General features: G+C 47.2%; 3 protein-coding genes across 4 annotated transcripts; 1 reads left to right on the top strand and 2 right to left on the bottom strand.

Annotated features, from left to right (window-relative positions):
• Window positions 1-6521: 6521 nt before the first annotated feature.
• ZBTB39 (zinc finger and BTB domain containing 39) lies at window positions 6522-16168 on the top strand. The gene is made up of 2 exons (XM_055128610.1): window positions 6522-6659; window positions 9686-16168. Exon 2 carries the CDS (start codon window positions 9730-9732, stop codon window positions 11863-11865), a length of 2136 nt encoding a protein of 711 aa, XP_054984585.1. The 5' UTR covers window positions 6522-6659; window positions 9686-9729; the 3' UTR covers window positions 11866-16168.
• A 2768-nt stretch (window positions 16169-18936) lies between these two features.
• GPR182 (G protein-coupled receptor 182) lies at window positions 18937-21045 on the bottom strand. The gene is made up of 2 exons (XM_004601941.2): window positions 20935-21045; window positions 18937-20207 (listed from the first exon to the last, which is right to left on the bottom strand). The coding sequence occupies exons 1-2, from the start codon at window positions 21036-21038 to the stop codon at window positions 18980-18982; spliced, it is 1332 nt and encodes a 443-aa protein (XP_004601998.2). The 5' UTR covers window positions 21039-21045; the 3' UTR covers window positions 18937-18979.
• A 43854-nt stretch (window positions 21046-64899) lies between these two features.
• LOC101553314 (retinol dehydrogenase 7-like) lies at window positions 64900-70031 on the bottom strand. 2 transcript variants are annotated; one of them, XM_004601940.2, is made up of 4 exons: window positions 69719-70031; window positions 68217-68475; window positions 65978-66141; window positions 64900-65117 (listed from the first exon to the last, which is right to left on the bottom strand). In XM_004601940.2, exons 1-4 carry the CDS (start codon window positions 70029-70031, stop codon window positions 64900-64902), a joined length of 954 nt encoding a protein of 317 aa, XP_004601997.2. The 2 variants fall into 2 exon arrangements, with proteins under 2 accessions (XP_004601997.2, XP_054984515.1); XM_055128540.1 differs by having other exon boundaries at window positions 64900-65091; window positions 65958-66141.
• Window positions 70032-71034: the final 1003 nt, after the last annotated feature.

Below are 71034 nucleotides of genomic sequence, written 5' to 3' on the forward strand. Positions count from 1 at the left end.
GCTTGGGAGTCTGAACTAGACAGCCTCTATAAATTGGCGTTGGGCAAGATGGGCTGAGGGAGAGGGTGAGGCCCCAATGTCCCAATCCTGGGGGGCTCCTCAGTATTAAGGAGGGAGAGTGGGCTGGATAGGACTCTAATGTCTTTAGTGGTGATGGTGGGTGGCAGTGAGGGAGTAAGGGAGCAGCTTAGGCTTGATGATCTAGGGAAGTAAAACTCTACCCCTATCGGGGCTGGAGTGATAGCACAGCGGGTAGGGCGTTTGCCTTGCACGCGGGCGACCTGGGTTCGATTCCCAGCATCCCATAGGGTCCCCTGAGCACCACCAGGAGTCATTCCTGAATGCAGAGCCAGGAGTGACCCTTGTGCATCGCCAGGTGTGACCCAAAAAGAAAAAAAACCCCTCTACCCCTATCTTAATTTCATGGGAGGGACCCTGAAGGAATAGTGGTGATTATCTTTGTTTATTCGGGGGTGGGGGGAGGCTCAATGGTTTAATATAAGAGCCCAGTGAAGTACCACACAACTTAGTGGTACTGGGAAACCACCAGAGCCATCTTGGGGTCTCCAGGGATATATCCAGTGGTGTTTAGGGAGTCAGATGTTGCCAGAGATTGAACTCGGGGCCCTGTGCAGGTCAGGGATGTATGCTTGATACCATACTCCATGGCCCTGAGATTACCTTTGAAAGAGAGGTTTGTTTGCAAGTTTCTCCAGGGATCCAACTGATAGAGAAGGCAGAACTTAAATTCTCCTCTGGCCCCTTTGTCTTCCCTTTCATCTGCCCTCTGTTTTCTGCTTTAGCTAAGTTAGGTAGAGAATGCATCTATCTATTTATTTATTTATTTTTTGCTTTTTGGGTTACACCTGGCCATGCACAAGGGTTACTCCTGGCTCTGCACTCAGGAATCACCCCTGTGGTGCACAGGGGGTCATATGGGATGCTGGGAATTGTACCCGGGTCAGCTGCGCGCAAGGCAAATGCCCTACTGGCTGTGTTATCGCTCCAGCCCTGAGAAAGCATCTATCTAAGGCCACATGATGACTCATTTAGTATTACTGGGCTTTCTCCCATGTGTACAGGAGATAAACATGGCATTAATCAATTTCTCCATACCCTTTTTTTTCTTAATCAATCTGTCTTATGCTTGTTTATTTGTCCAGTCTCTTAAGAACCCAGGAGGATACAGGAGTGAATTCTTCTGTGCCCCCAACCATGACAATTCTTGAGCAGAATTTGAGGGGTGTGGAAGGTTCGGAGGGGAACTGCTGCAAGGGAAATAAGTGTGTGTGTGTGTGTGTGTGTGTGTGTGTGTACATATCTGTGTGAAGCGTAGCTATTGAGCTCAAGAAAGACTTGGGGAGAGGCCAGAGCAATTGTATAGTGGGTAGGGCGCTTCCTTGCATGCAGCTGTCCTTGGTTCAATATCTGGCTTCCCATATGGTCCCCTAAGCCTGCCAGGAATGATCCATAAGCACTGCATGGTGTGGCCCAACCTTCCCTTCTGTACACCTCCCCCGAAAAAAACAAAGGTTGGGGGATTTAGGCTGCAGGAGGCAGGTGTGGGCTGGAAAGTTGTGGTGAGGTCTTGTGCATCCATATGCCTGGTTCCTAGCTGGGAGGAGAGGCAGCGGTGGGCTTCCAGAGTTCCCCCACCAAGGGCCCAGCTGCAGGCACTTATTCATTCTGAAGGGGAGCAGAATTTGCCATCCTCAATGTAGGCATCTTATTTGGGTTGACTATTTTTAGCTTCAGACACATCAGAACTCTGAACATCAGACAGAAGTGATCCTTTCGTAGGGAACATGTACATTTATAAGGGAGAACTCCATTTGTTAAGGAGTCTCCTTTATAACAGGAAGAGCATGACTAATTTTCTAGAAACTCTTATCAATGAAGAAGGCAAGGACTTAACTTAATGAAAGAACCTTATCCTGTTTACTGTACTGTTGCCTGATAACCTCCCTTAACTGGCTTTCTCTGTCCCAACATCTTTTATCCTTAGATGAAAATAGTATTCAAGGCAGTCACATGGCCCATTTAGAGGAATTTGCTTTCCTAGGAAGAATATGTATTATCAAAACTTTATTGGGGCTGGAGAAATAGCACAGTGGGTAGGGCGTTTGCCTTGCACGCGGCCAACCGGGGTTCGATTCCCAGCATCCTATATGGTCCACTGAGCACTGCCAGGGGGTTATTCCTGAGTGCAGAGCCAGGAGTAACCCCTATGCGTCGCTGGGTGTGACCCAAAAAGCAAAAACAAAAAAACCCCAAAAACCTCTATTCATTTTCTCCAGCTTATTATTAGAGGGAGGAGAAGTCTCAACCAATCAACTGGATGTACTGAAAGAAAAACTTGGTCAGGGCTAAAGCAGTTAGCTCTGGGAGTCCAGCCTACCAACTTTATCACAAGAAAGAACTTGAGAATAAGTTAGAGAAGTAATGTACAGAGATCAGAGTATTCAAAAAAAGTATAACGTAAGAAACACAGTGTACTGGTGAGCCAACTGTATGAAAACGAACTTGACCCCCCATCTCACACCTTACCACAACTCAATTATAAATGGGTTGAAGACCTCAATATCAGGTGAAGACATGAATTATACTGAGGAAAACATAGGCAGAACCCTTATTGATGTTGAATCTAGAAGCATCATTACCCACTGCCACCGACCAAGCAAACAGAAGCAAAATTAAACAAATGGGACCAGATCAAACTAAAAAGCTTATGCACTGCTAAATAAAGGACAACTAGAATAAAAGGACATCCCCCAAAAAATATTTACATCACTTGTCATCAGAGAAATGCAAATATTTTTCATTAATAAAATAGTTATTATCTCAAACAATAACTGGCAATACATAAAAGAAGAAAAGCAATTGATGCTGGTGTGTATGTATGTGGGGAAAAAGGAACCTTCATCCATTGTTGGTGGGAATGTCAACTGGTTCAATCTCTTTGGAAAATATGAACACTTCTAAAATAACTGAATACTGAGTTTCCATACAACCCAGCAATTCTACTTCTAAGTATCTATTCCAAGGGCCTAAAACCTCTCTTTTTAAAAGATATGTCCACAGCAAGACTATTCATAAGAGTCTAAATTTGGAAACAACCCAAGTGTCCATGAACAGATGACTGGATAAAGAAATTTTTCATCTATAAGAAAAGATAAAAATCACGTTATTTGCCACATGTGAATGTATCTAGAGGGTATCATGCTGAGTGAAACTAGGCTGAAGGAGAGAGACATGTAGAATGATCTCTCTCATATATGTGGTTTAAAGTAACATAGTGGCAAACCCAGGTATATGGGACTTGTGACTGAAAACTCCAAGTTCAAAGGAACCGGGATGGGTGATCTTTGCCCACTTACCCTCACATTTTCGGCAACTTGACAGTCACACCCACAAGTCACCTCTGACTGGCACCAGATAATCTCATCAATGGCCATGATTCAGAGACTGATTGTCCTTCTCTCTCTCGGAAGGGAGCATGAAACGATACTGCCATAGCCATGCTGCCGGGCCCTGCTCCAGACTGTTTTCATTCAGGGCGCCCCGGAGTGGGGCAGGTGAGTCCCCTCCCCACCCCAAGGGACCTAGCCCCAGCAGTCAAAAACCTTCAGAAATCAACCTCTGCCATGCTCATGGCTGCTCTCCACATGCCCGGGCTGAGCCTTACCCACAAATAAGCCTCTCCCTGGACCACGCAGCCAGGCAACATTCCATATTTCATACCAGTCATACTCCAAGAGTAGCGCAACACATTTAATGTGGTTTAAGGTAAAAGGCAACCAATTTTAGAGGGAAATATAGTTTTACAGATATATATATAACGTGTATATATGTATGTGTATATATACACGTATATATGTATATATATAATGTATGTGTATAGCACAGCGGGTGGGACGTTTGCCTTGCACTCGGCTGACCTGGGTTCAATTCCTCTGCCCCTCCCGGAAAGCCCGGCAAGCTACCGAGAGTATCTTGCCACACAGCAGAGCCTGGCAAACTACTCGTGGCACATTCATATGCCAAAAAAAAAACCCAAACAAACCCAGTAACAACAAGTCTCACAATGGAGACATTACTGGTGCCCGCTCAAGCAAATCGATGAACAATGGGATGACAGTGATACAGTGATATATATGCACACAAGAAAAGTGCGCACTCTGGTGGTGGGTGTGGTGTTGGACTAATGCGTGCATAAAACAGTCATTGACAATATTGTAAATTATGGTACCTCAATAAAGATGGGTTAAAAATAAAAAGAAACAGAGTTCAGGGTGAAGCCATAGCGCAAAGGGCCAAATTCATACTTTAAGTGTGGTAGCCCAGGTTAGATCTCTGGTGGCACATGATCCCCTGTGTTCCACTGGTAGTGACCCTGAGCACAGGACCAGGAGTAGACTTCAAGAGCCACTGGATGTGCTCCCAACACACACACACACACACACACACACACACACACACACATTAAAAAAAAATCAACCAGATTGGGGGCTGGAGCGATAGCACAGCGGGTAGGGCATTTGCCCTGCACGGGGCCGACCTGGGTTCGATTCCCAGCATCCCATTTGGCCCCCTGAGCACCACCAGGGATAATTCCTGAGTGCAGAGCCAGGAGTAACCCCTGTGCAGAGCCAGGTGTGACCCAAAAAGCAAAAAAAAAAAAAAAAAAAAAATCAACCAGAGTGCAGGTATAACCCATGGAGATCAGTGTTGTTTATAGGGAAGAAAAACTGGTTCTAAAAGCAAGTCTGCAAGTGCACGTGCTCTGAGCCGGTGTGTAGGCATGTTAGCAGCACTCGCAGTGTCTGGGAAAGACAGTGACTTACTAAGAGTACACACAAGAGAGAGAATAGTGCCCGCTCTGTACAAATTTCTAGGTATAGACTTGGGGTAAATTAATAATGGTGGAATATGCATGAGATTTTAGAAAAGAGGGTCTTATGAGTGATTTCCTAGAGTCAAAGGAAGCATCACTCAGTTTTTTTTTTTTTTTTTTTTTTTTTTGCTTTTTGGGTCACACCTGGCGATGCACAGGGGTTACTCCTGGCTTTGCACTCAGGAATTACCCCTGGCGGTGCTCAGGGGACCATATGGGATGCTGGGATTCGAACCCGGGTTGGCCGTGTGCAAGGCAAACGCCCTACCCGCTGTGCTATCACTCCAGCCCCGCATCACTCAGTTTTAACTATATGATTCTAACTCTTCCTGGGGTTGCCATGGCAATTGTAAACTCATGTCATGAGTTGGTGTGATTTTATTGTGTAAATGAAACATAATGAAATGAAACATAATAAAACTCAGTGTCATCCACTGGTCAGTTAGCCCTCCATATTTAATTCGTTTGGTTCTGACTGGTCTCTGGCCTTATTGTTCTCCAGTCTCCAGCATCTATGAGACATTAATCCCTTTGTTAAAAACATATTATGCTTCTGGACCTTGTATGAGGATTGCAAGGAAAACCTGACTAAATATAGAAAGGGGAGGTGACCAGTGGTGACAGTACAGGACAAGGTACAATAGTTACCAGTCCTTGTACAAACACATAAATGTTTGTTTAAGCGGATAACAGAATGTTGTGGTGGTTAAGCTTTGAAATTGTCTTCGCAAAGTATTTTTTTTCCAAAAGAGGTGAAGTTTTCTGATTCCTTCCCCACCTAAGTCAGTTGTATGCCACATTTACATCGGTCATTCTCCTACCTCAGAAAGGTAAATGGAAAATTTTGCCTCCCCCTACTATAAACGTGTTCGCTCGAGCTGCGTTTATGACATACCCGTCATATGGACCAGGAAACGTGCTCAGAGCCGGTCTGGAGGCAGAACCGCGGACTCCTGCCTCCCGCATGCTCACTGTTCAGTGTAGCTCAATCTTTGTGAACAGGCGATGCAGCTCAAAGGGTTTGGGCTCAAGCTCTGGATGCAGGTGTCCGGCTTAGGAGACCTGAGCGCCACCTTCCCCCCAGCAACACGGGGGAGCCCCCCTCCCCCCTAACTCATCAAATAATCAACCGTGGCCCTTTGGAGAAGAAACTTTTGGAAGTATGAGACCCAGACCAGAAACCAGGAGAACTGGGGGTTGGACAGGGTTTTTCACTTCTTTCCACACCCGGTAGAGACCACCCCCACCCCACCCCACCCCCGATTTAGGGATCCGGCTTCCGCAGAGCCAGGCCAGGGGTGCGAACGCCAGCCGCAAGCCGCGGGCAGCCGGTGTCCTCCCGGCTGGAAGCGCGGGGCCGGAAGCGGGTCGATCGGGGGGTCTCGGAGCCCCGCCGGGGCCGGTTCGGGACTTTCGGGGCTGCTCCGTGCGGGGGTCCAGAGGCCCGCGGGGCGGGGGCTGGGAGTGGGGTTTGCGCTCCAACCCCCCCACCCCGGCGCCAGGCCCGCCGTGGGGGGGCGCTGCCTCCTCCCGGGCGGCTGGGGGCGCTGCGACCGAGCGGCGGGGGGCGCTGCCTCCTCCGGGACGGCGGGGGGCGCTGCGGGCCGGGCGGCGGGGGCGGCCCGGGCCGGCGCGGCGAGCGGCGCGGCGGATGGAGAGTCTGGCCGCGGCCAGCGGCGCCGCCTCCTCGTCGCGCCGGGCACGGCGGGCCGGGGCCTTTGTGTGAGGCGGCGTCGGCGATGGTGCTCGGGCCCCGCGGAGCCGGGTAAGCGCGGCCGGGCCGACGGCCGCCCCCCGGCCGAGCCCCGACCCCCCGCCCCGGCCTTTCGCTCCCTCTCCCCTGCCCGGCCCTGCCGGCGCGACCCGCCGGCCCCGGCCCCGCCGCCCTGCCCTGCCCTGCCCTGCCCCGCGCCGCCCGCCCGCCCGCGCGGCCCCGCGCCCCGCCGCGCCCCGGCCCCCCGGTGTGGGGGGGTCTGCCCGCCGGGCGCGGGAGGGGGGTCGCGAGTGCTCGGCGCCTCCCCGGGATGGAGCACCGGGCGCGATCGCCAGCCCTGCGCCCCGCATTCCGCCCTCCCGGGGAGACCGGGGAGCCGCGGCGTCGCCCGGCGCCTTCTTGGGAGGAAGTTGCGAATCAGCGCGCGCCCCCTCCCGCCTCCCCCCCTACCCCGCGGTCTCCCTTCCCGGGCTCCCCGGACCCCCTGCAGCCAGTTGGGGGGGGGGTCCTGTATGACCACCGGGGCCCGGAGGCGGGAGCGGGGCGGGGGTGTGTGTGTGGGGGGGCGGGTTGCGGCTTGGCTGGTGCCCAAAAATGCGCAGAAGCTTCCAGAGCCCCGGAAAAAGTTGGGAGTTGGAGTGGAGTGGGGTGGGGTGGAGGAAGGGCTGGCGGGGCGAGCGGCAAGCGGGGCCCGGGGGTGGGTCTTCCTGGGCCCCGCAGGACCCCCAGGACCCCAGGAGCGGGAAAAGTGGCCGCGAGGAGCTTTTCGTAATAATCCCCGTGTAATGAGATGCCCCTGGTGGCCGCCCGGCGTGAGCAGCGGGTCCGAGAGGGGTCCAGGGGGCAGGACGCTTGCCTGGGTGAGAGAGGGGTCCAGGGGGCAGGACGCTTGCCTGGGTGACGTTGAAGGCCACAGTTGCCGTCTTTCCTCGGGGTCCTGAGTGCTGTAGCGGCTCCCGCAGCTCTCGGAGGATGGACCAGAGAACTCAGGAAGAGCAAGTGATGTGTGTAGGCACTCAGAGGGCACCGCGATGGCAGGAGAGCCAAGGAGGGAGCTGCTTCCCTCTTCCTCCGCTGTTGCAGTCAAGTACGCATGGAGGGGATCGCGGGATCACTGGATCACTATCATCCCCGTCATCCCCGGATTTGCTGGAGCAGGCACCAGTAACGTCTCTATTGTGAGGCTGGTTGTTACTGTTTTTGGCATATTGAATACGCCACGGGGAGCTTGCCAGGCTCCCCCGTGGGGGCAGGATATTTAGCAGTATGAAGGAAGAGACTATTCTTAGAGATGGATGCTTTGTGTTCAGGAGGTAATTAGGACAGTTTTTTTTTTTTTTGGGGGGGGTGGTATTGGGACCACACCCAGCGGTGCTCAGGGCTTATTTCTGGCTCTGTCCCCTACTTTATTTGGGGGACCATACCTGGTACCAGGAACAGAACCTTAGTCGTCTTGTGCAAAGCAAACACCTGACCCACTTGTACTGTGGCTACACCCAGTAATTAGGAAGTGAATAGAATTGGAGCCACTCTGCTGATGAAGTTTGAGACTGTGTATGAAAGGGGCCTGTGGCAGCAGCCTCTGTCCAGGCAGGGCCCTTAGCTACTCTCCCTGCCACTTTTTTTTTTGGGGGGGGTGGGCGGGTGTCACATCTCACACCCTGGCTCTGTACTCAAGTAGCCGTAGATAGCACTGGAGATTGAACTGGGGTTGTCTGCATGCAGGGCAAAGTGCTTTAACCCCTGTCCAGTCTCCCTGGTCCTCATTTGTAAACCGTGATTTACCAAGTTGTTCATGATATAGTTGTTTCAGGTATTAAATGTCTCAACACCGGTCCCACAGGTGTGCCCTACCGTCCGCCAGTGTCCCCAGATTCCCACCCACCACTCCAGCCTGCCCCCTTGCAGGCGCGAATACAGTTACTTCATATTGTTACAACACAAAGGCAGATGGAATTATCAAAACTCAGAGCAGTATGAGTTCATTTGTGATAATTATCTTATACAATGATGCTGCTAAAGTCACTGTCTGAGGACCTGCTGTGCTGATGAGTGCTTGACTGAGTCTTCTGTGCCATTTAGGTTCGCTGGGCTTGGTGATGGTTGTCTAAGCAACTTTCTAATCACATTTGCTGCCATTCTACTGGGCTCTCAATATTCGGAAATTTTGAGGTGTCTGACTACATTCCTGGAGCTAAAGATCTGGAACTATTTGGTGGCTTGGCAGTTTGATGAGGTTCATTGTGAAGCTGGGTCATTTTTCTGTGTTGGAGGGTGTCACGGGATGGCTTTGGGTGCTGTGTCTCCGGGCAGAAAGGGGAATCTGGCCCTCCCCATTCTGAAATGGGCCCAGAGTGCTCCTCTCGGACCAGTCCACCTGGGCAGATTACGCAGTATCATATTCTTTTGGATATGTGACACTGGGCTGTTTCTCTGCCCACTTTGCTGCCCACACGATGGTGGGTATGGGTGTGGTTGCTGGGTTTTCTGGCGTGGGGGGATTTTGCCACCCCCCAATCTGAGAATACTTTAGAGGATTCTCAGCCTGTAGACGGGTCTCACCTAGAATGATTCAGGTGTGTATCAGTTTTTTTGAAATTAGACTTATTGCTGGGTTGTTTCTGTGTAGGAGGGTGTCGGGCCGGCTTTAGGCTGCTGTGCCCTCAGGTAGAAGGGGGAGTCTGCCCGTCTCCACTCTGAGAAGGCCCCAGAGCAACGCCTGGACCAGTCTGCCTGGGGAGATAGACCAGCAGTCTCCTTGGGAAGCAGTTTCATGGTCTTTTGGAAACTTAAACTTTCACTGACTCTTAACTACTCAGGTATACATTGCTCTTGGTGCTTTCGGATTTTGTCTTTTTGACGATTTGGATGTTTACATACGCATGTTCATGAGTTTATGGCCAAGAGACTTCCTGGCAGTCCTTACCCCCAGCCAAATGGAACCGCGTTTCCTGTTCCTTCAGTCCCGCTCTCCACCCGGGTTTGGAAACGTTGAGTCTGGGGGTATCTTCTCACGTGGAGCGCCTCCCTCTCAGGGCTGTGCTTGGCCACCTAATTTTCTCTCTTGCCGTCCACAGATGAACTGTGCTGATTAGGAGGCAACTTCCTAGAAGCTGCTAAAATGGGCATGAGGATCAAGCTGCAAAGCACCAACCACCCCAACAACCTGCTGAAAGAACTCAACAAGTGCCGGCTGTCGGAGACCATGTGCGATGTCACCATCGTGGTGGGGAGCCGGTCCTTCCCGGCCCACAAGGCCGTCCTGGCGTGCGCAGCCGGCTACTTCCAGAACCTCTTTCTCAACACGGGGCTTGATGCTGCCCGGACCTACGTGGTGGACTTCATCACCCCTGCTAACTTCGAGAAGATTCTGAGCTTCGTGTACACCTCCGAGCTCTTCACAGACCTGATCAACGTCGGCGTCATTTACGAGGTGGCCGAGCGCCTGGGGATGGAGGACCTCCTCCAGGCCTGTCACGCCACCTTTCCCGACCTGGAGAACACCGCCGTTGCCAAACCCCTGAGCGGCACCAGTGACAGCCACTCCAGTGCGCTGAACTGTGGCTCGGTAGAACCCGCTCATACCCTTGCAGAACTCCGTGGTAGCGGGGAGCACTTCGCCCCGGATAGGAGCTACGTGTTGTCCGGCGATGCCGGAGGAAACTATAAAGAGGAAGAGAGAAGTGGCACCGGTGACACTAACCACAGCTTGTCTCTGCCGCAGCAGCCGCTGCCCCCAAAGACAGAAGATCACGATACGCCGGCTTCGTTCGCGTCCCTTCCTAGCGTGGGGCCACAGGCAGTCCTCAGCACGGTCAGTCTGGGCATCCAGACCAGCACAGGCGCCTGCCTGCCGTTCAAGGTGCAGAGCAACGGCGACTTCAGTAAAAACAGCTGCTTCATGTCCGACAGCGCCATCGACATTACCACGGGGGCCAACTCCTGCCTGAGCAATAGCGACTCCTCGAAAGACCCGGGCTTTGGTCAGGTGGACGAGCTCCAGCTGGAGGATCTGGGGGATGACGACTTGCAGTTTGAAGACCCCGCTGAGGAAATCGGCGCCGCCGAGGAGGTCATTGAGCTGAGCGACGATAGTGAAGACGAGCTGACTTTCGGAGAAAACGACAACCGAGAGAACAAGGCCATGCCCTGCCAGGTGTGTAAGAAAGTCCTGGAGCCCAACATTCAGCTGATCCGGCAGCACGCGCGGGACCACGTGGACTTGCTGACAGGCAACTGTAAGGTGTGTGAGACCCACTTCCAGGACCGCAACTCTCGGGTGACCCACGTTCTGTCCCACATTGGTATTTTCCTCTTCTCCTGCGACATGTGTGAGACCAAGTTCTTTACCCAGTGGCAGCTCACCCTCCACCGCCGGGACGGAATATTCGAGAACAATATCATTGTCCACCCCAACGACCCCCTGCCCGGGAAGCTTAGTTTGTTTTCTGGGGCGTCCTCCCCAGAGTTGAAATGTGCCACCTGTGGGAAGGCATTGGCCAAAGATTTCCATGTGGTCCGGGGCCACATCCTCGAACACCTGAACTTGAAGGGCCAGGCCTGCAGCGTCTGTGACCAGCGCCACCTCAACCTCTGCAGCCTCATGTGGCACACGCTCTCACACCTCGGCGTTTCGGTGTTCTCCTGCTCCGTCTGCGCGAACAGCTTTGTGGATTGGCATCTCCTGGAGAAGCACATGGCCGTGCACCAAAGCCTGGAGGATGCCCTGTTCCGCTGCCACCTGTGTGGCCAGAGCTATAAGTCGGAGGCGGCCTATCGCTACCACGTCAGCCAGCACAAATGCAACAGTGGCCTTGAGGTGCGGCCGGGCGTGGGGCTCCAGCACCCCGCTCTCCAGAAGCGCAAGCTGCCCGCCGAGGAGTTCCTGAGCGAGGAGCTGGCTCTGCAGGGCCAACCCGGGAACAGCAAGTATAGCTGCAAGGTCTGTGGGAAAAGGTTTGCCCACACAAGCGAATTTAACTACCACCGGCGGATCCACACGGGCGAGAAGCCGTACCAATGTAAGGTGTGCCACAAGTTCTTTCGAGGCCGCTCGACCATCAAGTGCCACCTGAAGACACACTCGGGGGCTCTCATGTACCGCTGCACGGTCTGCGGCCACTACAGCTCCACCCTTAACCTCATGAGCAAACATGTCGCTGTGCACAAAGGCAGCCTCCCGCCCGACTTCACCATCGAGCAGACCTTCATGTACATTATCCATTCCAAAGAGGCAGAAAAAAACCCGGAGAGCTGACTGGGTCCCAACAGAGACCGGGGAACTCCCAGGAGGGAGCCTGGACGTTGATTTGCTAATGGCTGTTGGTCCCTCACCAGCCGGTTACAGTTTTGCCTTGCTAGGAATTCGGTTCTGTCGTGTGTAAAGGAAGAAGAAAGAGCACATAAGCTGTCACTGTTCTTGAGAAGCAATGGACCTATCATGTTTACCTCCTTATTCTCGCCCACGAAGGGCTTTTTTTTTTTTTTTCTCTTTTGAGGCAAATACTGGGGTCTTGTTAGGCATTTGGTGTCAACTAGATCCCCTTTCCCAGCCTCTTGAGTTTTAGTTTACTGATAGGTTTTATGCTGCTAAGATGCCAACCAACAGCCTCACTGAATAGAGGAGGTGGAGAGAGGTTTTCTCTGTGGGTACTTCTGCCAGACTTCAACTGGGACAGCCAGCTCTTGGGAGCATGTTGGGAATATGGTCATTCAGAGACAGATCAACAGGGCCCAATGGTCACTAGTCCTTACCACAGAAAAGGCAGGAGGGTCGGAGGAGTCTGCCTGTTCCACAGTTTTAACCTGCTGATGGAAAGTAGAATATTTTGACAGCTACAGCCCAACTGAGGACAAAGCTTTCTATCTAGGTCACAAAGCTCTGGGCATGAGTCCTTACCAGCCAGAAGAGCTGTCCTGCAGTGCTACCAGAACTGGTGGCCTGGATGGGCGGGAAGGGAGCTCTTTTCTCCTCATTTCCAAAGAAAAACTTTTATAGAATGATGCCCAGGACACGAGGTCATCTTTGTGAGGCAGAGAGGACAGGGAGCCACTTTGATAGAGTCATTTGTCATTCTGGCCATCTCTGTTGACCTTGCGTTTTCAGATGGGGAGGCGGGGATGTCTGCTAGCAGCCTTGCCTTAATTCAGATCCCGTCTCACAGATGTGTTTGACCTCTCGTGTAGATGAGAAGATTCCAGGAGGTGGTGGAATGGGGGACTGTGATCCTTTCAGGATTTAAAGCACCCGAGTAATTGGCGTATAGCAGGTTGCGCAGTAATCTGTTTATTCGAACCGGGCTTTTGTAGCTCTCTATTGACCTGCTGGAATTAATTTAATCGTGGCATCTCCACCAGGGGGCACTCTTACACAGCAGCTGATTTGGGCCCTCACTAGGTGAGTAGGGAACTTGACTCAGACCAGGTGGATGGTTGGCTCTTGGTTGGCTTTTGAGGGGGGGAGGGGGCTTGCCCAAAGAAGGCTTGAGGGAGAGGGCCCTCAGATTTTGCATACTCACAAGGTGGCACCTCAGGACCTCATACTACCTCATTTTGCTCAAGTGAGCTCTGGGAGTTCCTGGTCTTGGCCCTGAACTACCTGGGGGGGCTGGACTCGGCGGCGCCCGGGCTGGTTCACAAGCAGGTGGTTTTAATGAACCCACAAAGCCTTTTTGGATGTTAATATTTATTTATTTTTGTTTTCGTATACATACTATCCAGCATCTCTTGGGTAAGAGATTTCAGGAAAACGAGTCCTCCCTAGTGGGTAGGCGTATTCCAGGGGATGGTCCTGGCCAGAGACTTGGGAAGCAGAGTTGCATGAGGGGAGAATGTGCCAAGCTTTAAAGAAGCAAATTCTTTTTTTTTTTCGGAGTCTCTTGCAGAACAGACCCAAGGAATTCTTTAAGCAAATGGATTTAAGCTCTAGGAAGTTGAGCTTATTAAGTCCCTTGTTAAATTCCTAAGCCTTTTTGTCCCTGTTCCCTCTGGGATGGAGTAGGTTGGGGACTGGGTGGTTGAGGGGGGTCAGATCACACAGAAGTCCTCTTGGCTCAAGTCCTCATCCTTCCTAATCTTGGGAAGCTGAATGCAGACATCCAGGTGAAGCAAAACTCCATCTTCGCTGGACCTGCTGCCCCTTCCCTAGCTCTCCACTTGAGGTACATGGCTTTGTTGGGGTGACGGTTACCTGAAAACTTAGATGAGTGGCCACCAGATGGTTTCATCATTAAAACCCAACCCTTGGGGGCCAGAGATGGCGTAGTAGGTAGGGCATTTGCCTTGCATGCCGCTGACCCTGTTTAGCTCCTTGGCACTGCATATGGTCCCCTGACCCTCAACCAGGAGTGAGTCCTGAACACAGCCAGGAGTAAACACTAAGCACCTCAAAATGTGGCCCAGTAACCAAAGCAAAACAAAACACCCAGCTTGTTAAATAAATATTCCTTTGGGATATTCTTGTCAAAGCAATGCTGAGACTTCTCATCCACGATTAGCTTCTCCACTTCTGACGTGACGTACTAAGCTTTGCAAGGCTAAGGACTGACTTTTGAATGCCTTTGAGAATGCTGAAACTTGCAGCTGGCCAGGTGGCTGAGACGGGCTCAGTAAGCTAGGGCGACCTTTTTCCTATGCAGATGGCTTCGTGACGCTGGGTAATATGTATACTTAACTTGAAACTGTGAAATTTTCCCTTTTTTTGCCAGTAAACCAAAAAAGCAATCCTTGATACGTTGCCCTGTAACACTAAACACATAACTGCACCCCCTGATCTCTCCCTGAGGCCTCGTGTTTGATCAGGAGGCCCAGTAGGTCCCAGACATGTAGCAGGGTCAGTAGCTCAAGACGCTCATTGTCTAAACCCTGTTCCTCTCTTTGTTCCCCATAGTCACACCCGGACACTTACTCGTTCCCTGTCTCTGCATCCAGCTTTCCTCCTCAATTGCTTTACTTGAAACACGTTGCTGTTACATTGTGGCTGAGGGTGCTCTAAAGTACCTGATGGAATATATTTGTCTGATACTAAGTTTTAAGTTTTTTTTCAGTCTGTTCATTTGCTTTTGTTGTTGGCTATTCCGGGAGCCAGGTTTAGAACGGTCCCTTGCTAGGCTGTTTTGAGGTTCCCTTTCATCCTTGAATATCTCATTTTCAGTTCCCTCCCTCCCCCTCGCCTCTTTTGTACTCAGGACTGGCTACGTAATTTATAGAGCCCCTTTAAGAATTAGTAAGAATTCCAAGATGCCAACTGTAGAGCATTAAGCCAAGCATGAGATAACTCCCAGCCTGTTTATTAAGGGAGAAGGTAATACTTTCATGGCACAGACAGACAGCAGACACTACATGTGACCAGAGGAGGGAATCATTGTCTCGGACGTCTCGAACCCTATTTCGCCGGGTGCTCCTGGGATCACCGAGGCAACAGCACCCTGGGAAGCTCTGCTCTACCACGGTATTTGGTTCTAAGTTTTAAGACTCGGTGGAGTTCATTGTTAGTTGGAAAGGAAGTAGGTGGGGAGTAGGAGTCCAGACCAGGTGACCCCCCCAAAAAAAGTAGGAAATGGGGTAAAAATTCTTTTTGACTTTCGATCTATCAGAGCCCATTTGTCTCGGGGCATTTGGGCCTAATACCTGTGCTCCAGTCAGGTTTTTGCTACTGATGACTTTTTTATTTTTCCCTTCTCTCTCTTGATTTCTATGCTCTGATCCCCAGCTCACTCCACTTTTGGAAGTGAATTTAAAATCGTTTGTAGGTGGACACTGCTTTTTTTTTTTTGCCTAGGGATTGGCTGTGTGGGGGTCTGTGCTCACCAGGTGCTCCTCAGCCCTGCCCTGAAGGAGCCCCAAAGCAGGGCACACAGCGTTCTGTTCAGTGTGACACTCATGAAGTCTTCTCCGAGTGAGATGAACCTTTCGGTTTGGATTATTTAACACCCCTCACCCTCCTTGCCCACCTCTACTAGCTAAAGTCTAGTATGGAACCGAGAAGAGTCGTTGACTTCTAAGAACTTCCATTAAATTAAGTACTGACCTCCTAATATTTAAGTGTTTACTATCTATTGCTGTAAAGTTTTGTATATTTTGTAAACTTTTTTCCCAAATAGTAGATGTCTAAAATCGTACATCTGATTCTTTTATATTCCATTGTTCGGCACAAAGTGTGGTTTTTATTTAGAATAAAAAAAAAGGAAATTTGAAAATGGAGTTTGTTTCCTACTGACCATGAACACGCACACCCCTGAGTTCAGAGCGTCTGGGCCAACCACCTTTTCACCTGTAGCAGCTTGGCGGAGGAAGACGCCTGGCAGGTCGCATATTTTCCTTTCCTGTGCCTGGAATTCCCCAGGGTTGACTTGTTGACCTGCTTTTAGTGGGGAGTTAAGCCAGGGACCCAGCCTCTTCAGGAGGAAACATGAGAGCAGAGAAACTACGCTGATATCTCGTTGGACTAGATAATGCTGAGTTCAGGGTTTGGCCACTGCCATTGAATTTCCTGTGACAACCTAGGTCTTAGTGGAAGAGACAGAGGTAAACAGGAGGCCGAGGCCTGGTATAATTTTAATAAACACACACACCCTCCCTACCGGGAAGAATGTGGGTGTCTAGAAATTAGGTTATGATACCATCCATGTGTTCTCTGCCCATGGCCCTGAAGAGAGCGGGCTGGCTGCTGTCAGCAGGACCAGGGCCTCACCCTCGCCCTAAGGAAGTTCTCATGTTTGGAGGGTAATAACTGGTTACCAGGGGCTGGAGTGATAGCACAGCGGGTAGGGCATTTGCCTTGCACTCGGCTGACCTGGGTTCGAATCCCAGCATCCCAAATGGTCCCCTGAGCACCGCCAGGGGTGATTCCTGAGTGCAGAGCCAGGAGTGACCCCTGAGCACTGCCAGGAGTGATTCCTGAGTGCATGAGCCAGGAGTGACCCCTGTGCATCGCCGGGTGTGACCCAAAAAGAAAAAAAAAAGTAACTGGTTACCAGAGTGAATCTGATGTGAGAGGAGCAAGGTCTCGGGGGAACTAATCTCTGAGTTAAGCTAGGATATGACAGGCATGTGTAATTGGGGTATGGAGCCCGTGGAGGTAGAAATACCAGTATCAAATCTTAACTTGGTTTTTATTTATTTATTTTTGCTTTTTGGGTCACACCCGGTGATGCTCAGGGGTTACTCCTGGCTCTGCACTCAGGAATTACACCTGGTGGTGCTCAGGGGACCCTATGGGATGCTGGGAGTCGAACCCGGGTCGGCCGCATGCAAGGCAAATGCCCTCCCCGCTGTGCTATTGCTCCAGCCCCTTAACTAAGTATTTATATGGGTGCAAGGGAGGAATGCCTTTGTGATTTCTTTCTTTCTGCTTGGTTAGGTTAATCCTTCAATCCCAAATCACAACCCAGATTCCCTGGTTGAAAATTCAGCCGTTTTCTCTCTGCCACCTAGCAGCTGTTTGCGTAAGACCCTTTTAGGTCTGGGCTCTGAGCTGGGGAATTGGGGATAAAGGTTTCTGTCCTTGTCCCTGGCCCACAGGGACACAGCTGCCCCTAGGGCACATGTCAAATGCATCTGGCAAATCGTTTCATGTTTCTCAGAGCACTCGAGGCCAGAGAACCAGAGCAGCCCTTCCAAGCTAAACATTCCACACAAACCCCGGGACAGGACAGAGCCTCCAGGGATTATGGCCTCCAACCCGCTACTCTCACAGGCAGCGCTGAGGCTTGTAACCGGAGGGCAGCCTGGGACTCATGTGTTTACTTCAGTTTTCCTTCACGGACCTGGTCCTGGTTGCCTAAACCGTTGTATTACCATTTTCAAAAAGATCTGCTGTTGACAATATTTCTTTTCCTATTGATCGGGCAGGTGATTTTCTTTTTTTTTTTGGGGGGGTGCTCCCAAGTAGTGCTCAGGGTTCCAGGGAGCCACTCCCTGTAATTCTTGGTTTAGTTGTACAGGCCTGGCAGTGTTTGGACCCAGGAATACAGGCTGCTCCAGTCGAGCCTCCCAGCAGAGTTCCTGGGGTTGGGCCATGTAGTGCCAAGAAATGAAATTGGGGGGCTGGAGCGATAGCACAGCGGGTAGGGCGTTTGCCTTGCACGCGGCTGACTCCGGTTCGAATCCCAGCATCCCATAGGGTCCCCTGAGCACCGCCAGGAGTGATTCCTGAGTGCAGAGCCAGGAGTAACATCTGTGCATCGCCGGGTGTGACCCAAAAAGAAAAAAAAAAACCTAAAAAACAAAATAAATGAAATTGGGGCCTACTGCGTGTCATGCGTGTACTCTGGAACTTTGAGCTAGCTTCCCAGCTCCTGTGGGACAAGAGTTAATATAGGGGTACAAGGGAGAAAAGTCTTTGTGATTTAATAGCTCCTGAACAGGGAAAATGAAATACTTGGCCAGGAAGAAAGAAGTACCAGAGTGGAAACTGACAAGCATATCAGAACACTGCCCGTTGACACAAGAAGGAAAGTTGCATTTCTCTTTCTGGCTTGGGACAGGGGCTGAGGGCTGGTATCTGTCAGTGCCTGCTGTGAGCTGGTCCTGTGTCACTCTCCCAGGGAAAGCCTTTGAGATCTGGAGAGAAAGGGAAGGAGGGGAGTGGAGTTCCAGCATCTCTTCCTGCAGGCCTGGAACCGTCCTGGAAGCGAAGTCAAAGGGGATGGACTTTGAGGAGCCCTGATGCTGGGATAGAGTCCTCTGCCCCAAGGGAGGGGAGCGGATGGACCAGGGGGAGACTGTCAGCAAGGAAGTAGGTCTGCTTCCTGGCCCGTGGGGCGGGGGGACTCCATTCTGCTCATCCAACTGAGGGCCTGTCTTCGCCTCTGCCTCTCTCTCCCTCACCCGCATTTATCACAACCCTGAGGATGCACATGAGGAAGCTTCCGCCTGGGCCTCCTGCTTCCTTGACCTCTGGCCTCTTGTCCCCAACAACCCACACGCTGTGCTGGGAAAGCAACAAATAACACAAACAAAAGGAAAACTTGGCGAGGTTCCTGCAGCACTCCCTCTGTCTGCGTGATTTCTGAAATGAGTTTGTCTCTTTCCTACTGAGCATCTGTTCAGCCCGTGCTCCCTTCCCCGGTCCGGCTGTAAGTGCATATTTCAGAGATCCAGAGTCATGGCTGCTCTAATATTTATTTCACCTTTTCATTCCCTGCACGATTTACTGAGAAATAGGGACTAGGAATTCATACAATGCCAAGGGTGTATTTCCCCCACCTTGGCCCCTTCTCCCTCTTTCCACTTTGGTATTTTAAGATAAACTCAGTTGACCATGAGTGCTCTGACCCTCGCCTGCGCGCCCCCCGCCCACCTCCCTGTCCCCCATCTCTCACCTAGTTCCAGCTTCCTGCTTCTCTGATGGAGGAAGAAACGGCCCAGCCTCAGCTGACTGAGCGTGGTGGAGGAGCAGAGAGTGGGGAGGTATTTGGTGTCTGGGAGTTCGGGCTCAGAGGATGGTGGGGGCTCGCTGCGGTGGGCTGGCAGCCCTCCTTGGTGATGATGATGGAATGCTGTGTCGAGGAGGAGGAGGAGGAGGAAGAAGCCTGCCTGCCTGCCCGGGCCTGGACCTTGGGGAGGTAGTGAACCACAGCGCTCAGCAGCTGGCCCCGGAAGTGGCGGCTGAGAAAGTTGTAAAGGATGGGGTTGACCATGCAGTGGAGGATGGAGAAGCAGCTGACGATGTCATAGAAGAAGTAGAGGACGTGGGCCAGGTAGCAGTGGAGGAAGATCTGGGTCCCGTGCAGCGTGAGCAGCAGCGTGGTCACGTGGTAGGGCAGCCAGCTGACGACAAAGACGGCCACGTAGGCAGACACCAGCAGACAGTGACGCCGCCACCGGGCAGGCTGGCCGGTCCCCCGTAGCCGGCAGACCGTCAGCACACTGAAGACGGCAATGAGCGGGAAGGGCAGCAGGAAGCCCAGGAGGGTGGTGGAGAGCGAGACCACCAGGGCCCAGGTGTCGTAGCTCTCAAAGGGGGCCAGGAAGAGGCACATGGGCTCCAAGTCCTCCACCAGCTGGATGTGGGCCACCTGGGGCAGCGGGATGACGGCCGAGAGCACCCAGACGCCGGCACACACGGCCCGGCGCGCCCGGTGCTGGGAGCGCTGCCACGAGGGGGACGCACGCGTGAGTGTGACGTAGCGGTCCACGCTGAGGCACACCAGGAAGAAGATGCTGCTGTACATGTTGGCAAAGTAGAAGTAGTGCGTGAAGCGGCAGGAGAAGGCGCCCCAGAGCCAGGTGTAGTCCAGCGTGACCTCGAGCATCCACACGGGCAGGGTCAGGACCACCCCCAGGTCGGCGATGGCCATGTTGAGGATGTAGACGCTCAGCAGACCCGCGCGGCCCGAGCAGCGCCAGTGCACGCAGATGACCAGGAGGTTTTCCACCAGCCCCACCACGAAGACGGCCAGGTAGAGGACGAAGAGCACCACGCGCTTGACGTCCTCGCTCAGCTCCACGTGGCACTGGGGCAGCGTGTGGTTGAAGAAGTACAGGAGTTCCGTCCAGTTGTGGATCTCTCCCAGCTCGGGGGCAGGCTCCGGGGTGAGCCCCTCGGCGGGGCCGGGCCCTGCGCCCGCGTTGTCTGACATGAGGGCTAGCGAGTGCCTGGGGAAGAGAGGAGAGAGAGAGGGAGAGAGAGAGAGAGAAAGGAGACTTCCAAAGCGGACTTGGCTGCCCCCCAGGAAGCAGGTCATGGGAGCCGGGGCGGGGGGTGGGGGCAGATTCTGGGGCTGAAGAGGCCAGAAAGGGAACTTCCAGTTTTTTCCGGCTGTGGGTAAACAGTAAACAACCTATGTGGCAGCTTTGACGGGGAAACATTTTGTTAAGGCGCCCAGGGGAGTCCAGAACTGTTAGCGCCCAGCAAGATTGCTTTCTGGCCCCACCTAGTTCCCTTCCACTCCCGGCTCCCAAGTTTTGCCAGGGGGTGTCCATCTTTCCTTTCTCCCTGGCACTTCAGTCTCTGTTCTTCCACCTGGGTGTTCCTCTGGGGACTTTATTCTTTTTTCTTTTTCTTTTTTTTGCTTTTTGGGTCACACCCGGCGATGCACAGAGGTTACTCCTGGCTCATGCACTCAGGAATGACTCCTGGTGGTGCTCAGGGGACCCTATGGGATGCTGGGAATGGAACCCGGGTCGGCTGCTTGCAAGGCAAACGCCCTCCCCGCTGTGCTATTGTTCCAGCCCCTGGGGACTTTATTCTTTCTTGCCATTTGGGTGCGGGGCACACGCGCTCACACACAACACTCACACACACCTGTGCATCGAGCAGAAAAGTCACTTGCCACTTATTCCAGGCCTGATTCTTGTCTCATCTAAGGGGGGGGGCACTCACCAGAGTTCTCGTGGTGGCACCTGGTCCTGGAGGGGCTCTTGGGGAGCTGTGAGCGGCTGTCGCCGGGGCTGGGGGCTGGCTCTGCTGGGGGCCGCCCTTCCCATCCGGAAAGCAGCACCACTGGCTGCGGGTGTGAGGGAGAGGAAGTCACAGCGAAGGACCTGGCGGGGAGGGAGGAGTCAGGCTGCAAACTCCAGCAACTCAGCTCGCCAACTGGGTGAACTTACCTCCTCTGCCTCACTTCTTTCTCTGTAAAAGGGGGGTGTTCATAATATTGACCAACAAGAATGTTGAATTAAATGGTCCACCGAAGTGAAATGCTGAGTGCAGCGCTGGCAGGGGGTGAATGCTTTTCATAGATATGTATTTTTACTTTCATTAAATTGGCCCATAACTCAACCCTTTCTCTTCCTAAAGCAAAACTGGTGGGAGAGTTAAAACAAATCTAAAAATCACTCACATGTGAATCACTCTGGTCCTTGCCTAATGGCTCCCCCAGCCATTCTTTGCAATTTTTTTTTGGTTTTGTTTTTTGGGTCACACCCATCGATGCTCAGGGCTGACTCCTGACTCTGCACTCAGGAATTACTCCTGGCGGTGCTCGGGAGACCCTATGGGATGCTGGGAATGGAACCCAGGTCGGCTGCTTGCAAGGCAAACGCCCTCCCTGCTGTGCTATCGCTCCAGCCCCGCAATTCATTTTTGTGATGTGAGGCGGTGGAAGGTGGGGGGCGAGAGCTTGAGGGAGACCCCTGCCTGGGGGAGGGGAGAAGAATTTATGAGTTTACGTTCCTCTGCACACTGCAGAATTTCTGTGTGGGAAGGAGAGGGAGACGCTGGGACTGTCACCAGCTTCTGTGTCCCTCTCAGCTGTGATGGCAGGCTCTGCGCCTGTGGCTCTGTGCTGAGGTTGGACATTGTGACCGTAAGTTTCTTGTTTCTTGGAGCTCATTCACCTCAGCAGGTCTTCTGATCCAGAGGTCCCTTGTGGAGAAGGATGGCGTCCTTATCCGTTGTGTGGGTTGGGAGGCTGCCAACCTTATGGAAATCGCTGGCGTCAGCCCCCTGAGCTGGCTCGTAGCGTGGAGATGAGCGTGTGCTCGCTGGAGCGGATTGGGTGTATATCACCCAACCATAAAAACTTAAACCAGGGGCTGGAGCAATAGCACAGTGGGTAGGGCATTTGCCTTGCATGCAGCTGACCCTGGTTTGATTCTCAGCATCCCATATGGTCCCCTGAGCACTGCCAGCGTTAATTCCTGAGTGCAGAGCCAGGAGTAACCCCTGTGCATCGCTGGGTGTGACTCAAAAAGCAAAAAGCAAATAACAAACAAACAAACAAAAACAAAACAGAAACAAACCTTAAACCATTAAAAATTTCTTTGTTTACTTATTTATGAATACCTCCCCGGAGGTACTCAGGAGGCCCAGGGTCCCCGCTAGCAATTCTTGGCCAACTGGGCTGTTCAGTGCACGGGGCTTAGAATTGGACCTACTCGGGTCCTGCAGTGCTGAGGATACCTGGGCCATGTCACCGGTGGCTCCAGGACTGCACTTGGTGATGACTGGGGGAGGGGAGGTATACAGTGCTGGGAGTAGAGCCAGGATTGGGTGCATGACAGACATGCCCCTGACTATCTCCCAGCCCCTCAACTCATTTTCTTTCTTCTTCTTTTTTTTTTTTTAGTTTTGTTTTTTTCTTTTTGGGTCACACCCGGCAATGCACAGGGGTCACTCCAGGCTCTGCACTCAGGAATTACCCCTGGCGGTGCTCAGGGGACCCTATGGGATGCTTGGAATCGAACCTGGGTCAGCCTCGTGCAAGGCAAACACCCTACCCCGCTATGCTATCGCTCCAGCCCCCCTCAACTCATTTTTAAGGGAGTGACTAAGAAGCATTTAGTACAGTCATATGTCATTCAAATACTACTTCTATCCAGTTCCAAACTGATATGAGAATTTCTGTGTGGGAAGGAGAGGGACACACTGGGACTGTCACCAGGCTTCTCTGTCCCTCTCAGCTGTGATGTGGAACACTCCTGCTCCCCAAAGGACACCCCCGTACCCATCGAGCACTCGCTCCCACTTCCCTCTTCTCCCACCCTCTGGCAACCTTCATTCAGCCCTCAGTCATTCAGCCCTCAGTCTCTGTACTTTTGCCTATCACGGACATTAAATGTACGTAGAAGCAGATATGAGCCTTGCATCTTTGAGCGATATTTTATTATATGGTTCTGCTACATTCTGTTTGTCCATTTAAGGACAACTTTAAAAAATTATAAAATATTTTAAATAAAAATTTATAAAATTTTAAATTTTTTTATATAATTATAAAATAATTGTTGGGCCTCCTAAGCAGTGCTTGGGAGGGACCAGGGCCACATTCAGCAATATTTGCATTGCTGCACAGAGCTGGGGGCAGAACTGGTTCTAAAATTTTTAAAAATAAACTTATGGGGGGCTGGAGTGACAGCACAGCGGGTAGGGCGTTTGCCTTGCACATGGCCAACCTAGGTTCAGTTCCCAGCATCCCATGTGGTCCCTGAGCACTGCCAGGAGTAATTCCTGAGTGCAGAGCAAGGAGTAACTGCTGTGCATAGCCAGGTATGACACCCCCGCCCCCCAAAAAAAAAGCAAAAAAAACCCACATGGTACTCAATGTAGCATCTTAGGTATTTTAAAGTAAAAATAAATTTAGTTCAGTAGCATTGAGTGAATTCACTTTTTTTTAAACCTATGCGAGGGTTTAAAAATGCTAAGGGAAATGCTAAGACTGGGACCCCACGTACAAAATATCGACCCTTTGAACATGTCCCAAACCAGAATCTCAGCGCCCTCTTCACGGGAACAGCTATTTTTAATTTTTTGCATTTTTATTTTTATTTTTTGCTTTTGGGCCATGCGCAGCAGTGCTCAGGACTTCTGGCTCAAAGCTCAGATCATTCCTGTCAGGGCTAAGGGAACCATATGGGATGCCAGGGATTGAACCTAGGTTGGCTGCATTCCAGGCAACTGCCCTACCTGCGGTACTATTGCTCTGACCCCAATTTTGCAGTTTTATTTTGTTTCATAGAATATAATTTTGTTCAATTCTGACACTAGTGATCGGAGTCAACAGTAGAGTCTAGATTGAAGGGATTAGACTTGCAAGATTTCCTTACTTTAGATGCCAGCTGGAGCCCCAAACTTTTTTTTAAAATTTATTTGTTTATTTTTGCTTTTTGGGTCACACCCAGTGATGCACAGGGATTACTCCTGGCTCTGAGCTCAGGAATTAATGCTGGCGGTGCTCAGGGGACCCTATGGGATGCTGGGAATCGAACCTGGGTTAGCTGCGTGCAAGGCAAACGCCTTACCCACTGTGCTATCGCTCCAGCCCCCGGAGCCCCAAACTTCTAACACTACTACAAAGTTGGGATTTTCACAAATTTTCCTCAGTTTTAATGATTGTTGTAATGATATTTTCTTACATTTGCTGGCTTATTCAAAGAGAGTAGGTCTGGGGCCACAGTGATAGTAGAGCAGGTAGGGCGTTTGCCTTTCACGCGGCCGACCTGAGTCCCATTCCTGGCATCCCATGTAGTCCCCTAAGCACCACCAGGAATAATTCCTGAGCGCAGAGCTAGAAGTAGTCCCTGAGTACCATGGGTGTGACCCAAAAAACAAAACAACAACAACAAAAAAACCCCAAAAATCAACCCCCCCCAAAAAAACCTAGATCGGAATAGCCTAAAATAAAGAGGTATATGGGTTGACATTGAAAAGGATTCTGAGTATCCTTGAAGAGTTGGGGTACAATTCTGGGCCAGCTGGTCCACTTACCATCCCAGCTTTCCTGAGCCTGTGGTTTACGGGAAACTTCATCACAATGGATGATGAATTCCCCCTGTGTACGCCCCTGCCCTCCATGGGGGTGAGACGGAAAGTTCTAGCCTCTTATTGTGGCATGGCCTTTTTGTTGACCAGCTCCCATCTTGAGCCCTCTACATGCTCCTGTCATATAAGAAATGTCCAGGGATTCGGGAGTCTGTGGATATAAAGTTCTCCTATCAGCCATTCACCCAGCAAGTCACAGGGCTACTAGAGGTTGTGTCAGGAGCTGGGGGCCACAAACCAACATCTATAGCTTATCACATCCCACTCACATATTGGGTTTCCCCCCCTTTTTGGATCACACCTGGCAGTGCTAAACCTGGCTCTGCACTCAGGAATTACTCCTGGTAGTGCTCGGAAGATCATATGGGATACTGTAGATTGCACGGGTTGGCCACATGCAAGGCAAATGCCATATCCGATAGTATCCCTCCGGCCCCCTATTTACATATTGGACCAAGGGATGTGACATGATGAGCTCTGGTGATGCAGTCAATTTAAATATTTCTCAAAAAATAATTTAAAAAACCCTCTAATGTTATTTGGGCTGGAGCAAGAGTGCAGCAGGTAGGTGTTTGCCTTGCATGTGGCCGACCAGGGTTCGATTCCATCGTCCCTTTCAGAGAGCCCGGCAAGCTAACAAGAGTATTTCACCGGCACAGCAGAGCCTGGCAAGCTCCCCGTGGCGTATTCGATATGCCAAAAACAGTAACAAGTCTCACAACTGAGACGCTACTGGTGCCCGCTCGAGCAAATCAATGAGCAACAGGATGACAGTGACAGTGACAGTGAATGTTATTTAAACACTGTGGGTTACAAAGTTGTTCATAATACAGTTGTTCTGGACATTGAATGTTTCAACACCAATCCCACCACCAGTGTGACCTTCACTGCCCCTGTGTCCCAGTTCTTGCCCTCTTAGCAGGCACAACATCCTTTATTTTATATTACTAGTTATAACAAAATGGTAAAAGCATCATCAAAAAAATAGTTCAGTAAAAGAAAAATTTTGAAAATTGTTATATCTCACAGTGGTGTTATTAAAGTCATTGAGGATTTATGGAGCTGTTTGTTTCTAGTTAAGCCTTCTATGTTATTTATTTATTTATTTTTACTTTTTGGGTCACACTTAGTAATGTTCAGGGGTTACTCCTGGTTCTGCAGTCAGGAATTACACCTGGTGGTGCTCAGGGGACCCTATGGGATGCTGGGAGTCGAACCCGGGTCGGCCGCGTGCAAGGCAAACGCCCTACCCGCTGTGCTATTGCTCCAGCCCGTCTATGTTATTATTTTTGTTTTTTTCTGAGTTTAGTGGGCTTCTAGGCTGCATTCATATCTAATTTGCTCTGCTCCTACTGGGATGTCAGTATTGTGGAATTTGGAGGTTATCCGTTCTTTTCCATGGAGACCTTTTCCTGGTAAGAACGATCTGGAGAAATTTCCTTCCATCCTCTGTACCCTTGACTTCTGTAGTTGCAGATTCTGTTAAGCTAAGTGCCCCACAAAGAAGATCCTGGACTAGGCTCTGTTCTCTATGAAGGGACACCTGCTCTGACCTCTTTGTACCAACCTCCTCACAGGGACGACCTGCCCTAACCCACAGCCACCTCTCTTCTCTTGGGACTGCACTCCTGTGGCTCTTGTCTCTGGGGCCTCACCGTCTTTCTCTGCAGGAAGGATCCTTTCCCTTGTATAGGGACACCGAGGGAGGCTGCAGCCCCCGTCCCACCCGTTCCTCGGTACACCCCTCTGTCCATCATCCATTGCTTATTTGCAGCAAGAGAAAGTGCTGGGGGCTCCTTCCAACACAGGAAAGCTGCTCCCATCAGGAAGAAGTGACAACACTGCAGTTTCCACGTGGTTGTTTTCTTTGTGGGGGGACCGAGTCCGGAGACAGCTGGAAAGACAGAGACTGGAAGGAAGGGAAAGGGGGTGTGCAGGAACGCCGGCCCCTTGCCAGCCAACGCAGCAGTGGGGCACACAGTTCTGCTCCAAGCAGCAGCAGGAGAGAAAAACAATGACAGGAAATTTACCCTTTCTCCTTCTTCCTCCCTCCCCCTCTCCCCCAATGTAGACAAGACATTGTAATCAACAATCTGAAAGGAAGGAAGGTACCGTGGTGGCGGGATTGGGAGATACAGATAAAGACAGGGTCGCGTGGGGTCAAGGGCGGGAGCCTGGACCTGGATGTGGCACTCTGGCAGACGGTCCAGCTCTTGACCCACTTGCCTGGCCCGAATGACCGGACACCCCCTTCACACGATGATAACATGTGGCGGACGGGTCAAAGCTGCGGAGTTGGCGGCATCTGCAGCCCGAGCTTCCAGAGGGTCACTCAGGGCAGGCGTCCGGTCTGGCCACAGACGTGATTCTGCCTTCCTGCCTCGACTTCTCCACGTGGGGTGCAGCCTGAGCTGTCGGGCAGCGCCGGAGAAAGGATCGCCCCGCCCCGAGAAAGGGACACGGCGGGGGGACCCGTCCTTGGCGCTTCCCACTCAGTCTTCTCCTGCACACTCGCCGGTCACAGAGACACAGTGCACACAGTTCTGTTCTCCTTTGGGGAACAGAACACAGACCTGGCCAGGACAGCTGGGGGCACCACTTCGGAGTTGTGCGGCTTTGGCCTTTAGTGCCTCGGTTTCTTTATATAGAGGGAGGCTGATGACGCTTCCTTCCCAGCGTCTGGGACCCACTGGGTAATACAGACGCGAGTGTTTCACAGAATCTCTTTCCACCTCTAGGGGACGAGGGAGAGATCCTCTCTGCCAGCTACCCGTGCTTGCTCCCATCACTGGCCCCTTTTTCTTTCTTTTTTCTTTTTTTTTTTTGCTTTTGGGTCACACCCGGCGACGCACAGGGTTTACTCCTGGCTCTGCACTCAGGAATTACTCCTGGCAATGTGCTGGCTTTGCACTCAGGAATTACTCCTGGTGGTGCTTGGGGGACCCTATGGGATGCTGGGATTCGAACCCGGGTCGGCCGCGTGCAAGGCAAATGCCCTCCCCGCTGTGCTATCGCTCCAGCCCCATGGCCCCTTTTTTCTTGGCTGTGGCTACATCTTCTATTTGCTGGGATTGTCTCCAGGTTGCAGAGAAAGTCAGGAGCAGCCTCAGTTGTCCCTCTGATGGGCACAGACCGAAACGTAGCCCCAGCTGCCAGGGGAGCCTGCCCCACGTGGTAAGTGTGTGACCACACTTAGTTCTTGAAATTACCTCAGCAGTTGGCTACTGAGGAAACTGAGGCACAGAGAGGTGAACCAGCTTGCTGGAGTCATATGCTAGTCCAGGAAACCATATTACAGGGATTACTGAAGTTCAGTAAACCTTACTAGAAGTGCTGTGGGGGGGGGTGTTGTTTGCTCTGTATGTCCTCATTCCCCCGGTCCCCCCACATTCTTTTTCAATACTTAGCTCAGCTGTGCAGGCAGCTAGTTCAGAGCTCAGATTGCAGACTGGGGAGGGGCCAGTCTCTCTGTGGATTACATACAGGATCTCACTCACAGGGGTAGGCACTACAGCCCTTTGAGCTATCACCTCAGCCCTCCCTTACCTCCCACAGGGATTAAATTTTTTTTTCGTTTTGCTTTTTGGGTCACACCTGGCAATGCACCGGGGTTACTCCTGGCTCTGCACTCAGGAATTACTCCTGGCGGTGCTCGGAGGACCATATGGGATGCTGGGAATTGAACCCGGGTTGGCCATGTTCAAGGCAAATGTCCTCCCCGCTGTGCTATCACTCCAGCCCCCTAGCTGGAGTTCTTAGACCCTCCCTCCACTCTACCCACCCCGCCAGGTCTTGGGTGGGGGTGGGGGTCATACATTTGGGGAGCTGGGATTGAACTCAGTTATGTGGGCTGGTGCTAGGGGATCAGACTTGAGGTCCCAGGCCTGGCGTACAATCACGAGAGCTATGTTTAGTTCTGGTGAAGATACACGGGTTCTTAGGCTCCCCGAAGGCTGGAGCTGAGAGGACTCTCCATGTCATCTTGCTTCTCCTCCTTCATTATGAAACTGAGGAAAATCTTGGCTTACCGGACACCGAGATGTGCAGGTGGACATGGAGAGGGTAGCGGGATAGTTCAGTACTGCCGACATCCCTTCCTCTCTGTTGGGCCAGAGAGATAGTATATGGGTTTCGGCACCTGTCAGTACCTGTTCGGCTGGCACGTAGCTGACCCTTTCTGATCCCCAGCAGTGTCATAGACAGTTTCCTCAGTGCTGCCAGAACTGATCCCCGAGCATAACCAGGAAAAGCCCCTGAGCACAACGAGGTGTGATTCAATCCCCACTCTCCATAGCCCTTCTGTGAAATAACACACACACACACACACACACACACACCCCTTCAAAACCAAGCAGTTTGGGGCTGGAGCGATAGCACAGCGGGTAGGGCGTTTGCTTTACACATGGCCGACCTGGGTTCGATCCCAGCATCCCATATGGTCCCCTGAGCACTGCCAGAAGTGATTCATGACTGCAGAGCCAGAAGTAACCCCTGAGTATCGCCGGGTGTGACCCCAAACGCAACCTTCCCCCACGAGAAACCCAAGCACTTTCCCCTCTCTGTTAGCTACTAGGCATGGCTGATTGCTGAGCGACAAACACGATGGCCTCAGCGTCGAGTAATCAAGGCTCCAGGGTGCAATGCACTCGGGCCTGACCCATGCCGGTAAAATGAGACATTGAGTTGGGGACAGAGCTCACTGGGAGCCACAAGGTGCACCTCTGGGAATGATCCCTGTGCACCCAGCCAGGGGTAGCCTCTGAGCACCGCTGGCCTGGGCCTGAAAGTAACCACACAAAAGGCTGACGCTGGGTTTTCTATCCTTTTTTTATGCCCTCCACCCCACGACTACTTAAGCGCCTTGGGAAATGGTTGTTCAGGAGGTTTGAGTGCAAGTCACAAGACTCTCCGGAGTGTCTGGGTCTGCAAATGGGTGAGGTCTCTGATCACTGCCGGGGCTTCAGAAACGCTAGTAACCGGTACTTGATGCAGGGCTTCCCCCGGGGCCCCAAGCTTTGAGCCTTGCTGGGCCGGAATTGCCGTGACAAAGAGGTTCAATGCAACTAGCCTCAAAGTCCCACAGAGCCTCAGCAGACTCCTCCTTCCTCTGAAGCCTGTGTGTGTGTGTGTGTGTGTGTGTGTGTGTGTGTGTGTGTGTGTAGGGGATGATAGGAGTGGATGGTGCTTGGTGCTAGTCCTTCCTCTGAAGCCTCTGTGTGTGTGTGTGTGTGTGTGTGTGTGTGTGTGTGTGTGTGTGTGTGTGTAGGGGATGATAGGAGTGGAGGTCCAGGCTTAGGCAAACCGAAGCTGGAACTGGAGCCCATCCCATCTCAGTCTAGGGAATCCGAGGAAGCTGGAAGCTGCCCTCCCTCTTCCTTTGCCCCTTTGTGAGAAGTACAGGGTCAATGGCTCCACCCACCCTGCACCCCATTCAGTGGCTTCCTCCATCTCACTCCCCCCCTTCCCCAGCGTCTTTGGCTTCTGCATAGAGGGTGGTATGCCAACTTCCAGTTCTGGTTAAGCAGGTCCCCCATGCACTATAGTTACAAACAGACTTGCGCAATAAACTTTGATCCAGGTCCTAACAAGTCATCAGTTTTGTTGTTTCCCTCTTTGGGAGGGCCATGGTGCAGGCAATGAGGTGGGGGAAGGGGGCTACAGTGATTTTGGAGAGTGGCGCAATGGGGCTGAGCGGAAATGCCTCTTGCGATTACTGCAGTACTCCATAATAACCATCAGGGGGCGCACGAGTCCTTGCCAGGCTCAGGTTTCTGCCAGGGAACCTCTGTTTCCTTCCCCGCCCGGACCTCTTCTGCCCTTAACTGAAGAACAGAACATGGGAAGATGTGGACTATAAGGAAGAAACCCAGAGGAATGAAATTGCCTTTTCTGTCCTTGCCTCTCTCTTCAGTGCCTGTTTTCTTTTTCTTTTTTTTTTTTTGGTCCCATTGTTTTCTATGTTAGGAATTTGTTTTTGCCTTTTAAATTTTAATTCTTTGAATATCTAAAGCATTTACATGGTCCCAAAGTAAAAAAATCGATGAAAAGGTAATCAAACTCGCAGCTTTATAGTCAATCCTCTCACTTTGTTTTATGCCACTACCAGCCCTCCTAACTCCTGTTGTTAACATTTTTATTGCTTTCTTCTTGAAAATACAGAAACAACTATCTGAATATGCTCTTTTTTAATACTTAAGAGATTTTGTTCTAATACCTTTAATTACAATGCTTGTTTGTCAAAATGAAAACTGAAAACAAGTATACCAAACAGTTGATTACGAATTGTTTATTGAAAGCATAGAGATTTCACGACACCAAACAAACCATTTCTGAGGTTTTCCCCCCAAAATAAAGTTTAACAGCTCGAGCTTCGAGCTTCTTTGGTGTTTATCAAAAATACAAAAGAAAAAAAGTAGTTTTTTTTTTTTAATTTATTTTTTTTTAATGGATCCCGTGGGATGCATGGCAAACTTCCGTGGTTACGTTTCAGTCATACAATGATTGAGTACCCATCCCTCCACCAGTGCCCATTCTCCACCACCAATGTTCCCAGTGTGCCTCTCCCACCCCCACCCCGTCCCCTCCACCCTGTCCCGCCTCTGTGGCAGGGCATTCCCTTTTGCTCTCTGTCTCCTTTGGGGCGTTGTGGTTTGTAATAGAGGTATTCAGTGGCCATCATGTTCAGTCTATAGTCTATTTTCAGCATGCATCTCCCAACCTGAGTGGTAGAGTTTTTTTTTTTTTTTTTTTTGTGGCCCTTGTGGGTTGAGGGGAGAAAAGCACTTGTAGCTGGGGTACTGGGCTCTCGGGTGATCAGCCCCGCCTGCCCGCCCACACCTCTGCTGGTGAGATGCAGCCAGCCCAGAGTGAGCACGGGGCTGAGAGGGCGTTCCAGCCACTGACCCAAGGAAGGCCCGGGCCCTGTGAGAGGTCCAAGAGCAGCTGGCTGCAGCTTCCCAACCCCTCAGACCATCTCCCAGATGGCCATTTAAGCACAGATGCAAGCACACATGCTATTATGGACACGGGATGACCCGCCAGCAAATTATGGATGTTGTCCTGGCCGCCCATGTCCCACATGGTTAAGCTGATGTTTTTTTTTTTTTTTTTTGGGTCACACCCAGTGATGCACAGGGGTTACTCCTGGCTCTGCACTCAGGAGCTACTCCTGGTGGTGCTCGGGGGACCATATGGGATGCCGGGGATTGAACCTGGGTCAGCCGTGTGCAAGGCAAACGCCCTCCCCGCTGTGCTATTGCTCCGGCCCAAGCTTGTGCTCCACGACTTCCACGCTGAAGCCTGTAGCAGGAACGGTGGTGACAGTCTTCCCTCAGCTTGAGCTTGTCCAGAATGGTGGTCTTCCCGGTGGCATCCAGGCCCACCATGAGAATGTGCATCTCTTTCTTGCCAAAAAGCCCTTGAAGAGGTTGGCACAGACACTCCCCATACCTGTAGGCTGGGCAGGGGGGGGGGGGGGCGCGGCACTGGCCAGAAAGACACCCTGGGCAGCCTTGGCTCTGCTGCTGCTCTGAGCCAGGTGTTGGTTTCCCTCCCTGAATATACTCTTATTGCCTCTTAAACAAACAACAAAACATGGAAAGAATGTTCTTTTTCTTTATTTTTTATTTTTAAAATTTATTTTAGTGAATCACCGTGGGGTACAGTTACAGACTTACAAACTTTTGTGCTTACGTTTCAGTCATATAATGGTCGAGTACCCATCCCTCTACCAGTGCCCATTCTCCACCACCAATGTTCCCAGCATCCCTTCCCCCATCCCCTAACCCCCCACCCTCGCCTCTGTAGCAGGCGCATTCCCTTTTACTCTCTCTCTCTCTCTCTCTCTCTCTCTCTCTCTGAAAGAACGTTCTTGGAGCGGGTGGGAGCAAAGCAAGTTGGGTGTTTGCCTTGCATGCACGAACCCAGGTTCACTTCCCTGAATTCCATATGGTTCCCTGAGCACCACCAGGAGTAAATCCTGAGTGCACAGCCAGGAGTAATTCTGGGCATGACTGGGTGTGACATGCCCCTATCCCTTCTCCCCCCTAAAAAAGGATATTCTGGAGATTATATATATATATATATATATATGTATATATATATATTGTTTTGTTTTGTTTTTTTTTTCTTTTTGGGTCACACCCGGCGATGCATAGGAATTAGTCCTGGCTCTGCACTCAGCAATTACCCCTGGCAGTGCTCAGGGGACCATATGGGATGCTGGGAATCGAACCCGGGTTGGCCGTGTGCAAGGCAAACACCATACCCGCTGTGCTATCACTCCAGCCCCTAGATTATCTTTAATTAATAATGTTCTTTCTTTTTTGGACTACCTGGTATGCGCTGTGGATTATTTATCTACTCTTCTTTTGGTGAACACTTAGGTTGTTTCTAATCTTTTGCTGCTACAAACAGTGCTATGAGCTCAATTTTGTGCAAATCCTGTTGCTCAACTCTGCAAATGGAGATAAATAAGCAGGGTAGAGTCCTACAAATGGGTTAAGTGGATCAAAAGACTACTTCAGGAAATTTGATTAAACTTTTCCAAATCCCCTTTAATGATTCTTGTTTTTAGTGTCAATATGTTACTAAACTTTTGGATTCAGGAGAGTTTTCAATTTGCATCTCTTTTATCTTAAGAGAACACTCTGTCAGCAACCTTTTTTTTTCTTTTTGGGTCTCACCCGGCAATGCACAGGGGTTACTCCTGGCTCATGCACTCAGGAATTACTCCTGGTGGTGCTTGGGGGACCATATGGGATGCTGGGAATCGAACCCGGGTCAGCTGCGTGCAAGGCAAACACCCAACCCTCTGTGCTATCACTCCAGTCCCTCTGTTCAGCAACTTTTATCTTAAGAGAACACTTTGTTCAGCAACAGTAGAACATATGAGTATTCTCAAGTATGTGTGAAACAATCACCAAAATTTACTACATGTCAGACAATAAAACAAGCCTTGATACATTTAAAAGATGTTAAGCATGCAAATATATTTTTGGACAACAATGTAATAAAATTAGAAATTAAAATAAATTTTGGAAAATTCTTAATTATGTGGACTGAAGCGATAGGCACAGCGTGTAGGGCATTTGCCTTGCACACGGCTGACCCAGGTTCAATTTCTCCGTCCCTCTTGGAGAGTCGGGCAGGCTACTGAGAGTATGGCAATCTACCTGTGGCGTATTTGGTATGCCAGAAACAGTAACAACACGTCTCACAACGGAGATGTTACTGGTGCCCGCTCCAGCAAATCTATGAACAAAGGGACGACAGTACTACAGTGCTTAATTATGTGGAAATTAAATAGCATCCTCTTACATAAACAATGAATAAAGAAAAAAATTTACAAGGGAAGTTGGAAAATAACTTGAAGTAAATGTAAACAAAAGCATGAGATAGAAAAAATTAGAGAACAAAATAATTGCTTTATCTGAAAAAAAACAAAAAGTAAACTCCTATACTAATATGTTGGGATTCTTCCAGCCGCAGCTCCCTGAATGCCTGAGCTGTTGTGTTTGTGGGCAAGCTCTAAGCATGGGCCTTGACGAAGGGTGAGTTGTTGCCAGAGGAACCGGAATTCCCTGATGATTTGCATGGCTTGCTGGCAGCCAGGGGTTGAGTCAAGGGAAGCTAACACCTGTGGTGTCTATAACGCTTATTGTTCCACCTCTGCATTAGCTCATAGAAATCCTGTGACACCTTGTGACACCTCACCTCATCTAGCTCATGTAAACCATAGATTTCACCTTCCACTTCCTATCCTTTTTTTTTTTTTTGCTTTTTGGGTCACACCCGGCAGTGCTCAGGGGTTGCTTCTGCACTCAGGAATCACTCCTGGCGGTGCTCAGGGGACCATATGGGATGCTGGGAATCGAATCCAGGTCGGCCAAGTGCAAGGCAAACGCCCTACCCACTGTGCTATCACTCCAGCCCCCCTCTTCCTATCTTATGATCTGCGCAAAATGTATCCCTTTCTGCCCGTATATAACCATTGTCCCCCCAATAAATTTGGTCACATGATCATCAGTCTCTGGCCCTCGTGGATGGTATCTCCCAGCTTATCCATTGCATGTGTGTCTTTGAGTTATCAACTCTAGATGGCCTGATTGTCTCTGTGATTCCAGGTCACAGGATGAGCACAAAATGTTGCCAGAATTCAGGGATCTCAGCATTGTAAACAAATATCACAGAGACCCACATAATGAAGTAATTGGTAAAATGGTACAAAATCAATGCAGAACTAGGCTCTTTATGAATATGGCTCAACTTCTCTTAAGGAAAACTGGAGCTCAGATTAACTGGGACCATTTAGAATCTTTTTTTTTAATGTAGAAGTATTGCTATTTATTCAGTCATTGATCAAGCTGATGGAATTGGGCATGAACTCCACATTACATTTGTTTATTTTTTAATCTAATATCCATGAGATAGACCGTTACATAGTTATTTCCAACTAGGTTCCAATTTGACTTTCTTTTCCAATTAGGTTTCCTTTGATTTTTTTTCCTTGCTCCATTACTGTGTAGAACTTTCAAGACAGTAAACAGTTAATGTTAAACAGTAATGGAAAATAGAGGCATCTTTCTTTATCTTGTGCCTGATCTCAGGGGGAAAGCTTTCGGTTTATGCCTTTGAGCATAATGTTGACCAAAAGTTTATTGTAAATGGTGGTTACTACCAGGAGGTACATTCCTTCGATCTTTACTTTGTTAAGGATTCTTATCATAGATGGATGTTGAATTTTCTCAAAGGCTTTCTCTACATCAACTGAGAGAATCATGTGATTTTTATCTTTCCTTTTGTTGATAAGGCTTTTGTGAATTTGTTTATAGTTTATACATGTTAAATCACTTGCATCTCTGAAATGATTCTCACTTGATTGTAATATATGATTCTTTGGTATGTTGTTAGATGCAGTTGCTAAGATTTTGTTGAGGTGTTTTGTGTCCCAGCCATTCCACTTCTTGAAATATTAAATATTAAAATGCTAATATAAGAAGACACACTCACACCTAGGTTTGTTGTAGCATCTAGCACAATAGCCAAGATGAAAGCAACCTAAGTGTCCAGTAACAGACAAATGGATATATAAGTTGTGACTCTGTCTCAGTCTCTGTCTCTCTCTCACACACACACGATAAAATATTATGTATCCACAAGAAAAAAAGAAATCCAGCAGTTCGCTGCAACTTGGATGGAACTGGAGAGTATCATGCTGAGTGAGGGGCAAAAAAAGGAGGAAGGATAAGCACAGGATGATCTCACTCTCTGTGGTGCAAAAGAGAAAAAACACAAAGATATTGATAGTATCAATTGATAACAAACTCTGGAGCACAAACTGAGAACGCCAGATTGGGGGGTAGTAGGTGAACTGGAGGTGACATGGAACATGAGTACTGGTGGGGGGGGGCTGGTCACTCAAGTGATGGTGTAGTGGGTAACTGTGTCCACTTAGACCATGAATGTCAACACTATTGTAAACATAAAACCTAAACGATAACAAATTAATAAAAATAAAATAAGGTCTGGGCACTTCTGGGAGCATTGTTTTATAGTCTCTGGATCTTGGCTGTTGGTGGGATTACATGGCACCAGGGGCAGTTTGTGGGTGTGGCTGCCATGCTACTGGAAAATGAGGGGTCTGAGTGGAGGAGGCCAAGTCCCAATCCGAGCAGACTTAGAGATCTCAGCTCCGGGTCCCGCACACCTGGGTTCCTCTGCTGGTTCCTTCATGCGTGAGGCTCATCTGAATATGTGGAGAGGAGCCTTGAGCATGGATGTAGCTTGGTTCCAGAGGTCTTTGGCTGCCAGGGCTCTGCTTGGGGTGGGGAGGAAAACTCAACCCATCCCGCTCCGAGCGGCCCCGCTGAAGACAGCAAGGCTCGGGGCAAGAGACATCTTATAGCCTAGTTTTCCCTCTCAGAGAAGCTGGCAAGGTACCGAGAGCATTCTGCCCCATGGCAGAGCCTGGCAAGCTCTCTGTGGTGTATCTAATATGCCATATACAGTAACAATGATGGGTCTCATTCCCCTTACCCTGAAAGAGCCTCCAATGTGGCACCGCTGGGAAGAACAAATAAAGAGAGGCTGCTAAAATCTCAGGGTTAGGACGAATGGAGACGTTACTGGCACCCGCTCAAGAAAATTGATGATCTACAGGATTACAGTGATACAGTGATACAGACCATTACAAAGCTGTTCATAACTGGGTTTAGTCATACAATGATCCAGGACCCATCTCTCCATCAGTGTACATTTCCCACCACCAATGTCCCCTGTTTGCCTACCACCGTCTCTCAACCCCACCCCCCACTTCCAGCCTCCCTCTATGGGTGACACTTTCCCTTTTACTCTCTCTCCTTTTCCTTTTGTGCACTATGGTTTGCAGTGCTAAGAGGTCAAGCACTGCATGTTTGTTCCGGGCATTCAGCATTTTTATTGGGATGGCATGGCTGAAGTAGCTTTTTAATTGGGTGACAGCTTCGGGGTGTGGATGTGACTGCTGAGGCTTCCGGAAGTACAGGGAGGTGGGGGGAGGTAACCCATCCTGACCTCCAGAAAGCCTAGAGATTTCAGTCACAAAACCCACGTACCAGAGTTTTCCGCAGATTATGTCTTGGTGAGATCTGCCCTGAGACAGTGGTGTCAGGCTGAAGTTATGGCAGCAATTTTGGATTGTGGGAGCAAGAGGCTGCTGGGGGCTCTGCTTGGGTGGGCTCCAGTCTGACCAGCCCCCTTCAATTTATCCTGGCCTGTTCAGCCTGTGTGGGTCTGAGATTAATTGAGGCTTTTGATATCTTTTGAGATTTATTCATGGGTCTCTGGAGCAAGGCTGGTAGTAGAGCTTACATGGTGGTGCTGGAGTTGGTTTGTGGGGGTGACTGCCAGTGCTTCCATGAGTATTGGGAAGTGGGGAGAGGTAGCCCATCCCAACGCTGAGAAAGCCTCGAGATTTCAGTCACAAAACCTACATACTAGAATTTTCAGTAGATTATATCTTGGTGAGGTCCGTCCTGCGGTGGTGGTGGCAAGCTGGGGTTATAGTAGTGATTTTGGATCATGGAAGCAAGTGGCTGCTGGGGGCTCTGCTTGGGTGGGCTCCAGGCTAACCCGCCCTCTCCAATTTACCCCAGTCTGTTCAGCCATGCGCGGGTCCAAGATTAATTGTGGCTTTTGATCTCTTTCGAGATTTACTTACAGGTCTCTGAAGTAAGGCTAATAAATGAGCTTGTATAGCTGAGCCGGAGGTGGTTTGTGGGTGTGGCTCCCACATACCTAACTTTTGGCTGTTTAATTTCTTTTCTTTTTCTTTTTGGGTCACACCCAGGATGCTCAAGGGTTACTCCTGGCTCTGAACTAAGGAATTACTCCTGGCAGTGCTTGGGGGACCATATGGGATGCCTGGGATCAAACACAGGTCGGCTGCATGCAAGGCTAACACCCTACCAGCTGTATTATCGTGCTAGCCCCTTGGCTATTTAATTTCTTGGTAAACTTGGTCCCAAGTTGCTGAGGTCCTGCCAAAGGCAGAGTGACAACTTTGGGGTATCAGGAAGCCTGAACTCACCATCAGGCTGCTGATGCACTTGCCCCACAGGTACAGGTTGACCTGCTGGAGGCACCATACTCCCTACCATTTGGAATCTTATTTTGAGGTTGTTTGTCTATACAACCCATGGTTTCCAGATGAAGCCACTCTGGACACGGATGTATGGAAGAGGGCAAGAGGTAATGTATTTAAGACACTGAGATCATCATCATCATCATCATCATCATCATCATCATCATCATCATCATCATCATCATCATCCCCTTGATCGTCGATTTTCTCAAGTGGTCTCAGTAACGTCTCCATTCATCTTAGCCCTGAGATTTTAGAAGCCCAAGACACTGAGATAGGGTGAAAATATTTCGCAGAAATTTTTGGCAGCATGGGTAGTGGTAGATGCCATGATAAATGTCCTGAAAGGAACAGTTATGGAAACAAGAAATTAAGAATAAAACTGAGGTCTCTCTATATGAGTATGACCTGGATCAAGAGACCCTGGAAAGGGTTAAAAAAGAAACAGAAGATTTTTGAGTCTAAAACTTAAAAGCTGCTGTGCTTCCTCCCACATCTTATCGAACTTCAAAGAGACTTTATCCAGTTGTAGCGAAGTCTCTGGTGTTAGAGCTAATGAGGAGGGAGAAAAGAAATAAAGCTTATTACCAGCTTAGAGCCGAAAAACTTACTTCTGCTTCTTCTGAGCCTTCCCTGTCAACAGACCTGGCTGATTTGTTGCTGAGCCGGCTGAAAGTGATTTTACTTCAGACTCAGATTCAGACACTCCCTCTAAAGCTCAAGAAGACTCCCATTAGGACGATGCCGCTGTGCCCCTTAGGGACCCTGTGGTGGTCCATCCCGCCCCACCACATGAATTATGCCTCCTCCTCCCCATCCAGCTGGAGCACCACGAACCTCCCACCTCTGAGGGGTCAGCCCTAACCTCAATAGGCCTATTTAAAAAGGGCTGTTCCCTTTAAGGACCTACTTCTCTGTGCTGCAGGCTGATCTGATCAGGCTCAGAGGGTCCTGCAAGGTTCTCATCGATAGTGAAAACTTGTCTGACCCTCCCCCTCTTCAGTTTTTGCAATAGAAAATATGGTCTTCCACAGCTTGGAAACTGGCCTCACATGCTGGGGGAAAGGCAGCTCAGATAGAGAAAGGAACACCAAGTAGAGGATGTTGGGAGGACCCATTCGGGTTGGAAGATGTGTGCCGAAAGTAGACTATAGACTGAACATGAAGGCCACTCAATACCTCTATTGCAGGCTACAACACCCAAAAGGAGACAGAACAAAAAGGGAATGCCCTGCCACAGAGGCAGGGTGGGGTGGTGGGGGATGGGATGGGGGTGGTGGGAAGGATACTGGGATCATTGGTGGAGGAGAATGGGCACTGGTGGAAGGATGGGTAAACGATCACTGTATGAGTGAAATGTAAACACAAAAGTTCATAAGTTTGTAACTGTACATCACAGTGATTCTCTAATAAAAAATGAAAAAAAAAAGTGTATTAAAAGATCTTAGGGGGGCTGGAGCAACAGCACAGCCGGTAGGGTGTTTGCCTTGCATGCGGCCAACCTGGGTTCAATTCCCAGCATCTCATATGGTCCCCTGAGCACCGCCAGGGGTAATTCCTGAGTGCAGAGCCAGGAGTGACTCTTGTGCATCACCGGGTGTGACCCAAAAATCAAAAAAAGCAAAAAAAAAATCCTAGAACCTAATCTACACATCAATTAAAACGACGAACAACTATATGAAACATAAATTCTGTTTTGTGATAAAGCCAGACAAATACAAGCATATACTATAAAATTCCATTTCTCTAAGTAAAAAAAAAACAAACACAAAAACAAAAAACCTAGAACCATCATTTTATACTGTTAGCCATCAAAGAGTTGGCTTCCCTGAGACTGGAAAAGGTGCTGGGCCACAGATAATCCTTGGCCTTGTGCTATACATACACTTTTCTGTGTATGTACTTAAAAAGTCACTGTCACTGTCACTGTCATCCTGTTGCTCATCGATTTGTCCGAGTGGGCACCAGTAACATCTCTCATTGAGAGACTTATTGTTACTGTTTTTGGCATATCCAATATGCACAGGTACCTTGCCAAGCTCTGCCGTGTGGGCTCCATACTCTTGGTAGCTTGCTGGGCTCTCCGGGAGGGATGGAGGAATCGAACTCGGGTTGGCCGAGTGAAAGGAGAATGCCCAGGAGTGATAGAACTTAAAAAGTAAAAATCTAAAAAAAAAAAAAGAAAATATGGTCTTGCGAATAAGCTAAGAAAAAATCACTTCTTACCCAGCTCAGATCTTAATATTGCTGGGATTTGAGAGACATGAGACATATCATATGAAGTGTTGGTGAGGTGGGGTTGGTGGCAACCCCTGGAACATCAGGCCCCTCGTGGGAGGCAGGGCTCTCTCATGCTGCGAGACAGCACTTTGGGCCTGGGGAAAGACCGACGCTGGTGCTGGAATCAAAGGCAGCTGTACTAGGATAATAGAGGGGGCCGAGGAGGAGCCATAAGCGGGCTCACTGGTGCTATTCAAAAGCAGGTGAGTTTTGCCAGCCTTGTCTTCAATGTACCTTATGGATTCTGGTCTGATGTTGAGGTCTTTAATCCATTTTGATCTGAATTTTGTGCATGGTGATAGGTCAAGATCTAAACCCATTTTTTTGCAAGTGATTGTCCAGTTATGCCAGCACCATTTGTTGAAGAGGCTTTCTTTGCTCCACTTCACGTTTCTTGCTCCCTTATCAAAGATTAGATGTTCATACAATTGGGGTTGTGTGTAGGGATATTCCACCCTGTTCCATTGGTCTGCGGATCTGCCTTTGGACCAGTACCATGCTGTTTGATTATTACCGATTTATAGTAGAGTTTGTGGTTGGGGAGAGTGATGCCTCCCATCGTCCTTTTCCCAAGAATTGCTTTAGCTATTCATGGGCATTTATTGTTCCATATTAATTTCAGGAGTGTTTGCTCCATTTCTTTGAAGTTTTTCATGGGTATCCTTATAGGGATCGCATTGAATCTGTACAGTGCTTTGGGGAGTATTGCCATTTTGACAATGTTCATTCTTCCTATCCATGAGCAGGGAATATGTTTCCATTTCCTTGTGTCCTCTTTTATTTCATTGATTAGTGTTTTGTAGTTTTCTTTGTAGAGATCCTTGACCCCCTTAGTTAGCTGATTTCAAGGTACTTGATTTTCTGGGGCATGATTGTGAATGGGATTGTTTTTTTTTTATGTCACTTTCCTCTGTCTCGTTATTTGCATATAGGAAGGCCATAGAGTTTTGGGTATTGATTTTATAACCTTCGACTTTACTGTACAAGTCTATTATTTCTTGGTAGAGGTTTTAGGTTTCTCTAGGTATAGTATAATATCATCTGCGAATAGTGAGAGCTTGATTTCTTCCTTCCCTATCTGTATGCCCTTAATGTCTTGTTCTTGCCTAATTGCTATTGCAAATACTTCCAGTACTATGTTAAACAGAAATGGCAAGAGTGGACATCCTTGTCTTGTCCCTGATCTTAGAGGGAAGGCCCTAAGTTTTTCTCCCTTGAGGATAATGTTTGCCATAGGTTTGTGGTAGATGGCTTTGACTATCTTGAGGAAAGTTCCTTCTAAACCCATTTTGGTGAGAGTTTTCATCATAAATGGGTGTTGGATCTTGTCAAATGCTTTCTCTGCATCTATTGAAATGATAATTTGGCAAAACTCTCCACGACATTGAAGCTAACAGTGTATTCAAAGATGACATGCCACTGACCAACCAAGTGGAAACAGAGATAAACAAATGGGACTATATTAAACTAAGAAGCTTCTGCACCGCAAAAGACACAGTGACCAAAATACAGACAACCTATGGAATGGGAAAGAATATTCACCCAATTCCCATCAGATAAGGGGTTGATATCAAGGATATACAAGGCACTGGTTGGAATCTACAAGAATAAAACATATACAGCACAGCTTCCATCGCTTTTTGAGCACAAAATGGAGACGCCGATCCAGCTGCAGCAGGACGCGCGGGAGACTCCGGGGGGCGGGGGGTACCAGCCTCCGCCCACCGCCGATACTTAAACCCAGTGGACCCACGTGTGCGCCCCTTTGGGCACTGCTGCCGCTCGAACATGATCGAAGAGCCCAAAAGAGCTCCTTTGGACACCAGCAGCCCACTGAAATACTTCCAGAATGTGAACTGAGAGCTTACTCCAGGCTGCGACAGTGGGAGCTGGGTATTTCTCTATTTTTTTTTTTTATTTTTTTATTTTTTATTTATTTATTTATTTATTTAAATTTTTTTATTAGTTTATTTTTATTTATTTATTTATTTTTATTGAATCACCAAGTGGAGGGTTACAAAGTTCTCAGGATTATGTCAGTTATACAATATTCAAACACCCTTCCCTTCACCAGTGCCCATCTTCCATCACCAACCCCCCCAGTATATCTGCCGCCCCCTCCCACCTCCCTAGTCCCCACCCTTGTACGTGATAAGTTTCACTTCATTTGCGCTTATCTCGATTACATTCCATGTTTCAACACACAACTCACTACCGTTGCTGGGGTTTCCCCCCAAAAAGAAAAAGACAGTCCTATTGCCAATGAGGCATTTGATAGTTCTCCATTACTAAGAATATAGAGATATTAAGTCCTGCTGTTTGTTATATAACTTTTCTTTTTCCCCCTTGCCCCGCGCCACCGAGTTCACGCCTGTTTAGTAATCGCCACGCTGTCTGACAAAGGGAAAAAAACCGAAGAGGATGGTTATTTCCCGTCATCAGCCGGCGTGGGGCTCTGGCTTAGTTGATAGTCTAGTAGAGTGTCTGCAAGCAGTTTCTGGAACCAAAGGTCTTGCGCTGATATCGGCTCCGGCTCGAGATACCACCAGCGTCCCGCTGGTCCATGTACCTAATTTTTCCCCTTATTTCCCATTCCCACGCCACCAGGTCTGTTTGCTTAATGGACATCACACTATGTTTGACACCACACCACGTTTCTTCCCGAGAAAGAAGGATATTTCTTCTCAGCCGGCGTGGGGATATAGCTTAGTTCAGTCAGAGAGATGGCTACCATTTTGATTGCCTTCAATATTTCAACAAAATACTTACTATTCTTGTTAGGATCACCCACAAAAGTCCGACCCATTAAGAAGGAACCATTACATATTGCTGATACTAAGATGACATTAGGTTGTGCGGCCGCGGCAGTGGCCGCGCGGTTTTGGGTTTCTGTCTAAAGTCCAGGGAAAAAGTTGAAGGAGAGAGAGAGATTTCTGCACGGGGGACCTGGCGGAAACTCTCAAGTCACATACTGCAGGTTGCTGGTGGGCTGCTGGTGTCCCAAGCAGCTTCCTCCTCTTCGTCAGTCATTCTGGGGGTGCGGGCGCGGAGAAATGGGAAAGCCCACGTGGCTGCACTCTCTTTAAGTGTCCGATGTGGGCGGAGACCGGTACTTCCCCGCCCTCGATCCCCCGCCAGCCGCGCCGCGCATTTGGGTGCGTCTCTCCATTTTGTGCTCAGAGAAGTGGGGTAGATGCTGTGCTGTGCCCAGGAGAAGTTGAGGGAAAGAGAGAGAGATTAAAGAAAAAAAAAAAAGAGAAACGCCGGTCCCCCGCTCGGGGGACCTGGCGGAAACTCTCAAGTCACATACTGCAGGTTGCTGGTGGGCTGCTGGTGTCCCAAGCAGCTTCCTCCTCTTCGTCAGTCATTCTGGGGGTGCGGGCGCGGAGAAATGGGATTTCTCTATTTTTTTAACCTCTCTCTCTCAACCCCTTCCTCCTGAGCACAGCACAGCTTCCACCGCTTTTTGAGCACAAAATGGAGACGCCGATCCAGCTCTCTCTAGGTTTTACCATCTTATGAACACCATAAAAGGGTAAAAGTTTGCAGTGATGTAATTTCTGGCAGTACTTTCTCTGGACTTTATACAGAAACATAATGTCATCTAATCATCAGCAATATGAAATGGTTCCTTTTTAACGGGCTGGACTTTGCGGGGAAATCCTAAGAAGAATAGTAAGTCTTTTGTTGAAATATTGAAGGCAATCAAAGTGGTAGCCATCTCTCTAGACTGAACTAAGCCATATCCCCATGCCGGCTGAGGAGAAGAAATATCCTTCTTTCTCGGGAAGAAACGCGGCGTGGCGTTAGCCATAGTATGATGTCCATTAAGCAGACACGGACCTGGTGGCATGGGAATGGGATATAAGGGAAAAAAATTATTATGTACATGGAACAGCGGGATGCTGGTGGAATCTCGAGCCGGGGCCGATACCAGTGCACTACTTTTGGTTCCAGAAACTGCTTGCAGACATTCTGCTAGACTATCAACTAAGCCATAGCCCCGCGCCAGCTGATGACGGGAAATAAACATCTTTCTCAGTTTTTTTCCCTTCATCAGACAGCGTGGCGATTACTAAGCAGGCATGAACTCGATGGCGCGGGACGAGGGGGGGAAAAAAAAAGAAAAGTTATGTAATAAACAGCTGGACTTAATATCTCTACATTCTCAGCAATGGAAAACTAACTATCAAATGCTTCCTTGGCAGTAGGACTGTCTTTTTCTTTTTTTGGGGAAACTCCAGCAACAATAGTGAGTTATGTGTTGAAACATGGAATGTAATCAAGCTAAAGCGTAAACGAAGTGAAACTTATCACTTACAAGGGCGGGGACTGGGGGGGCCCCGATCAATCAGGCGAACCTTGTCCATTCCTCCAGAAACTGAAACCCGATCAGTAAATTCTCTGCAACCCACTGCAGAGGACAGCTGGCTTTGGCTATTCCCTGTCATGAATCTGTCACTATCGGCTCTGCTCAATGTCCATTGAAATTGAAATCAGGAATGAAAGGATTTCTGCAGGCACGTTTCTTGTAGGCAGCAGAATGTTGGTTTCAGTTTCTGGATCGATTTTGCCACTCTGTGTCTCTTAATAGGTGCGTTTGGACCATTGACATTGAGAGAGATTATTGTCATGGGGTTTTGTGTCATCTTTCTAGAAGGGTTTGTTGCACTTATGGGTGTTTTCTTTCTTGTCTTATAGGAGCCCTTTTAGTCCTTCTTTCAAGTTTGGTTTTGAATCTATGAAGTTCCTGAGCTATTGTTTTCTATAACATGGTGTATTTTTCCATCGAGTTTGAATGAGAATTTGGCTGGATGAAGTATTCCAGGTGAGGCGTTCATTTCATTGAGTTTTTTCACTATATCCCACCACTGTCTTTTGGCTTGGAGGGTTTCCTCTGATAGGTCTGCTGTAAATCTAAGGGGTGCTCCTTTGTATGTGATTTCTTTCTTTGACCTTGCTGTTTGCAGTATTGCGTCTCTATCTGTGGCATCCATCATTCTATGATATGCCTTGGAGTGTTTTTATTAGGATTTCTTTTAGCTGGCACCCTTCTGGCTTCTTGGATCTGGATGCTTGCATCCTCTAACTCTGGGAACTTTTCAGCAATGATTTCTTTAACTGTGATTTTTCATTGGGGTTGGCTCCCTGTCCTTACGGTACTCCAATGATTCTAATGTTGTTCCTCTTGGAGTTATCTCCTAGGTCTCTGATTTGCCTTAGAGCTATTTTGAGGTCTTTCCCCATTGTTTGTTGTTGCCTGTACGATTTCTCTTGCTCGCCTTCAAGTTTGCTGATTCTGTCTTTGGCCGTAGACATTCTACTGTTGAGGGCACCTGTTGAGTTTTTAAGTTCATCTATTGAATCCTTCATTTGTGACACTTCTTTTTGTAGTTTTTTTTTCTGCTCTCATTTCTTCTTGTAATTTCTCAGCTATCCATTCCCCATTTCTTTCACTTCTTCCTTTAATTTTCTGTATGACTGTTCCCTTGATTTTTTGAGTTCCTTAAACATCCTCAGCATTTCATCTCGGAAATCTTTGTCAGAGAGATCATATTTGTGGGTACCCCCTGTTGAAGATTCGGGACTCCTTTCTTCATCCTCTACTCATAGTGGAGATTTGTGCTGTTTATTCATGTTGTTGGATCTATAGAGGTAAAGCCTTTAAGTTCACTAGCATTGTTCCCTCTTATTGCCAGAAACAGTTCTGAATAAGATCGACAGTGGTCAACCTTCTCCTCATTTAGAGTACGTCTTTCCTCTTGGACATTATTCTTTAACTTAAGATAGGCATCTAGTGCAGCATTGGAAGAGATGTTGTTTCCTACAGGGCTCTATGCAAATTCTGTCTAACATTCATTGACTTAAAGAAGGCCTTCGATTTTGTTGAGACTGAAGCAGTCATCAAAGCCCTAGCCAAACAGGGCATTCAAACTCAGTACATCAGGATCTTCCATGAGCTGCATTGCAAATTCACCACCAGGATCTCACCATTCTACAAGGAAGTGATCATTGATGTAAAGAGAGGGGTTCAGCAGAGCGATACCATTTCACCGAAACTCTTCAGTGCCACCCTCAAAACGTCTTGCGACTACTGGAATGGGAAGGAATGGGAGTGATGATAGATGGTCGGCAACTACACCACCTCTGCTTCACTGATGACACCGTTCTCATAACACCAAACATTAGCCAAGCGGCACAAATGCTGGCCGACTTTGACCGCGAGTGTGGAAAGGTCGGATTGCAGCTGAACCTCAACAAGACGATGCTCATGAAAAACAAACTAGTCCCTGAAACTCCATTTGCTCTCAATGAAACGAACATCTCTGAATGCAGCAGCTATGTGTACCTGGGTCAAGAAATCAACATGAGGAACGACTTGGCACCAGAACTGCGCAGGAGGAAGAGAGCAGCGTGGAACGCCTTCAAGAGAGTTGAAGAAGTGATTAAGAGGACGAAGGACCTTTGACTCTGGGCACATGTTTTCGATTCCACTGTTATTCCTGCACTAATGTACGCCTCAGAGACCTGGGCCCTACACAAACAGGATGAGAATGCTATTCGAGTATCCCAAAGAGGAATCGAAAGAGCTATGCTAGGAGTATCATGTCTCACTCAAGTGAGAGAAGGAATCTGACCTCTGCCGACTGTCAAGAATCAGGGACGCTGTCTCGTTTGCCAGACATCAAAAATCAGATAGGCCAGACATGTAATGCGATTCAGAGACGACCGCTGGACTAGAGCTGTTACTGACTGGATTCCCGGGACGTCAAAAGACCGTGTGGCCGCCCACCAATGAGATGGTCAGACTTCTTCGTCAAAACCATGAATGAATGGTTTGAGGCTCTTCCTGTTTCTGGAGCGATTAGATATCACTGGGCTACTCTAGCACGTGACAGGGACAAATGGAGACATTATTGGCATCCGCTTGAGCAAATCGAAGATCAACGGGAAGACAAGTGATACAAGTGAAGTGATACTCTTGTCATTGGATAGACAAACCAGATAGTACATCAATAAGGTAAAAAGTGCCCCAAATTGGGGCTGGAGCGATAGCACAGCAGGTAGGGCATTTGCTTTGCACGCGGCCGACCCAGGTTCAATTCCCAGCATCCCATAGGGTCCCCTGAGCACCACCAGGGGTAATTCCTGAGTGCAGAGCCAGGAGTTACCCCTGTGCATCGCTGGGTGTGACCCAAAAGGCAAAGTTAAGCAAGCACTATGGCAACAGTGGTCAGGCAACATTGGTCAGCAGTTAGACAATAGTTTCCAGTAACAGTAATATTTTAAGCTTCTCATTCTATATGATTAACAAAAGAATTTCTGGGACATTGTGATGGGTTGAGCCCACTTGCTGGACCCAAGAACTTTCCAGGTGGGTTCAGGTTGCCTAGTTACACTTTGATTGCTGGGAAACCGAAACTGTTTCAGTTCCAGGAACTGAACCTGAGACCTAGCTGAGTTTGCTGTTTTCTGCTAGCTGTCATCATGTCAGTTTAGCCCTTACAAGGCAACATCATATGCAGGGGCAAAAACACAAAAGCTTTCTCTTTTGGGAAAGGGCACAAGGCTAGGGTGTATCCTTTCTGTGCTATTATTCAATGTAGAGTTTTGGGAATCCTCACCACAGAATTCAGGCAAGAAAAAGAAACCAAAGTGATTCAATTTGGAAAGAAGAAAGTAAATGTTCACTGTGTACAAATCACATAATATACATAGAAGGCCCTAAAGACTACAATAAAATAATAAACTAATACAACAAATTCATTCTACAGCACTGTTGCACTGTCCTCCCGTTGTTCATTGATTTGTTCGAGCAGGCACCAGTAACGTCTCCATTGTGAACAATAAAGTAAAAGACTATAAAATCAACACATACTGAACGAGAGAAAATATTTGCACACTCTATATCAAGTTCAGATGAGCCTCACGCATGAAGAGACCAGCAGGGGAACCCAGGTGTGCGGGACCTGGAGCTGAGATCTCCCAAGCCTGTTTGGATTGGGACTGATCCTTCTCCACCCAGACCCCCCCATTTTCCAGTAGCTTGGCAGCCACACCCACAAACTGTCCCCAGCGCCATGTAATCCCACCAATGGGCAACATCCAGAGACTAAAAGACCAAGCTCCCAGAAGAGAGCGACTCAGAGTCTCTTGACCTCCACGTCTGGCTGTCTTCACCAGGGCCCCTCGGAGGAGATGGGTTGCCTTTTTTTCCCCGCCTCAAGCAGGGCCTTGACAGTTGAAGACCTCCGGAACCCAGCCACAGCCATGCTCAAGGTCGATATGTTCAGATGAGCCTCACGCATGAAGAGACCAGCAGGGGAAGCCAAGTGTGCGGGACCCGGGCCTGAGATCTCCAAGTCTGCTTGGATTGGGACTGGGCCTTCTCCACCCAGACCTCCCATTTTCCAGTAGCTTGGCAGCCACACCCACAAACTGCCCCCGGCACCGTGTAGTCCTGCCAATGGCCAACATCCAGAGACTATAAGACCAAGCTCCCAGAAGACATCTAATAGCCTAGTTCTCCCTCTTGGAGAACCTGACAAACTACCAAGAGTCTATTGCCCACATGGGAGAGCCTTGCAAGCTCCCCATGGTGTATTTATGTCCCAAATACAATAAAAGATATAGACATACCTCTCAGAGAGCCTGGCAAGCTACCGAGAGTATCCCGCCTGCATGGCAGAGCCTGGCAAGCTACCTGTGGCGTATTCAATATGCCAAAAACAGTAACAATAGGTCTCATTCCTCTGACCCTGAAAGAGCTTCCAATCGTTGGGAAAGACGAGTAAGGAGAGGCTTCTAAAATCTCAGGGCTGAGTTTAATAGAGATGCTACTGGTGCCCGCTCGAGTAAATCGATGAACAATGGGATGACAGTGATACAGTGATATCAAGTTAAGAGCTAATATCCAAGATTTGCAAAAACCTCATTGAGCTCAATAATAACAAAAAAGACTAATAATCCCACCAAAAATAGGCAGAGGAGGTAAACAGGCATTTTCCTAAAGAAGATATATGAAAAAGGGTTCATCAAAACTTATAAGGAAAATGCAAAAGAACAGTGAGATATCATCTCACACCAGTGAGAATGGCTTATGTCCTCATGCCACTGGACTCTGCGCCAGGCTGTTACACATGAGCAACCAAGATAGGGGTGTGAGAGAGCCTTCCCCACCCCTGGGGACCCAGTCCCGGCAGCCAAACAGCCTCCAGAACCCAACCACCGCCACACTCAAGGCCACTCCCCACTCGCTCGGGCTGAGCCTCACACATGAGTGAATGTATTCCTGGACCATGTGGCCACATTCACGGCCACAAGACACATCATATCACACTCCCTATCCATTTTTTTTATAAGCACCACACCACATTTGATGGGGTTCAAATAGTAGGCAACAAATCATAGAGGGAAATATATATACACATTTTCATATATATATGTATATATATATATATATATGAAAGCTCACATCACTCAAATTTTAACAACATGTTATTGATATCCTAAAGCTATTGATGGCTTCTGCCAAAATAGCACAATCTTCATGTGGATACTTTTGTAGCATCTTCAGAAGTTTTTCATAACAGAGAATACAAAATATATTATTTTGGTTGTGATTTGGGACAGGGACTGGGTATTGGGATGGAAACATCCCAAATTTGGTGGTAAGAGGGTGTAATGGTGGTGAGCTTGGTATTTAAATATTAAATGTAATCAAATATTTTGAACTACTTTATAAAATTTTAAAAAATTTTAAAAAGAAAATGGCTTATGTCAAAAAAGACTGGAAACAGTGTTAGCAGGGATGTGGTGGAAAATTGGTAGGAATGTTGTCTGGTTTATCCTCTAAGAAAAATAATGTGATAATTCCTCAAAAAATGTAAGAATATAACTTCCATATGACCCAGTAATTTCATTTTTTACCATATCCCCCATCTAAAGCATTAATTTGCAAAACATACACATACATCTATTTTATTGTAGCTCTTAGTATAATATCCAGGATATGGAAACAACCTAAATGTCCAACTACAGATGAATGGATAAAGAATTTTTAATATGGTGACTCAATGCAATACTATGCTATGTAACTGTAACAAAAGATAAAATTATGCAGCTGATGATAACATAGATGGAGCTACAGAATATTATGTTCAACTAAGTAAGTCACTGTGTAGTATAGAGGCAAAACAAGTGAATAGACAATATTGACAATGGCAAACTTAACTTTGTGTTATAAAACTTTAACATAGTAAGGAGACATGGGAGAGTGAGAAAGGGTCAAAGATATTTTGGTGGTGGGGGGCGTTGCTGTCTGTACATTTGAATAAAACAAACTCCAACACTATTGTAATTGTCACCTAAACCATAATAAACATAGATAAATTAAATTTTAAAATAATTTAATTTAAAATTAATTTGGGGAGAAAGACAGTAGCTTCTGTGGAAATTAGAGCCCTAGATTGCTCCAGGTAGGTGGAGATAGAAAGACAGGAAAACTAACAGACTTCCAAATGCTAATGATCTCTCCCCAATAGCTGCCTTCTTCTTCAGGCCTTGATGGACCTAACCTAATAAGGAGAGGGTGCTAATCTGACACTCATCTCACAGTCTGAACCTAGAACCAGGAAGCTTTAAAATTCCACTGCAGGACCACCATTTTGGGAACATACTTAGTGCCACTGTGGTCCCAGTACCCACTCAAGCTTTCACCCTTAGCTTAACACTCTTTTTTTTTTTTCTGGAAATAAAATATTTTAATTCAGTTTCACTTAAAGAATACAAGTTTCCATAGTCAGACAATGAGCCATTGACATTCTCACATACAGAAAGCTCAGGTACATTCAACTGCTGACAATATCTCCATATACACTTACATTCATGTGAAGTTTGTACAATTCTGCAACTATTTATTTGTGACTTTTACATCAGGTATCTATTAAAACTAACATGTAACATGTCTATCAAAATAGTTTAGATATGATTTGTTATTAGGAGGCTCCTGAAGAGCTTGAATAATTACAGTACTACGAGAATTAACTATTTTTTCTAAACATATGCTTTAAGCTAAATCTTTAGCAATTTAAATTTCTCACGGGCAATGCACAGAATTCTTATGCATTTGAACAGTTTAGTTTTCAGTTTAAGTCATTTCACATGGTTCATAATTATTTGTGGGTCGGGGGAAAAAGCACCAACAAAATAAATATCTTTTACAACACAGATGAAATCATAACATAATCTCAGTTTTCTTTCAAAATCAATCTCTTGGAACATGCATCTATTTCACATGCCAAACTTTTAAGCCTTCTAAGTGAGATCAACTGATACAACTGAGTATACGTATGAATGGAAACGGCAAAAACAGATGCTAAACACAGTATCTACTAACTATAGAATTCAAATATTCTCACATTGATGATTTCCTCTTGTGAACTCAGTGCCTTAGATCTAAAAACGACACCGAAAAGAAGTGTGCAACACTTTCAAACATGTCAACTATAGCTCTTAAAAAGAAACTCTGAAAGTATCTTTCTTTTTTTTTAATTAATAGTTTATTTTTAATTAGTGAGTCAACCTGAGGGTACAGTCACAGATTTATACATTTTTGTGCTAATGTTTCTCCCTTACAAAGTTCGATAACCCATCCCTTCACCAGTGCCCATTCTCCACCACCAGTAAACCCAACATCCCTCCCCCCCTCCCCAGTCCCGTCTCCCCCGACCCCACATGATGCAAACCACAACTCTGGTTAGGTGTTGTGGTTTGCAATAAAGGTGTTGAGTGGCCATTGTGTTCAGTCTCTAGTCTATATTCGGCCCGCATCATCTTTCCCCCACATGACCTCCAACCACATTTTACTTGGTGTTCCCTTCTCTGAGTTGCCCGGAATGAGAGACCAGCCTCCAAGCCATGGAGACAACCTCCTGGTACTTATTTTTACTATTCTTGGGTGTTAGTCTTAAAGTCTATTATTCTATATTCCACAGATGAGTGCAATCTGAAAATCTTTCTTACTAATAAATGAAGCAAATTTTTTTCCTGATGAACCGAAGCAGCTTGACACTCTTGTGCCTGCTCCTGTCATATGATTTCCCCACAATGGTGGTGCACCATTCATTAGCATTTCCCACTGACACCCTGTGGAAGTGTCAGACTACATATGAGTGCTGAGTTGCAAGACCTCCATGGAAGGCGAAAAGGTGACACGGTTATAAATAAACTAACAGACTCTGTTCCCAGGCATAAGCAGGATGCAGGAAGCCAGCATAGGAGCCACTGGTCAGATACACGTCATAAATCTCTCAGGCAACCAAAGGGGGAGATAAGCTTCTGTGCTGTCCCTCCAGGATGTCTCCCCAGGTTTCTGTTCCCATGAGACAAATTCAGGTCCTTTCAGCAACTCAGCACAATGCTGAATCCCTACTAAGTATGCACCTTCTGAGCAAAAACTAGAAACTCTCCTAGGCTTGACTCCCAGGCCTAAGTCACGTCAACAGCCTCCCATAAGTGAGGACTTACAACCCAAAAAGGTATATAAACTTGGACAAGGACAATACTGTGTCTTCTATTCTGGAGTTAAGGCCCACTTTCTCTTTTTTGAAAGAATCTTGTTTCCCTAGTAAATTGTTCCACGTGTAAAATTCTTTTGCAAACCCACACACCTGCTTGCTTCCTGTGATATCCGGGTATGCACCTTGGGACTCTGTTTTCTTTTCTCATATTCGTGTCTTACTGGGAGATACTTTGAATGATGTGGAAGTTGATTGGTTCTATGCAGGGTCACTTCTAGTCAACCCTGAAACCCTCTCTGCCTCTCTCAGTCTCTCTCGTCACTCTCTTCCTCTCTCCCTCCCTCCACATCTTTCCCTCTCTCTCTCCTTCCATCTCTTTCGCTCTCTCCCTCTCCTCTCCTTCCATCTCTCTTACTCTCTATCTCTGTCTCTCTCTGTCACTCTCTCTCCCTCTTAGAATAAAGCATGCACGTTCCCATGAGGCATGCACCTCACAGTGAAGAGCACCCATCCAGTTAAGATAACCAAAGACCAAATGCTACTTTTCTGTGTGCAGCATGAAGGAGGTGACGATTGTCTGACAAATAGAGGAGATTGCAAGAGGGATCAGAGGTATATAGGGCCTTTCTGATTGTCATGTAGCACCCAACACCGGCCATAACAGCAGGGATATGGTTGCAATGGCACCCTGACAGCTTTTTGTAGGGCCCCTATTGAAGACTTGAGGCTGTAATCTCTTTATAAAGGTCACCCTGACAGCTTTTTAAAAAATTTTTTATTAGTGAATCACTGTGAGGTACAGTTACAAACTTATGAACTTTCATGTTTGCATTTGGTTTACATCCCTCCACCAGTGCCCATTCTCCTCCACCAATGTTCCCAGTATCCCTCCCACCACCCCTACCCCAACCCCCACCACCCCACCCTGCCTCTGCAGCAGGGCATTCCCTTTTGTTCTCTCTCCTGTAGGGTGTGGTAGTTTGCAATAGAGGTATTGAGTGGCCATCATGTTTGGTCTATAGTCTACTTTTAGTATGCAGCTTTCAACCCAAGTGGGTCCTCCGAACACTCTCTACGAGGTGTTCCCTTCTCTATTTCTGCTGCCTTTTCCCCCAGCATGTGAGGCCAGTTTCCAAGCTGTGGGGCAGACCTCCTGGTTCTTATCTCTACTACTCTTGGGTGTAAGTGTCCCATTCTGCTACTTTATATTCCACATATGAGTGCGATCTTTCTATGTGTGTCTCTTTATTTCTGGCTCATTTCACTCAACATGATACTTTCCATGTTGATCCACTTATGTGCAAATTTCATGACTTCATTTTTTTCTAATAGCTGCATAGTATTCCATTATGTAGATGTACCAAAGTTTCTTTAACCAGTCATCTGTTGTTGAACACTCCGTTTTTTCCCAGATTTTGGCTATTGTAAACAGTGCTGCAAAGAACATACAAATGCAGATGTCATTTTTACTGTACCTTTTTGCCTCTCCAGGATATATTCCCAGGAGTGGTATCGCTGGGTCAAATGCCTGACAACTTTTAGTTGCCTGAAAAACTTGTGACTAAAGTCGTAGTTAGACTGAAGCAAGAGAAGGGGGAGAAAGCTATTTAGGCTATTTAGCCTTCCAGGCTATTTAGTTTTCTATTAAGGTGCTGCCAAGGGACCTTCTGAAATGCTTGAGCAATATCCCATGAACTCATCAGTTTCTCTGAGACCCTGTATTTACTCTTAGAAAATCAGGAAATCACATAAACAAAGTTGACACGGGGGACAGAGTTGTTACAGAGACAGGATGAGCTAAGAAAGGGAGATCACATCAGTAAGTCAGAGACTGGAGTAAGAAAAGTGTTTCTCCTGCCCCATAACCTCAGGAGGAGAGAGGTGAATTTAAAGACTCACTTGAGACTAAGAGGGAAGAGGCAGGGATGACTCTTACCTTGTTGATGAAGATACTCCCGACTGGCTCATCAAATTGATGTTTTCTTATCAGGTTTTTGTGTTGGTGAATGAAGATTAAAAACAAGAGACAAAACAAGGAGCTAGAGTGATAGTTGGGTAGGGCACTTTCCTTGCTCGTTGCTGACCTGTCTTTTCACTTCCCTCTTTAAATCCCCAGAACCCTTGTGATATCTTGGACATCAAGTTGAACCCTGAGTGCAGAGACAGAGTAAGCCCTGAGCAACCCAATGTGTAGCCCAAAAACCAAAGAAAGGAAGAGAGCGAGATGTGAGGGAGGGGTTGAGAGGGAGGGGGAGAGAGAGAGAGAGAGTGTAACCAAAAATAATCAAACCCAAGAAGATTTTTTCAGAAAATGAAAGCAAGTGAGCAAGTAAGAAAGTTCCCAAAGCATAGGAGGGCGTTCCAAGAACAGGAAAATCCTATGAGCAGATGCTGTTATCTCTTTTTTATCCTTTTCCAAAGAGGGGGATGAGCAAGCAATTTCTTGCATTCTTATGAAGCATAGATTCAGACCGTCTCTTATCTCCAAGGTCTCCCTTGATATCAGACAGAAGACTTGATGTCAAGACCCAGACACATAGAAGATTAAGATGGCTACCTCCTGACCATTTGTCAGTCTGTCTCTGTGATAGTCATTGGTTTTTGTTTTTGGGGAGAAAGTGTTTTAAAACTTACTTTTCCAAATTTCACCTTGACTTTTTATCTTCACTTCCTAGTTATTTCTACATCATTACAGGAGGCAAGGGACAGTAGGTTTTGGAGCTGCTGCTTCAAGTTGGATAGAGTCACTGTGTTTCCTCAGGGTCTTGAAACCCCCTTGTTCTCTATTGGTGGTGTGGGAGGGGGCGGAGGACATGAGTGGATGTTTATAATGTGCCTGAAATTCCTGCTCATTTGAGTCCGTGGTTTAGAGTCATTTCACAAGACATTCTTTCAGACCAAACCTGTTGTTATACCTGTTGAAGGACCATTTATAGATGAATAACTTGGAGGCAAAATAGAAAACAATTCATCAGAAGTTTCAATAAACAGAGGCTAAAGACTATAACAGATGCAAAATCTCTAAAGAAAGAGTCAAATGAGTTCTGAGAATCATAAAAAAAGGACAAAAATAATGAGAGAGAAGAAAGTAATATGAATAAAGCAATCCCATTCACAATCATCCCTCAGAAAATCAAGTACCTTGGAATCAGCTTAACTAAAGAGGTAAAGGACCTATACAAAGGGGCTGGAGTGATAGCACATCGGGTAGGGCGTTTGCCTTGCAACGTGGCCAACCCGGGTTCGATTCCCAGCATCCCGTATGGTCCCCTGAGCACCGCCAGGAGTAATTACTGAGTGCCGAGCCAGAATAACACCTGTGTATCGCCAGGTGTGACCCAAAAAGCAAAAAAAAAAAAAAAGGACCTATACAAAGAAAACTACAAAATGCTACTTTAAGAAATAAAAGACTGTACGAGGAAGTGGAAACATATCCCCTGCTCATGGATTGGGAAAATTAGCATTGTCAACATGGCAATACTCCCCAAAGCATTATACAGATTCAATGCAACCCCTATAAGGATACCCATGAAATTCTTTAAAGGAATGGATCAGACACTCCTGAAATTCATATGGAACAACAACCCCCCACGAATAGCTAAGGCAATTTTTGTGAAAAAGAAGATGGGAGGCATCACCTTCCCCAACCTCAATCTCTACTACAAAGCGGTAATAATTAAAATAGTATGGCATTTGAAAAAAAGGCAGAGCTGCAGACCAATGGAACAGGGTTGAATATCCTTACACAGACCCTCAAGTATATGATCAACTAATCTTTGATAAGGGAGCAAGAGATGTGAAGTGGAGCAAGGAAAGCCTCTTTAACAAATGGTGCTGGCAGAACTGGACAACTATATGCATAAAAATGGGCTCAGAACTCTACCAAACACCATGCACAAAATTCAGATCAAAATAGATTAAAGACTTCAACATTAGACCAGAATACATTGAAGAAAAGGTCGGCAAAACCCTCCACGACATTGAAGCTAAAGGTATCTTCAAAGATGACAAACCACTGACCAAGCAAGTGGAAACAGAGATAAACAACGGGACTGCCTTAAACTGAGAAGCTTCTGTCCCTCAAAAGAAACAGTGACCAGAATACAAAGACAGTCTACAGAATGGGAAAGGATATTCACCCAATACCCATCTGATAAAGGATTGATATCAAGGATATACAAGGCACTGGTTGAACTCTATAAGAAGAAAACATCCAACCCCATCAGAAAATTGGGCGAAGAAATGAACAGAAACTTTTCCAAGGAAGAGATACAAATGGCCAAAAGGCACATGAAAAAATACTTTGCATCACAATAATCAGGGAGATGCAGATCAAAACAACTATGAGATACCACCTCATACCACAGAGATTGGCACACATCCAAAAGAACAAAAGCAACCGCTGTTGGCGAGGATGTGGGGAGAAAGGGACTCTCCTTCACTGCTGGTGGGAATGCCGACTGGTTCAGCCCTTTTGGAAAACAATATGGACGCTTCTCAAAAAATTAGAAATTGAGCTCCCATTTGACCCAGCAATACCGATTCTGGGAATATATCCCAGAGATGCAAAAGAGTATAGTAGAAATGACATCTGCACTTGTATGTTCATTACAGCACTGTTTACAGTAGCTGAAATCTGGAAAAAGCACGAGTGCCCGAGAACAGATGACTGGTTAAAGAAACTTTGGTACATTTACACAATGGAATACTATGCAGCTGTTAGAAAAGATGAAGTCATGAAATTTTCATATAAGTGAATCAACATTGAGAATATCATGTTAAGTAAAATGAGTCAGAAAGAGAGGAACAGACATAAAAAGACTGCACTCATTTGTGGAATATAAAGTAACAAAATGAGAGACTAACACCCAAGGATAGTAGAGATAAGGACCAGAAGGATTGTGAAGCTGGCCTCACATGCTGGGGCAAAAGGCAGCTCAGATAGAGAAGGGAAGACCAGGTAAAAGATGCTTGGAGAGCCTGCTCAGGATGGGAAATGTGTGCTGAAAGTAGTCTATAGACTGAACATGATGGCCACTTAATACCTGTATTGCCAACCACAACACCCTAAAGAAAGAGTGAGCAAAAGAGAATGTGCCTGCCACAGAGGTGGGGTTTGGGGGATGGGTGGGCATGGTGGGAGGGATACTGGGACCATTGGTGGTGGAGAATGGGCACTGGTGGAGGGATGGGCACTCAATCATTGTATGATTGAAAGGTAAGCACGAAAGTTTGTAAGTCTGTAACCGTAACTTATGGTGATATATTAAAAAAAATTAAAAAATTTTTTTTTAAAAAAAACATGACCTCTTATTACTTGTATTGCAAACAATAATAAACAATAGGGGAAAGAGAAAGAAGACGTGAGCATTCCGGAGAGGCAGGCTGGGCAAGATGGGGGTGTTGGAGTTCGTGGGGAAATGGGAAATATTGGTGATGGGAAACATATACTGGTAGAAGGATGGGTGTTTGGTCATTGTAGGACTGAAATAAAGTCAGGAACAGCTTTGGAATGGTCTATCTCACGGATATTCAGGTTTTTTTTTTTTTTTTTTTGCTTTTTGGGTCACACCTGGCAATGCACAGGGGTTACTCCTGGCTCTGCACTCAGGAATTACCACTGACGGTGCTCAGGGGAACCTATGGGATGCTGGGAATTGAACCCGGGTCGGTCATGTGCATGGCAAACGCCCTACCCGCTGTGCTATCGCTCCAGCCCCCAGATATTCAGTTTTTAAAAATTAAATAAATAAATTAAAAAAAAGAATTGGAGAGCCAGTCAGAGTTAAAGGACAGAAGGCAGTTTATTAAAGCAAAGGATACACTCAAAAAACAAAAGTAAAGGCAAGACCCGAAGAGAGGAGCATCATTACTAGGTAAGACAAAAATTCCCTAAAAGTACACACACAGAGAATTGGATATAGGCTTATTCTAGACAGAGCAATGCCATTTCTACACAAATTTCAAATACACTACTGGATGTGACATACTATCCTCCTATATACCCCATTGTTAATGCACTGTGGCTATCATGAGTAATTAAAAACTTTAGTACTTTCAACAAGAGATACTGATTATCTTGTAGCTCCCAATATCAGAAGTCAGAAATCAGAAACATGTCTCATTAGGCTAAACCTGAAGTGATTCAGGGCTGAGATCCTTGATGGAGGCCCCAGAGAATAATTCCTTTCCTGACTATTTCAATTCCTATAACTTGCACTCAGTGCTTCAGTTAGGATTCCATTCTTCTAGACTGAAAGGCAGCAAAGGCATTTGGGATCCTCCTTACTCTGATCTGCTCCTCTGCTCCCCCTACCACCTCTTAGAGCCTCTACAATCGCATCAGACTTGTGCAACATACCTCCCTCTCAGAAAACCAAGCAACTAGCTATGCTAACGTCCTCTGTCACTGTAACTCTCCTTTTCTGTGTGTTTCTTGTTCTTGGGCCCATCCGGCAATGGTCAGAAGTTACTTCTGTCTCTGCACTCAGGAGTCCCTCCTACCAGTGCTGAAAGTGTGCTGAAAGTAGACTATAGACCAAATAGAGTCCAGGGACTGAACCCACCTAGGCCACATGTGAAGCAAGTACCCTACCTGCTGTGCTATCTTTCTGGCCCCCCACAGTAACTCTCCCTTTTTATAGAGGAAACAAATGCATGCAGGCTCAGAAAGGAGGACATGTACAGCATTCAAGGTCATTATCCTATCTTCCAGAAAGTCCTATACTTGGAGTCTCTCATTATCTGCCTTATTTTTGTGGGGCCTCCAAAGAAGTGTCCAGAAACCCCAGGTACTCCACGCTGTGATACTGTCTGCTAACTGGGTCGGATGATTCAAGGATATTGGATACTGGATAGCCACACCACAGGGTCCTTGGGGAGACATGTGCTGAGATTCAAACTCATGTCTGGTGCATGCAAAGTACGTGTTCTTAAAATTTGAGTCATGTCCCTAACTCCTTTAACTACCTGTGTTCAAGTACTTTCTCTCCTTATATTCTCTAAAACGTGATGCATATAAAACATAAAAAAGATCAACCTTCTAAGAAGATCCTAAGAACATCCTATTAAACAGCAAATCAAAACACCATATAAAGAGAGTAGCATTTTTCCTCTTAGGGTAGAATATACTCAAAATCTGAAAAATTGATATGTGAATATTCTGTTCTGCCTAATTGCTACGTAGCAACTTTAAAAAAAAATTTTTGGGTCACACCCGGCGATGCACAGGGATTACTCCAGGCACATGCACTCAAGAATTACTCCTGGTGGTGCTCAGGAGACCATATGGGATGCTGGGAATCGAACCCGGGTCAGCTACATGCAAGGCAATGCCCTACCCACTGTGCTATTGCTCCAGCCCCGTAGCAATTTTTTAAAAAAATATTATGGATGAACAGAAGCAGTATTTCTTTTTCTTTTTTTTTTTAAATGTATTTATTTTTAATTAGAGAATCACCGTGAGGGTACAGTTACAGATTTATACACTTTTGTGCTTATACTTCCCTCATACAAAGTTTGGAACCCATCCCTTCACCAGTGCCCGTTCTCCACCACCCGTAAACCCAGTGTCCCTCCCACCCTCCCCAATCCCATCTCCCCCCCACCCCACCCTGCCACTGTGGCAAGGCATTCCCTTCTGTTTTCTCTCTCTAATTAGCTGTTGTGGTTTGCAATAAAGGTGTTGAGTGGCCGCTGTGCTCAGTCTCTAGCCCTCATTCAGCCCGCAACTCCCTTCCCCCACATGGCCTTCGACTACAATGTAGTTGGTGATCGAGAAGCAGTATTTCTTCACTGATTTAACACTGGTTTCATTCCTTTCCATTTATTTATTTATTTATTTATTTATTTATTTTGCTTTTTGGGTCACACCCGGCGATGCACAAGGGTTATTCCTGGCTCTGCACTCAGGAATTACACCTGGCGGTGCTCAGGGGACCATATGGGATGCTGGGAATTGAACCCGGGTTGGGCGAGTGCAAGGCAAACGCCCTCCCCGCTGTGCTATCACTCCAGCCCCGCATTTATTTATTTTTTATTGAATCACTCTGAGGTAGAAAGTTGTTCATGATTGGGTTTTATTCATACAAAGTTATAACTCCCCTCCCTTCATCAGCATACATCCAATGTCCCTGTTTCCCTCCGAGCACCAACCAGCCTTCCTATATAAATCTTTTTTTTTTCCTTTTTGGATCACACCCAGCGATGCACAGGGCTTACTCCTGGCTCTGAACTCAGGAATTATTCCTGGCGGTGCTCAGGGGACCCTATGGGATGTTGGGAATCGAACCTGGGTCGGCCTCGTGCAAGGCAAACGCCCTCCCCGCTGTGCTATTGCTCCAGCCCCTATATGAATAATTTTTTAAAGTGTGTTCTTTCGTAATAACACTTAACATGAGATCTCCCTATTAACAATTTTTATTTCACAATACTTAATTGTTGATTATAGGTATGATGCTCCCTAGAGAGGGACTCAGCTAATCTTGCTCGGGAGGGCAGCCCAGAATTTTCTGTCCAAAGACTAATGTACCTTTGAGGCTTGCTGACTTGCATCTCTTCCAAGATTAGTTGGGAAGCTGTAGAGCCTGGTTGCTATTTTTCCAGAAATTACTTTTGTTTGTTTGTTTGTTTGTTTTGAGAGGGTAGCACCCAGTGATGCTCAAGGGTTACTCCTGGGTCCTACCATCAGGAATTACTCCTGGCGGTAATTCTTTCTCTCTTTGTATTTTAATTGTTAAATAATGCTCCTGAAAAGATATGATACTGTCACACATTGTAGGTAGTGCGATGGAAGGCCAAGAGAACTCTGGAGAGTAACTCAGAGGTTTTGCTAATGAGGTCCAATGTAGATATAGTACTGTTTTGGATTTGAGGACAGCGCAGGGAGTGTTTGGACCACCAGGTACAACAGTCAAGTTTAGCATTCTTTCTCAGATATGTTTTAGTTGGGTAGAAAAAAAATTCAAAAAATGCCTACTAAGTAAATGCATCCATATCTTGCGATATGGCAAAAGTTGTCATGGTAGATTCCTGATATAGTAGAAACCCATTTTTCCCACAAATGCACATAAAACGGTTCTCTCAAACTGCTAGTTCTAATTTAATACTGACCGATAAAGGGATTAGAAAGGAGGATATTATGCAAGGAGAATATTTCTTTGTAGGGAGCCATTTTACAGAGCTTGGCTCTTATCTTCTGATCAAACAGAGGCTTACTTAAATTCCTGTAGCAAGGTTGCCACTCCTGATCTTACTGATCTTATCTTATCGCCATTTATTTATCACTAGCTGACGCCCATGCCACACCCTGCATTTCACTACTGTTTGTATTGCCCCCCCCCCCCATGCAAACCATACCACCTCCTCCCAGCAGAGAGGTATAAATACTGTAACTGCCATAGAATAAACTCTCTCTCTCTCCTCCTCCTTCTGGCTCTGCATCTGTATATTCGGCTGCGTCCCCTCCTTAGCCCCGAAGGGTCCTCCCTGCTGGACAGGATGGGACCCCCACATTTCTTTTCTTCGGTTTTAAATTGTTTTAAATTATATTGTCAGGTAATGGAGGTACAGTAGGTAGGAACTTGCATCCAACCTGGGTTCTATCCCTGACATTTATCTCAGTTCCCCTTCCTTTCCTTTCTTTTCCCCTGTTGCTGATGAGTTTTTCCATTTTAAGTGCAGCAATCTGCTGATGGAAGAAAATGAATTCCTTGAAAGTACTAATGTATTTATCTCCATTTACTGCTACCCACATTTTCTACTACATATGAAAAATGAAACATTTACCCACAGTTTTTGTGAGGGAAAGGGTGTGTGTATGTGTGTGTTTGTGTGCATGCGTGTGTATGTTTGTGCAAGTGTGTGTGCATGTGTGTATATATATGTATATATGACATTGGTTTTAATATAAGGGCTTATCTTAAACCTCTACAAAACCCACAATGATGTGTAATTGCCACCATGTCACCTCCAAATGCAGTGACTCTCAATTTGAAAGATGATGTATAGTGTCCACTTTAGGGGCTTAGACCCTTGCATTGAATGCAGTCAGCCATAGTTCAACCCCAATGCCCAATGACCCCAAACTTCAGGATGAGTATTCCCTGATCATCACTGAGTATGTGCAGAGAACAAAAAGATGAGACATAAATTTCTTTGTGGGTTTTATATAATTACTTCAGACTAAATGGAAATTCCTGTCACACTAAACAATTAGTTCAAATACCAGACTTATTTTTTTCTAAAATTTATTTTATTTTTATGAAGCTGTTCACAATAATTCATTACATTATTGGAATGAATCAATATTAATATTCAAACTCCAACCCCACCACCATTGCACCCTTCCACCACCATATTTCGAATGTTCCCACCCCAAATCAAAAACCGTGTCCCCCCAAATCAGAACAAAAAAATTAATTTTGTATTGCTTGTCACAAATAATCCACTAAAAATGGTCCAATAAAGTTTTCTTAGAAGAGAGCGTGTGAAGATTGTTGTATTTCATCGTGGAGCCCTTGAGCCCTTGTATAAGAGATTACAAACATGTTTGTTAAACCTAATGAAATGTTGTGTGCTACTGCAGGTCCATCAGTGGGCTAGATTGTGAGAGGTCTTGGGGCAGTGCACTCCAGGAATTCTGAAATTTAGATATAATTATACAGCAGAATTACTCATGGTGAGGCCTATGTTGCTCTCTTCTAGGAGCTTTATTTCTGAATCTCTGGATCATAGCCACTGATGAGATTATACGTGCCGGGGCAGTGTGTGGGCGTGACTGCCAAGCTACTGGTAAACTTGGGAGATGGAGGCAGGAGGTCCCTTCCCTCTCCAAGCAAGCTTGGAGATTTCAGTCATGGTCCCGCATACCTGGGTTTTTCTTCAGATTCATCACGGGTGAGGCTCATCTGAGCCTGTGGAGAGTGGCCATGGGCATGGCGGTGGTGGGATTCTGGAGAGTTTTTGGTTACCAGTATTCCAAATGCCAGATTTAAATGAAGCAAAAGAGATTCTTCGGCATTTTGGGCATTGTATCGATGACCTTCAAATCTGCTCTTTGCGTACTGTTTCTATTGACTCCTATGGGCCACACTGTTGGGCCAGGAAAGCAGAACCCTCTGGTGACAGGACCTAGAAAGACAGGGACACCTAAGGCATCTTGCTAAGGGACCTGAGTCTCAGGGGTCAGGCTGGGGAGGCCTCCACACCTTCACGCTGCCAAGAGAAATCTTCAGTGAAGATGGGGTCTCTTGTCCCCCAGGACACATCCATCCTTTTCTAGTATTTCCCAGGGCAAGACACAGGAGACAGACACAGCAGAGCAGTGAGGGCTGAGCCCCCATCACCAGCTCACACCTAACAAAATGAGGATCCTTCCGAGAACAAGGACCATCGCGAGTCCCAGGATTTTAGTCGTCCTTGAGGAATAGGTCATAGTTGTGTGCTAATGGGTGCCTGTTCTTCAGTCACAAAATGTAGGAATGTTTTTTCTAATATCTTAGAATTTTGTATAATGTCCAGTGAGAAATTGGAGTAAGAGAAACATGGTAATGTATTAGTTCCACCAAAGGCGAGAAATTCCCCTTTTTCCAACCTACTTCCTTCCCCTGATAGAGCATCCCCTCACAATGTAAACAACGCCATCCTATAATGCACATCGTCTAGATTTCACAGGGTCTTGGCAGGCCTCAACATACTCCTTTTGATGAAAGCATCCGCCAGAAATGTGGGCATGTAGCTCAGGGGGATTAAGATGAATTTGGCATGCCAGCCAGCTGAATATCGGGTGCGAGGGTGACAGGATATCAGGGCATGCTCCATGCAGTCAGTCACCAGGGACAGATCCTCACACAATGTTGACTTGTATTTCTGAAGATTTTCAATGACTGTTCAGAAAGACAAACCATTGAAATACAGTCTTCCTTTGAAAACTTTCAGATTTTCATTATATACTGAAAATCATTGATTCATTAATAATTAAGTAATAATAATTCTTCTACAGGTGTTCATGCTAGGCCCCAAATTCAAAATCATGCTGTGTATATTATGAGGTGATTCAGAGAGACCGGCAAGCTACTGAGAGTATCCTGCCCACACAGAAGAGCCTGGCAAGCTCCCCATGGTGTATTATATATGTCCAAAACTGTAACAATAACAGGTCTCATTCCCCTGACCCTGAAAGAAGCCTTCAACCATTGGGAAAGGAAAGGCTGTTAAAAATCTCAGGGCTGGGACGAATGGAGACATTACTGGTACCCACTCTAGCAAATCGATGACCAACGGGATGACAGTGATACAGTGAATAACCATCATGGATTTTCTCAGAGAGTTTCTCATTTCTTCATACAGCAACGCTCTCTTTATGAGGGTCACCGTGTTTCTTCCTTAGAGAATATGTGCTCTGCTCAATCTCGAGTATGACAAATTAGTATGACAAATCTAGATTCTGAACCAGTCGATGTTAGTAACTAACATCAGGTTACTATGAGCCCAGGAAAATACCAACTCTGGTTCCAGTTATAGCAATGAATGAGACATGTAAGAGAATGGTTCTTACAACTAAAAGATCTAAATTCTTCTCTTGCTTATTTTAGCCATATGGGCACGAGAAATTGTATGCTGGTTATGCTGACTCTAACCTGGATATAAACTAACGCTATAGGAGGAACTGATGAAAGACCCAGAATTCCAGGCATTAATTGCTACCCCTCTCCATGACCACCAACACAATCCAGTGCACACTCACGGGTCACCAAGAAGTTTTCCCCATAGATGTCCTTGACTTCTGGGCTAGCATGATCCCATGCGTCCTGGAAATTCTGAGAAAGATTCTCAATATTGTTCATTTCAGTCTTGAAGATACCAGGTACAATCACAGCCACCTTCACCCCAAAGAAGGAGAGCTCCCTCCTGCAAATATATAATACAGAAATTAATTTTAATGCCTTAATGGGGAACAAAACAAAGATAAACCACAAAGCTCACATGAACCAAATAAATTTCCCAATGTTGAGATGGGATAAACACAAAATTTGGGGAGTCTAAGTGCAGAGCCCTGGCAAGAACAACTGTGATGATAATGTAGTCTTTATAGAAGGTTTCTCCATATTCCCAGATAACTAACATGTAAAAACAGACTAGGTCTAAGGACTTATACTTCTACAAGACACTGCTTACTCATTGATCCAACATGTTCCACCACTATCCACACCATCAACATTCCCTTTTATCTTTCCCTCACCTCCATTTGTCCAACCTCTACTCTGTTGTTATCATTCCGTGCTCAACTATGATTTCTGCTGTTTTGAGCATCCTATAAGAACAAGCTCCTTATTAGGAAAGATGAAGTCATGAAATGTGCCTCTACGTGGTCATGGAGAGTAACATGCTAAGTGAAATGAGTCATAAAGAGAGGAACAGACATAGAATGACTGCATTCGTTCGTGGAATATAAAATATCATAATGTGAAATAATGCCTAAGGACAGAGCAGACAGGGCCAGGAAGACTGATCCAGGTTGGAAACCGGCCTTATGAACTGGTGGAGAAGGTAGCTGGGATAGAGAAGGGATCACTAAGTCAATGATGGTTGGAGGGACCACTCAGGATGGGAGATGCATACTCAAAGTAGATAAAGGAACAAACGTGATGACCTCTCATTATCTGTATTGCAAACCATAATGCCCACAAATAGAGAGAAAGTAAGAGGGAAACTGTCTGCCAGAGAGGCAGGGGAGGGGTGGGGATGGGAGGTGGCAGGGATAATGGAGACATGGTGGTAGAAAAATGTACACTGGTGAGGGATGGGTATTCGATCATTGTATGACTGAAACTCAAACATGGAAGCTTTATAAGCGTAGATCACGGTGTAAATTTTAAAAAAAGAAAAGAAAGAGCTCTTGAGGGTAGTTAGTGGGAAAGTGCCTGCCTTGTGTTCAAAAAATCAAGGGTTAAATCTGTTGTTGCACTGTGCAATCCACTATCACAAACTTTGGGTTCCCTGGAAACACAATAAAAGCTAATTGTGCAAGCATTATGAACAAGGGTGCTATTCCCAGTCATCCCACAACAGCAAAGGGAAGGGAAAACGAAAAACATCTCATGTAAGCACCCGTGTAAGAGCTCATTTCTCCAATTTCACAGTCATCTGGACTTTGAAGTCATTAGGTCCATAACTCTGAAAGCGTAACCTCCCTGCTGATTTCCTGCCATGGATTCTGTTGCCATTGGAAGAAGAACCACACCTGCCAGGAATCACACCCCTCTCGAACCCACCAAAGTCCTCTGCTAAGGTTTCCTCTAACAAGAGACCAGCCTGTCCTCACCATTCCCATGAACCCTGAAGCACTGGGTAACCACTCTGACCTTGGCTTGACTCATTGCATCCCTCACTTAGGAACCTTCCTGCATTACATTAATAAGTGGCCAGGGAAACAACCTGGGTGCTTCAGTCTTCAACTCAGGCCCTCTCTCCAGAATGTTCACCAATGCAACCACTACAGCCCGATGAGAGCTAACTCAGTGGCCAACACCGTGAGAGATGGGCACAGTACACCCATCCCTGTCCTTTTCTTGAGTCTCACACTGTTAGGTCAGGAAGAAATTGCTTTGTCCTCACAATTAATTGTGCTCAGCAATCTCCATCAAGCACAGCCAAATGCTCTAAGCCAAGTTCATGGTCTTCTGTGTCAGAATATCATAGAGTTGATATCATGGGCCCATAGCTAAATGAACTCTCTTTTGTTCCACTTCCGACCCATTGTCTTGAGCCCTCACCCAGAGAAAAGAGATGGAATCAGAACCTATAAGCCAGATTTCTAACCAAAGCCCAGAACATAGAACAGAGCCTCCCAATGCAAGTGGCTCTAAGAAGTCAAAGAGGTCCACAAAGAAAACATGAAGAAGGTAAGTAGTGGAAGTACGAGTCCAGAAAAGGTCCCTGGAAGCAAAGCAGGAGCCCCACAGGACAGTCTCCTCTGCCCTTACCTGAGGGAGTCAGAGAAGGCCTCCAGACCAAACTTGGAGAGGGAGTAGCCACCACCAACTTGAGATACACGACCAGAGATACTGGAGACATTGACCACTCGACCTCTGGCCTTCCTCAGCAGGGGCAGCAGGCTCAGGGTCACCTCGATCACCCCCAGTAGGTTCACATCCAGTGTCTTCATGAAGTCCTGTTTGGTCAGCCACTCGTTGGGAGTCATGAGCCCTGCGATGCCAGCGTTGTTTACCAGACCCCAGAGACCTGGACACAGAGAGGTTGGGAGGGCACCAGTGTGCTGTGCCTCGAGGGAGGTCACAGATGGGGTCCCACACCCTTTCCATCGTAGGACATGGAGAGGTGGCACAGGGTGTGGGTAGAACAAAACCAACAGGCTGCCTGCAGGGCTGAAGTTCAGTAGCGTCAGCTACTGCAGGCTAGAATGGGCCTGAAAACTTTGGGTCTCACACATAAATTCTATGGTTGAAACATAATTTTTCACCTACATCTTCGTGTATCACAGAGTCTGCACAGTGGTCTGACGCAACTATCGCTTGAGCAAAGAGGCAGAGAGAAGAAAGAAGGAAAGGAAAGAAATAGAGGAATTAAAATAGGTAGAGACAACACCATTATTCAAAGGTTGGCCCTACTCAGGAAAGTTGTTGGATTTTTTTTTTTTTTTTGGTGGTGGTGGTTGGTTATGTTTGGTTCTGATCTTGGGTTTTGACCACAGCTGTTTGTGCTCTGGGTTTACTCCTGGCTTTGGACTCAGGATCCCTCTGGGTGAGCCTTGGGGGATGCTGATAATTGAACCGGAGTCTGCCGCTCTGGGCAAGAACTCTACCCACTATACTATTACTTGGTACAAACTTAATCAGGAAAATGCAGAAGGCTCAGTCATGTCAGTATTATGTGAAGGTATACTGTCTATGGAACATACGGGGGACACCGGTAGCATATCACAGAAGTGTCAAGAACTTCTGTTTAAATCTGGTACTGACACAAGCTCTGCATGCAATGTCCACTCCAATATCTTCCTCCCCACCCTTAACATACAGCTGGTTCCAAACCCAACATCAGCATCAAGTAAAGAGACTCCTAACCTCTCCTCACTGCTCCACAATCCCTGGTGATGCTTGCTTCTGGTGGACATCACTGGGCTAATCCCTAAGCTGGAATTAGAACCACTTCCTAACAATTAGCTCCCTGCAGCCTCCACACCTGATCTGCACCCCATTAAGGACCCACACCACAAAAAAAAAGAAAAGAGGAAAAAAGGGGAACTTCTGCTGCTGAGAGATGAATCAGGAAAGGTCTCACTTCAAAAGGAAACATTTCCCCAAGAACACAGTGACTGTGTAGTCAATTCAAGAGGCAGGGACACAGGCTGGGGAGTTTGGGACTGAGAAAAGTTCATGCAACTCAAGTTCTGAAAGATTCTAGAATTCTGTCCAGGAAGCACAGTCGGACGCTCCCCTTCAGATACAAACTCAGCAGTGCATGGTACCTCTGTCTCCCGTGCGCTCCTTCACCCACTGGGTGGCCGCAGCGATGCTCTCTGACTTGGTGACATCCAGGATCACCGTCTCCAGCCTGTCGGAAGTCTTGACCTTCAGAGACTCGGCCCCCGTCTCGGTCAGACACGCAGCCAGCACCCTCAAGCCCCGCCGGTCCAGCTGCCTGGCCAGCAGGTTGCCGAAGCCCGAGTCACAGCCCGTGATGAAGACGTACTTGTCCCGCAGCTGGCTCACCACCTGCCTCTCCCGGTACCAGCGCACAAGGTGGTACAGAGCCACCAGGACCCCCAGGTACAGCCACATGGCCTGTAGAGGACAGAAATTTAGTCCCTGGTGACATCAAGGACAGGTCTGTGTGCAGGAAAGCAATGTTGACCATGGGGGTTCTGGGTTATAGACCAGCCTACAGGCTCTCTGCAAAGACACCCCATGTTTTCTCGTTTTCCCAGTTTAGTGAATCCTGACCCCTCCTTCCGGGCTCTGTATCACATTTTCCTAAATTATTTTCATTCAGGACCCCTTTAGTCTAAGAAAATTTTACACAACTCCAGGCATTTGGGTATATAAAATAAGCTCAGAGTCACTTTGTAATTCAAAGTGATTCCATTTTAAATATTAATTAATTAAAAAGATGTATACATATCAAATATTCATTGATAACACATAAAGAAATTTAGTTTGAAACAAAATTAAAAAAAATTTTTTTAAAATTTGATTGAATCACCTTGAGATAGTTACAAGCTTTCATGTTTGGGTTACAATCACACGATGATCAAACACCCATCCCTCCACCAGTGCACATTCCCCACCACCAATATCCCGGGTATACCCCCCCTTTCCCACCCTCCCCCTGCCTCCATGGCAGACAATATTCCCCATACTCTCTCTCTACTTTTGGGCATTATAGCTTGCAACACAGACACTGAGAGGTCATCATGTTTTTGGTCTATTATCTACTTTCAGCATGCATCTCCCGTCCTAACTTGTTCCTCCAGCCATCATTTTCTTAGTGATCCCTTCTCTATTCCACCTGCCTTCTCCCCTCTGCTCATGAAGCAGTCTTCCAGCTATAGGGCAATCCCCCTGGCCCTTGCATCTACTGTCCTTGGGTGTCAGCCTCATGTGATGCTACCCTACACTCCACAAATGAGTGCAGTCCCTCTATGCCTGTCCCTCTCTTTCTGACTCATTTCACCTAGCATGATAATCTCCATGTCTATTCATTTATAAGAAAATTTCATGACTTCATCTCTCCTAACTGCTGTATAGTATTCCATTGTGTAGATGTACGAAAGTTTCTTAAACC

Source organism: Sorex araneus, chromosome 2 (genome assembly GCF_027595985.1).
Source record: "Sorex araneus isolate mSorAra2 chromosome 2, mSorAra2.pri, whole genome shotgun sequence".
NCBI lineage: Eukaryota > Metazoa > Chordata > Mammalia > Eulipotyphla > Soricidae > Sorex > Sorex araneus.

What these genes read in the sequence shown, in the direction of transcription:
- ZBTB39 (XM_055128610.1), top strand. Translation starts at nt 9,730, where the DNA reads ATGGGCATGAGGATCAAGCTGCAAAGCACCAACCACCCCAACAACCTG.
- GPR182 (XM_004601941.2), bottom strand. Translation starts at nt 21,038, where the DNA reads ATGGGAAGGGCGGCCCCCAGCAGAGCCAGCCCCCAGCCCCGGCGACAG. An exon ending in GTGCCACCACGAGAACTCTG is followed by an intron (nt 20,208 to 20,934) that starts GTGAGTGCCCCC and finishes TCTCTTCCCCAG; the next exon opens with GCACTCGCTAGCCCTCATGT.
- LOC101553314 (XM_004601940.2), bottom strand. Translation starts at nt 70,031, where the DNA reads ATGTGGCTGTACCTGGGGGTCCTGGTGGCTCTGTACCACCTTGTGCGC. An exon ending in GCCTTCTCTGACTCCCTCAG is followed by an intron (nt 66,142 to 68,216) that starts GTAAGGGCAGAG and finishes ATATATTTGCAG; the next exon opens with GAGGGAGCTCTCCTTCTTTG. An exon ending in GGAAAACTTCTTGGTGACCC is followed by an intron (nt 65,118 to 65,977) that starts GTGAGTGTGCAC and finishes CTTTCTGAACAG; the next exon opens with TCATTGAAAATCTTCAGAAA.